This window comes from Oncorhynchus mykiss, chromosome 3 (assembly GCF_057628025.1).
Source record: "Oncorhynchus mykiss isolate SJ-2025 chromosome 3, ASM5762802v1, whole genome shotgun sequence".
NCBI classification, from domain to species: Eukaryota; Metazoa; Chordata; class Actinopteri; order Salmoniformes; family Salmonidae; genus Oncorhynchus; species Oncorhynchus mykiss.
In genome coordinates, this window is record NC_143024.1 from 18,612,818 (window position 1) to 18,679,315 (window position 66,498).

At 45.2% G+C, this 66,498-nt stretch overlaps 2 protein-coding genes across 2 annotated transcripts; one reads left to right on the forward strand and one right to left on the reverse strand.

The window, feature by feature from the left end:
* Positions 1 to 19,021: 19,021 nt before the first annotated feature.
* Positions 19,022 to 47,668, reverse strand: LOC110520792 (cingulin). The gene is made up of 20 exons (XM_036967443.2): positions 47,469 to 47,668; positions 39,577 to 40,606; positions 39,378 to 39,463; positions 39,208 to 39,277; positions 29,388 to 29,483; positions 28,685 to 28,806; positions 28,334 to 28,445; positions 28,021 to 28,233; positions 26,668 to 26,816; positions 25,696 to 25,816; positions 25,408 to 25,620; positions 25,075 to 25,296; positions 24,729 to 24,977; positions 24,397 to 24,567; positions 23,416 to 23,667; positions 22,803 to 22,886; positions 22,605 to 22,723; positions 22,204 to 22,312; positions 21,937 to 22,100; positions 19,022 to 19,216 (listed from the first exon to the last, which is right to left on the reverse strand). Exons 2-20 carry the CDS (start codon positions 40,603 to 40,605, stop codon positions 19,078 to 19,080), a joined length of 3,720 nt encoding a protein of 1,239 aa, XP_036823338.2. The 5' UTR covers position 40,606; positions 47,469 to 47,668; the 3' UTR covers positions 19,022 to 19,077.
* Positions 47,669 to 48,454: 786 nt separating this feature from the next.
* Positions 48,455 to 59,455, forward strand: LOC118945274 (SH2 domain-containing adapter protein E). The gene is made up of 6 exons (XM_036967452.2): positions 48,455 to 49,602; positions 52,738 to 52,864; positions 53,900 to 54,148; positions 54,311 to 54,635; positions 58,144 to 58,263; positions 58,531 to 59,455. The coding sequence occupies exons 1-6, from the start codon at positions 49,129 to 49,131 to the stop codon at positions 58,721 to 58,723; spliced, it is 1,488 nt and encodes a 495-aa protein (XP_036823347.2). The 5' UTR covers positions 48,455 to 49,128; the 3' UTR covers positions 58,724 to 59,455.
* Positions 59,456 to 66,498: the final 7,043 nt, after the last annotated feature.

Sequence of the window (66,498 nt, forward strand, 5' to 3'; positions counted from 1 at the left end):
TTCCATGTTGCTGTATCTCCCTGGTCTTAATAACCATATTCCTCCTATATTTATTCCATGTTGCTGTATCTCCCTGGTCTTAATAACCATATTCCTCCTATATTTATTCCATGTTGCTGTATCTCCCTGGTCTTAATAACCATATTCATCCTATATTTATTCCATGTTGCTGTATCACCCTGGTCTTAATAACCATATTCCTCCTATATTTATTCCATGTTGCTGTATCACCTTGGTCTTAATAACCATATTCATCCTATATTTATTCCATGTTGCTGTATCTCCCTGGCCTTAATAAGCATATTCCTCCTATATTTATTCCATGTTGCTGTATCACCCTGGTCTTAATAAGCATATTCCTCCTATATTTATTCCCTGCTGCTGTATCTCCCTGGCCTTAATAACCATATCAGATCAGATATGAATGTGGGTGTAGAATGTTTGTTGTTCCATTGTATCTGATAAGGACAACGTTGTATTAAGGGGTGATTCTAATTTGAGAGCTGCATCGTTCCCACACCCCTAGTTGTTTATGTTCAAATATAAAACAAGATAAACCCGACTAGCACGAACAAAGCATAGGTTATGTATCTAGCCGTGTGCTTCATCATTTGACTGTGTACCTTGACCTTATAATCCAGTTTTATAGCCCTTAAATTCTGATAGGCTGTTGCTCCTGGTAGAGGTTACCTATAGGCACATATCTAGGATCAGTGTACCATACTTAATAAGTCCAAACCTTGACCAAAGGGGGTGAAAAGTTAAGGGCCAACATCATGCTAGTGCTGATAGCTGTTCAAATCAAATGTATTTATATAGCCCTTCTTACATCAGCTGATATCTCAAAGTGCTGTACAGAAATCCAGCCTAATACCCCAAACAGCAAGCAATGCAGGTGTAGAAGCACCTCTGTGCAACAGAGCTGTTGTATGGCTCTGCAGGAGCCTGTGTTTATCTTGGTGAACGTGTCATGTTGTGGGCCAATGGTCAGGCCCCAGATAGAACACAGACATCAGAGACATTTGTCTAACAGGGTCAATGATTAACCTTCTCCAGCCAGACAGGAGATTAAGAGCTTCTATACCAGGGATAATGACTGGTGATGTAAACATCTAGGTGGAGCAGAGCTCAAAGGACCTTATAAGGGAACTTGTATAAGCCTGGTTCTCAGTCTGGATGTAGTGTGCCTGCCCTGCAACCAAAGGATCACTGGTTCAATGCCCCTCACAGATGTGTTCCACACTAAATCACTACAATTATGGTATATGACAATGCCTAACGGGCATAGAGCAGTGGTGTCAAACATACGGCCTGGATCCCGCCCGCAATGGGGACCAATCCTGCCCGCTGCTGGTTTAAATAAAAATAAAAAATTGAAATGTTTTTTTGGGGGGGGGGGCAAACACAATATACTTGAAAATGACTAAAAGCAAATAATGGACCTACATTCATACAGTTTATTGACTGTGGCCAGCTCACTAATAATCACAGAAGAAGAAGGAAGACTGAATGTGCCCCCCGGGGACAAAATTAGTTTGACACCCCTGGCATAGAGAGAGGACACTTATGACAGCAGTCTGGTCCCTCTGGCCAGATTACAGATGTTATTTGGGCTAATATGGTGTGTGTCTGTGTGTGTGTTAATACTATAATTACTAGAAAAAGCCCATTAACACCAGAGGAAGCCAGTAAGCCTGATAAGACTTCAGTCAGGAGGATCTAAGACCAATACTCAGAAGTTAATTAATCTCTTCTTGTTTATTCTTACTTTGGGGCACAAAATGATACCACTAAAGTAAGGTATTGTGCTATCGGTTAAATTAAATATTGTAATTGATCTCAGATTATAATGTAAAACATATTTGCATATCCAACAGGTTGGCATGAATAAACGAAAACTTATTTTTTTTAATAAAGCAGCCACATAGTGATAGCATAACCTTTGACACACGTCAGTGGCGCCCCTCGATCTGCCTGCCAGACTGTCTAGCCATCCGGTACGCTGTGAGAAGGAAAGTAAAAACATGTTCACTTAAATAGTTATTGTCTTACCGCTGTTCTCTCATCAGCTCTGAGGTCCTCAAATGTACACAGACTCCGCGTTACCCCGTTCATCTTCACACAGATAAGATAGATAAATAACTATATAGCTTAAATATGAAAGAGTTGTCCAACGTTGCTTATATATAATTATTTTCTCTAAACAAACAGGGAACACGGATTTTCGTCCTCTTGTCTCACTCTCGCCCTCACAGACGGAAGATCACGGTTGATTTTAACAATAGTCGACGCTGCTCTTCACTACCAGTCGATAACGTTTCATCAGGCAGTTCCCTCCACTCCCGCCCTCCCCCAGGAATGTATGCGCGTGACCTCAATGCACAGGCAGCAAAGATGTTGGATAGCTGAAGATGGTTAACATCCTGAGTGAACAATCGAACAAAAAATGATCCGTTCCTGTCTACTTAAGGGGGTGGCTCTCCCATATACACCAATACGACAGCAGCTGGGTCTGGTATTCTTCTTGGTTCATTGACTTCCATGAAACAAAAAAATAGGGAGTGGGATGTCTCGCTGCCTGTTCTTTCTCTGTAGCCAGCAGGCTCTGTCTCCCGTCACGCCTCCGCGCTGCGCGCTACAACTGAAAAAGTCAGAGGAGCGCGGATTACGCAGGTAAATACCTGTAAAATTGCAAAATAATACAACTCAATCTCATTCCACCCGAAACTCAATCTCATACCGATCACATATTAGGAAAATTACGATTTTATTTCAGTTGAGTATTGCATTCAGGTTTGAGGGACACAAATATAGTTGTTCCACAGACAAATAGGCTACTCATGACCACAAAAACACAGAAACTGAAACTGACAAAGACAGACAGGCACAGAGTTTAGAGAGAGACAGTGCTCCACCAGTGTGTCCCAAATTGGATCAATATGTATTAATGGTCATTAATGGGTGCGCTGAGCAGGAGTCTACAGTGAGTACAGACCCAGACAGCTAGGGTCTCAGTGAGTACAAACCCAGACAGCCAGGGTCTCAGTGAGTACAGACCCAGCCAGCTAGGGTCTCAGTGAGTACAGACCCAGCCAGCTAGGGTCTCAGTGAGTACAGACACAGACAGCTACGGTCTCAGTGAGTACAGACCCAGACAGCTAGGGTCTCAGTGAGTACAGACCCAGACAGCTAGGGTATCAGAGTGAGTACAGACCCAGACAGCTAGGGTCTCAGTGAGTACAGACCCAGACAGCTAGGGTATCAGAGTGAGTACAGACCCAGACAGCTGGGGTCTCAGAGTGAGTACCACAGAGACGAGGCAGCACAGATATGAACAGGAGTTTGAACAGTGAGACAGACTACCACTGAATATGTCACCCCGAGTCACTGTTCTCCATACATCCTCCTGTTCCTACCCAGTAGTCCTATACAGTACTGAGTCAGAGATCTCTCATCCAGACTGTCATTCAGTCCAACAGACCTGCTGCTCTCAGGTATACATATTACATGATTTAGCAGAACACACTATCCTTGCCATTTTAGGAAGAAAGAGAAATTGGGAGAAACTCAGTTAAACTTCAGTCAATTTAGAACAATAATTGACTAACCCAAATACTTGCCAATGAACTTAGAACAGTAGGATTGATGGGCAAGTTTATGGCCCCAGATAGGGGGAAATGAAAGAGAAATATAACAGGATGAATAGGCAAATCTTTCTTCTGGCAGGGTAGAATACATGCTGTGCTGAACACAGTGGGTTGACTGAGATAGGAAACAGATGATATCCACTCCTCTCTTTCACACCTACAGTAACATTATCTGATCCCAACCACTCACACATGACAGCTAGTTTACACTTCTCCCAGATTATCTGGTTATATCTTTCAAAACCCATTCCAATGTAGTGGTGGAAATATTTTCATTATGTCACATGAGAATATAGAAATGTGAATATCTGTAGTGATCTGGCAGGTACTGTACATATCACTCCCCTATGGAAAATGTTAGGGCACAACATATCCCACTTACACAACACTAACACACCCTGGGGATGATTTCTATACACATATTGTTTGGGAAACATTGCATTCCATAACCACAGGTGGGGACAGCCCAGTGTTCCACTGTGCTGTCAATATTGACTGGTTTGCCATCAGGAAAAACTGGAACACTGGCAGGACATCGCGTACTGTACATACAGACTACTGGTATGGAAACACTATTGCAAAGTGCTTTGTACAAAATACTAGAGAACACAAACATATCAATTAATAATGAATTATTATTACAGAAAAAGTGTGGAAACATAAAAAATGTATCACAGATAGAACTGGGATGTAGTAGCTCAAGGTAAAGAGTTTGGAAAAGGAAATGTATTCCCAGGTACATGCAAAAACTAAACTTCCTTTCATAACGCTTGATATTCAGTCACACAAAAGGTGTAGATGTAACGGTTTTCTTCGTGAGAAGGAGAGTCGGACCAAAATGCAGCGTGTAGATTGCGATTCATGTTTAATGAAAAAACCACACTAAACACAAACACTACAAAAACAATAAACGTAACGAAAACCTAAACAGCCTATCTGGTGAAAACACATAGACAGGAACAATCACCCACAAACACACAGTGAACCCCAGGCTACCTAAATATGGTTCCCAATCAGAGACAATGACGAACACCTGCCTCTGACTGAGAACCATATCAGGCTGAACATAGAAATAGACAAACAAGACATGAAACATAGAATGCCCACTCAGATCACACCCTGACCAATCAAAACATAGAAAATACAAAGTAAACTATGGTCAGGGCGTGACAGTAGAACATCCGAGAAAACAACAAAGACATTCTTCACACAGAGAATGCCCTTGAGTCATCTCACAATAACAGAGAGTAAATGTAGCTCATTCTTGTCCTTGAAGAATACTATGTGTACAGATATACAGGGAGTTCTTGTCTTATCTCTGGATATTCAATAGCAAAGTAATTATAACCCTTTTTTAAACGTTTTTTTTTGTCACATACAGTCATAGTAGTACAGCACCCTTGGAGCAAATAAGGGTTAAGTGCCTTACTCAAGGGCACATTGGCAACTTTTTCACCTTGTCGGCTCAAGTATTCTAACCCGCAACCTTTCGGTTACTGGCCCAACGCTCTAACCTCTAGCTTATCTGCCACCCTACAAATCAATATGTTGTTGTGTCGTGGGATGATAGGCTATCTATGATTAAACAAGAAAACAATACCCCTCCATACTGACCCTATTCTAACACTGATCACTAAAACCAACTGCACGGCAGTCTTTCCCACAACTCCAATGTAACACTGATCACTAAAACCAACTGCACGGCAGTCTTTCCCACAACTCCAATGTAACACTGATCACTAAAACCAACTGCACGGCAGTCTTTCCCACAACTCCAATGTAACACTGATCACTAAAACCAACTGCACGGCAGTCTTTCCCACAACTCCAATGTAACACTGATCACTAAAACCAACTGCACGGCAGTCTTTCCCACAACTCCAATGTAACACTGATCACTAAAACCAACTGCACGGCAGTCTTTCCCACAACTCCAATGTAACACTGATCACTAAAACCAACTGCACGGCAGTCTTTCCCACAACTCCAATGTAACACTGATCATTAAAACCAACTGCACGGCAGTCTTTCCCACAACTTCAGTGTAACAGGCTCTTTAAAACAAAGTTTGGCCAGCACAACACAGATATGTTTGTATCACAGTAGTAGCATAGTCCTGATCATTCTCACACAATCCAATCAGTCCTTTCTCAGTAGCTGTTGCTTCAGTAGTTGTTGGGAGTGATACACAGAACAGAAGACATCCATCAAACCAACTAACTAACAGTAAATCCCTGTTTTCATTGCAAAGCTAGCTGAACAGAAAACAGTGGGAGTCGGGTATCTGCCCAGAAAACCACAAAAACTAAGTGTGGCAAGATTATTACAATGCTAATTCCAACTGAATACTATGAAAGGTAAAGAGAGTTGGGCGTCTGCAGTAATGCTGCCTCTATCTGTGCTCTATTTGCTTTTCCCGCCTGTATGGCCTTATCTGCCAATCAGAGAACTGTGATGTTCATGGAGTAAATGGAATGGCATCAAACACATGAAAACCCTGTGTTTTATACCATTCCATGCCGGCCATTATTATGAGTCATCCTCCCCTCAGCAGCCTCCGCTGATGAACATCCTCAGGGTCTATGTATGTAACGTGTGTATGTGTATGGGCCAGTGAGCATCAGTGCTTTAGCAGAGGTGAGTGAGCGGTTCATTGTTAAAGGTTCATTGACCCGTTTCACCTCTATAAAACACGTGGATGCCACACACACGCACAAATCACATTTTATTTGTCACATGCGCCGAATTCAACAGGTTCAACCTTACCGTGAAATGCTTATTTACAAGCCCTTAACCAACAGTACAGTTAAGAAAAATAAAGTTAAGAAAAAATTGACAACATAAGCTAAAATAAATAGTCCGGGTGACCATATGATTCATTGTTCAGCAGTCATATGTCTTGGGGGTAGAAGCTGTAAAAGAGCCCTTTGGACCACACACCTGATGGAAGGCCTAAATAACACACAGCTGAGAGTACAGGTTTTAGGGAGACAGACCCACAGTCCCTCCCTCCATCCCCAGACTATCTAACAGGATCAAAGCACCTCTCTGCCACAAGGGATACAGGTTCAGACATTGATAGAGAAACACACAGGACTGTACCGTGGGTTCTATAAATACATCAACAGGACTGGATCTACACGCTCTACTTCCCCACATGAAAGGCTGTTTGTAACACACAACAATACGGGCGGGGGCTGTTTGTAACACACAACAATAAGGGTATAAGGCTGTTTGTAACACACAACAATAAAGGTGGGGGCTGTTTGTAACACACAACAATAAGGGTGGGGGCTGTTTGTAACACACAACAATAAGGGTGGGGGGGGCCTCCCGGGTGGCGCAGTGGTTAAGGGCGCTGTACTGCAGCGCCAGCTGTGCCATCAGAGACTCTGGGTTCGCGCCCAGGCTCTGTCGTAACCGGCCGCGACCTGGAGGTCCATGGGGCGACGCACAATTGGCCTAGCGTCGTCCGGGTTAGGGAGGGCTTGGTCGGTAGGGATGTCCTTGTCTCATCGCACACCAGCGACTCCTGTGGCGGGCCGGGCGCAGTGCGCGCTAACCAAGGTTGCCAGGTGCACAGTGTTTCCTCCGACACATTGGTGCGGCTGGCTTCCGGGTTGGATGCGCGCTGTGTTAAGAAGCAGTGCGGCTTGGTTGGGGTTGTGTATCGGAGGACGCATGACTTTCAACCTTCGTCTCTCCCGAGCCCGTACGGGAGTTGTAGCGATGAGACAAGATAGTACAACAATTGGACACCACGAAATTGGGGAGAAAAAGGGGTTAAAAAAATAAATAATAATAAAATAAATAAATAAAAATAAGGGTGGGGGCTGTTTGTAACACACAACAATAAGCGTGGGGGCTGTTTGTAACACACAACAATAAGCGTGGAGGCTGTTTGTAACACACAACAATAAGCGTGGGGGCTGTTTGTAACACACAACAATAAGCGTGGGGGCTGTTTGTAACACACAACAATAAGCGTGGGGGCTGTTTGTAACACACAACAATAAGGGTGGGGGCTGTTTGTAAGACAACAAGGGTGGGGGCTGTTTGTAACACACAACAATAAGCGTGGGGGCTGTTTGTAACACACAACAATAAGCGTGGGGGCTGTTTGTAACACACAACAATAAGCGTGGAGGCTGTTTGTAACACACAACAATAAGCGTGGGGGCTGTTTGTAAGACACAACAATAAGGGTATAAGGCTGTTTGTAACACACAACAATAAGCGTGGAGGCTGTTTGTAACACACAACAATAAGGGTGGGGGCTGTTTGTAACACACAACAATAAGGGTGGGGGCTGTTTGTAACACACAACAATAAGCGTGGAGGCTGTTTGTAACACACAACAATAAGGGTGGGGGCTGTTTGTAAGACACAACAATAAGGGTATAAGGCTGTTTGTAACACACAACAATAAGCGTGGAGGCTGTTTGTAACACACAACAATAAGGGTGGGGGCTGTTTGTAACACACAACAATAAGGGTATAAGGCTGTTTGTAACACACAACAATAAGCGTGGAGGCTGTTTGTAACACACAACAATAAGGGTGGGGGCTGTTTGTAAGACAACAAGGGTGGGAGCTGTTTGTAACACACAACAATACAGGTGGGGGCTGTTTGTAACACACAACAATAAGCGTGGGGGCTGTTTGTAACACACAACAATAAGCGTGGGGGCTGTTTGTAAGACAACAAGGGTGGGGGCTGTTTGTAACACACAACAATAAGCGTGGAGGCTGTTTGTAACACACAACAATAAGGGTGGGGGCTGTTTGTAACACACAACAATAAGGGTGGGGGCTGTTTGTAACACAACAATAAGGGTGGGGTGTGTTTGTAACACAAAAATAAGCGTGGGGGTTGTTTGTAACACAACAATAAGCGTGGGGTGTGTGTGGTGAGAGGTAGAGGTATCTAAATAGACAGGCAGTGAGGGGACTAGAGGTAGGTGGGGGGTAGAGGTATCTAAATAGAGAGGCAGTGAGGGGACTAGAGGTAGGTGGGGGGGTAGAGGTATCTAAATAGAGAGGCAGTGAGGGGACTAGAGGTAGGTGGGGGGGGGGGGGTAGAGGTATCTAAATAGAGAGGCAGTGAGGGGACTAGAGGTAGGTGGGGTGGGGGGGTAGAGGTATCTAAATAGAGAGGCAGTGAGGGGACTAGAGGTAGGTGGGGGGGTAGAGGTATCTAAATATAGAGGCAGTGAGGGGACTAGAGGTAGGTGGGGGGGTAGAGGTATCTAAATAGAGAGGCAGTGAGGGGACTAGAGGTAGGTGGGGGGGGTAGAGGTATCTAAATAGAGAGGCAGTGAGGGGACTAGAGGTAGGTGGGGGGTAGAGGTATCTAAATAGAGAGGCAGTAAGGGGACTAGAGGTAGGTGGGGGGGGTAGAGGTATCTAAATAGAGAGGCAGTGAGGGGACTAGAGGTAGGTGGGGGGGGGTAGAGGTATCTAAATAGAGAGGCAGTGAGGGGACTAGAGGTAGGTGGGGGGGGGGTAGAGGTATCTAAATAGAGAGGCAGTGAGGGCACTAGAGGTAGGTGGGGGGGTAGAGGTATCTAAATAGAGAGGCAGTGAGGGGACTAGAGGTAGGTGGGGGGGTAGAGGTATCTAAATAGAGAGGCAGTGAGGGGACTAGAGGTATGTGGGGGAGGGGTCATTCAGTATCCAACCATGCCATCATTCTATTAAATATGACAGAATTGACATAGCAAACACAGGTGAATGACAAAGATAACCATAGAGAGAGGAGGAATCAAAGCAAATTTCAATTTACAACAAAAAAAATGACGTTTTCGTCTTTTGAGCTTCTAGTCATGAAATCTATGCAGCCTACTCAATCACTTTTTATAGCTACTGTTTACAGGCCTCCTAGGCCATATACAGCGTTCCTCATTGAGATCCCTGAATTCCTATCGGACCTTGTAGTCATAGCAGATAATATTCTAATTTTGGTGACTTTAATATTCACATGGAAAAGTCCACAGACCCACTCCAAAAGTATTTTGGAGCCATCATCGACTCAGTGGGTTTTGTCCAACATGTCTCTGGACCTACTCACTGTCACAGTCATACTCTGGACCTAGTTTTGTCCCATGGAATAAATGTTGTGGATCTTAATGTTTTTCCTCATAATCCTGGACTATCGGACCACCATTTTATTACGTTTGCAATTGCAACAAATAATCTGCTCAGACCCCAACCAAGGAGCATCAAAAGTCGTGCTATAGATTCACAGACAACACAAAGATTCCTTGATGTCCTTCCAGACTCCCTCTGCCTACCCAAGGACGTCAGAGGACAAAAATCAGTTAACCACCTAACTGAGGAACTCAATTTAACCTTGCACAATACCCTAGATGCAGTTGCACCCCCAAAAACTAAAAACATTTCTCATAAGAAACTAGCTCCCTGGTTGAAAATTGGAACGGAAATGGCGCCACACCAAACAGGAAGTCTTCTGACTAGCTTGGAAAGACAGTACCGTGCAGTATCGAAGAGCCCTCACTGCTGCTCAATCATCCTATTTTTCCAACTTAATTGAAGAAAATAAGAACAATCCAAAATTTATTTTTGATACTGTCGCAAAGCTAACTAAAAAGCAGCATTCCCCAAATGAGAATGGCTTTCACTTCCGCAATAATACATTCATGAACTTCTTTGAGGAAAAGATCATGATTATTAGAAAGCAAATTACGGACTCCTCTTTAAATCTGCATATTCCTTCAAAGCTCAGTTGTCCTGAGTCTGCACAACTCTGCCAGGACCTAGGATTAAGAGAGACACTCAAGTGTTTTAGTACTATATCTCTTGACACAATGATGAAAATAATCATGGCCTCTAAACCTTCAAGCTGCATACTGGACCCTATTCCAACTAAACTTCTGAAAGAGCTGCTTCCTGTGCTTGGCCCTCCTATGTTGAACATAATAAACAGCTCTCTATCCACAGGATGTGTACCAAACTCACTAAAAGTGGCAGTAATAAAACCTCTCTTAAAAAGCCAAACCTTGACCCAGAAAATATAAAAGACTATCGGACCATATCGAATCTTCCATTCCTCTCAAACATTTTAGAAAAGGCTGTTGCGCAGCAACTCACTGCCTTCCTGAAGACAAACAATGTATACGAAATGCTTCAGTCTGGTTTTAGACCCCATCATAGCACTGAGACTGCACTTGTGAAGGTGGTAAATGACCTTTTAATGGCATCAGACCGAGGCTCTGCATCTGTCCTCGTGCTCCTAGACCTTAGTGCTGCTTTTGATACCATCGATCACCACATTCTTTTGGAGAGATTGGAAACCCAAATTGTGCCGTGGCGGAGATCTTTGTGGGCTATACTCGGCCTTGTCTCAGGATGGTAAGTTGGTGGTTGAAGATATCCCTCTAGTGGTGTGGGGACTGTGCTTTGGCATAGTGGGTGGGGTTATATCCTTTTGCTATATCTGGAGTACTTCTCCTGCCTTATCGGATGTCCTGTGTGAATTTAAATATGCTCTCTCCAATTCTCTCTCTCTCTCAGAGGACCTGAGCCCTAGGACCATGCCTCAGGACTACCTGGCATGAGGACTCCTTGCTGTCCCCAGTCCACCTGGCTGTGCTGCTGCTCCAGTTTCAACTGTTCTGCCTGCGGCTATGGAATCCTGACCTGTTCACCGGATGTGCTACCTGTTCCAGACATGCTGTTTTCAACTCTCTAGAGACAGCAGGAGTGGTAGAGATACTCTTGATGATCGGCCATGAAAAGCCAACTGACATTTACTCCTGAGGTGCTGACTTGCTGCACCCTCAACAACTACTGTGATTATTATTATTTGACCATGCTGGTAATTTATGAACATTTGAACATCTTGGCCATGTTCTGTTATAATCTCCACCCGGCACAGCCAGAAGAGGACTGGCCACCCCACATAGCCTGGTTCCTCTCTAGGTTTCTTCCTAGATTTTGGCCTTTCTAGTGAGTTTTTCCTAGCCACCGTGCTTCTACACCTGCATTGCTTGCTGTTTGGGGTTTTAGGCTGGGTTTCTGTACAGCACTTTGAGATATCAGCTGATGTACGGAGGGCTATATAAATACATTTGATTTGAAACACTGTCAAATGTTAGTTTTTTACAGGATGTTGAAGACAAGGAGAATATAGACATCCCACTAACAGAGACAGAGTAATGACCCATTGCAACAGAAGATCCATAACAACAATGAAGTGCTTTACGAGAGTAGTAAGGTGGGGTACCTAGCTAAACATAGACGGTGACGTTTTGTTTGCGAAGGCTAGACTTCCAGAGAAGGATCAACAAAAGGTGTGTGGCCAGAAAGGAATTACTGTAATTAATCAACCGCCCAATAAGTACACTTTGGTTAGACACATCACTGACGAATGCTTTCTGTTTGATCTGGCTGCTCTTCCACAGAAAGAGTTTTGGTATGATTTCAGGATGAGGAAGAAAAACAGAACAGTTCTAAGTAAGGAAGATTAAAGGAGGTACTGTACATACAGTGGGGCAAAAAAGTATTTAGTCAGCCACCAATTGTGCAAGTTCTCCCACTTAAAAAGATGAGGCCTGTAATTTTCATCATAGGTACACTTCAACTATGACAGACAAAATGAGAAAAAAAATTCCAGAAAATCACATTGTAGGATTTTTAATGAATTTATTTGCAAATTTGCAAAAACTCCACTATGGCCAAAGAGCTGTCAAAGGACACCAGGCACAAAATTGTAGACCTGCACCAGGCTGGGAAGACTGAATCTGCAATAGGTAAGCAGCTTGGTTTGAAGAAATCAACTGTGGGAGCAATTATTAGGAAATGGAAGACATACAAGACCACTGATAATCTCCCTCGATCTGGGGCTCCACGCAAGATCTCACCCCGTGGGGAGCAAAAATCCCAGAACCACACGGGGGGACCTAGTGAATGACCTGCAGAGAGCTGGGACCAAAGTAACAAAGCCTACCATCAGTAACACACTACGACGCCAGGGACTCAAATCCTGCAGTGCCAGACGTGTCCCCCTGCTTAAGCCAGTACATGTCCAGGCACGTCTGAAGTTTACTAGAGAGCATTTGGATGATCCAGAAGAAGATTGGGAGAATGTCATATGGTCAGATGAAACCAAAATATAACTTTTTGGTAAAAACTCAACTCGTCGTGTTTGGAGGACAAAGAATGCTGAGTTGCATCCAAAGAACACCATACCTACTGTGAAGCATGGGGGTGAATACATCATGCTTTGGGGCTGTTTTTCTGCAAAGGGACCAGGACGACTGATCCGTGTAAAGGAAAGAATGAATGGGGCCATGTATCGTGAGACTTTGAGTGAAAACCTCCTTCAATCAGCAAAGGCATTGAAGATGAAACGTGGCTGGGTCTTTCATCATGACAATGATCCCAAACACACCGCCCGGGCAACGAAGGAGTGGCTTCGTAAGAAGCATTTCAAGGTCCTGGAGTGGCCTAGCCAGTCTCCAGATCTCAACCCCATAGAAAATCTTTGGAGGGAGTTGAAAGTCCGTGTTGCCCAGCAACAGCTCCAAAACATCACTGCTCTAGAGGAGATCTGCGTGGAGGAATGGGCCAAAATACCAGCAACAGTGTGTGAAAACCTTGTGAAGACTTTGTTTGACCTCTGTCATTGCCAACAAAGGGTATATAACAAAGTATTGAGATAAACTTTTGTTATTGACCAAATACTTATTTTCCACCATAATTTGCAAATAAATTCATTAAAAATCCTACATTGTGATTTTCTGGATTTTTTCCCCCTCATTTTGTCTGTCATAGTTGAAGTGTACCTATGATGAAAATTACAGGTCTCTCTCATCTTTTTAAGTGGGAGAACTTGCACAATTGGTGGCTGACTAAATACTTTTCTGCCCCACTGTATATGGTTTATGAAGTAAATTCAGCAAAAAAAGAAATGTCCCCTCACTGTCAATTGCGTTTATTTTCAGCCAAGTTAACATGTGTAAATATTTGTACAAACATAACAAGATTCAACAACTGATACATAAACTGAACAAGTTCCACAGACATGTGACTAACAGAAATGGAATAATGTTTCCCTGAACAAAAGGGGGGGTCAAAATAAAAAGTAACAGACAGTATCTGGTGTGGCCACCAGCTGCATTAAGCCAGATTTTCCAGTTCTTGCTGTGAGATGTTACCCACTCTTCCTTCAAGGTACCTGCAAGTTCCCGGACATTTCTGGGGGGGAATGGCCCTAGCCCTCACCTTCCGATCCAACAGGTCCCAGACGTGCTCAATGGGATTGAGATCCAGGCTCTTCACTGGCCATAGCACGACACTGACATTCCAGTCTTGCAGGAAATCACGCACAGAATGAGCAGTATGGCTGGTGGCATTGTCATGCTGGAGTGTCTTGTCAGGATGAGCCTGCAGGAAGGGTACCACATGAGGGAGGAGGATGTCTTCCCTGTAACGCACAGCATTGAGATTGCCTGCAATGACAACAAGCTCAGTCCGATGATGCGGTGACACACCGCCCCCAGACCATTACGGACCCTCTACCTCCAAATTGATCCCGCTCAGGAGTACAGTTCTCGGTGTAACGCTCATTCCTTTGACGAAAAACGCGAATCCGACCATCACCCCTGATAAGACAAAACTGCGACTCGTCAGTGAAGAGCACTTTTTGCCAGTTCTGTCTGGTCCAGCGACGGTGGGTTTGTGCCCATATGCAATGTTGTTGCCGGGGATATCTGGGGAAGACCTGTCTTACAACAGGCCTACAGCCCTCAGTCCAGCCTCTCTAAGCCTATTGCGGACAGTCTGAACACTGACGGAGGGATTGTGCATTCCTGGTATAACTAGGGCAGCTGTTGTTGCCATCCTGTACCTGTCCCGCAAGTGTGATGTTCGGATGTACCGATCCTGTACAGGTGTTGTTACACGTGGTCTGCCACTGCGAGGAGCAATCAGCTGTCCGCCCCGTCTCCCTGTAGCGCTGTCTTCAATGTCTGTACTGTGAGACGTTTAAATGTATTGCCCTGGTCACATCTGCAGTCCTCATGCCACCTTGCAGCATGCCTAAGGCCCTGGGCATCATTATTTTGTTGTTTTTCAGAGTCAGTAGAAAGGCCTCTTTAGTGTCCTACGTTTTCATAACTGTGACCTTAATTGCCTACCGTCTGTAAGCTGTTAAGTGTCTTAAAACCTCTTTGGGATATGTGGGACGGTATCGTCCCACCTGGCCAAAAACCAGAGGAAATGCAAACGCCAAATTCAAATAAATTCCTATAAAAATCAAACTTTCATGAAATCACACATGTAAGAAACCAAATGAAAGATACACGTGTTGTGAATCCAGCCAACACGTCAGATTTCAAAAAGGCTTTTCGGCGAAAGCAAACGATGCTATTATCTGAGGATAGCACCTCCATAAACAAAAGAGAACATTTCAACCCTGCAGGCACGACACAAAACGCAGAAATAAAAATATAAATCATGCCTTGCCTTTGACGAGCTTCTTCTGTTGGCACTCCTATATGTCCCATAAACATCACACATGGTCCTTTTGTTCGATTAATTCCGTCCATATATATCCAAAATGTCCATTTATTTGGCGCGTTTGATCCCTAAAAACACCGGTTCCAACTTGCACAACGTGACTACAAAATATCTCAAAGTTACCTGTAAACTTTGCCAAAACATTTCAAGCAACTTTTGTAATACAACTTTATTATTATTTTTTAAAGTAAATAATCAATAAAATTGAAGACGGGATGATCTGTGTTCAATACAGGAAGAAAACAAACTGAAGCATGCTTTCTGGTCATGCGCCTCTAACAGTACACATGAAGTGACCCTCGTTCAAGATGGCAGTACTTCTTCATTACACAAAGGAAAAACCTCAACCAATTTCTAAAGACTGTTGACGTCCAGTGGAAGCGGTAGGAACGGCAAGCAAGTCCCTTAGAAATCTGGATTCCCAATGAAACCCTAATTGAAAAGAGGGTGACCTCAAAAAAAAAAAAAAAATCTGAATGGTTTGTCCTCGGGGTTTCGCCTGCTAAATAAGTTCTGTTATACTCACAGACATGATTCAAACAGTTTAGAAACTTCAGTGTTTTCTATCCAAGTCTACTAATAATATGCAGATCTTATCTTCTGGGGAGGAGTAGCAGGCAGTTGAATTTGGGCATGCTTTTCATCCAAAATTCCAAATGCTGGCCCCCTATCCTAGAGAAGTTTTAACGACCATTCCACAGGTGCATGTTCATTAATTGTTTATGGTTCATTGAACAAGCATGGGGAACAGTGTTTAAACCCTTTACAATGAAGATCTGTGAATTTATTTGGATTTTTACGAATGATCTTTGAAAGACAGGGTCCTGAAAAGGGGCCGTTTCTTTTTTTGCTGAGTTTCTAATTACGCCCATTTGCATTCCAGCTGAAGAGGACTCTCCTTCCAAAGGAAACAACAGAGAAACAGACTCCATTCCATTGAAGGCTGACGGTGCCAGAAAGACAATGAAACACATATTGGACTTCGATTGCCATGCAATATTTAATTCAATAGAAAACAGATTGGTATTGTGAAGTACAAATTCACAGCGTAAAATAACTAATCAGTAATCATGTACCACCTTCTGTACTCATAGTTACAACAAAGCCATACAGTATGGTAGTCTAGTGCTTCATATATACTAAACAGTAAGTACTGTATGTGTAGGGTATAAGAAACACTAGAGCACCATATTCTATACAAAATATTTCAAGCCAACTGAACAGTTGGAAGATATGAACATTGCAGCAATATCACTTAGTGGTAACTACTGTATCACTGAATGAAAATACAAGCTCTCAGATCTTCCCCAAAACCAATTCAATAGAAACAAATCAATTAGAAACATCTATCCAGAGTACACCGGAACAAGTACAACTGAAAATCATGCATTACAAAATCATTTAAACAACTTTTAAGGCATAGTGATTAAGATCTTCACAAGCTTCTCTGAGTATTAATTGTAAGGACTGCATAGAAGTTGTGCACAGATGCTACAAATACAATGTGTAAAGTGTGTGTGTATGAAGAAATGGTGAGAGAGGATTGGTATCAGAGCAAACTCCATACATGCATCTGTAGTGGCAGGCAGTCAAGTAGTAGAACATACAGCAGAATAGGAATCAAACTGTCAGATATGGTTTCTAAAACAATGATAACTATGACATCACATTCAGCAGAATAGGAATCAAACTGTCAGATATGGTTTCTAAAACAATGATGACTATGATATCACATTCAGCAGAATATTGTTGATTTCATGAATTAGAAAAACTATCTACATTTGTTCATCATTCTCATATATCTGGCAGCATTTGGTCCAACCGTGTTTTAAAAAGTACACTTGCATATCAGATCTCCATTAAGGACTGGATGGAATAGTGTTTGCTGTGCATCAGGTCCGTGTGACAGGGCAGTAGGATCAGATGAAACACTGTTCACCCTGTGAAAGCAGACATTAACCAGCTACAGTGTTAAATCGTCACAGTACATGTTGGCGTGGTTGCTTCTATCACTATTCAGTCAGTGTAATCATGTGACCAAACTCATTTTCACTAAGAGTAATATTGAAAAGAACCATAATAATGACCCTATTAAACAGTCCCACAGAGTAATTCTGTGTATTAAAGAGCACCATACTAATTACAGTATCATAGCATACCATAGAGTACCACAGAGGAATGATGAAATTAAAGAGTGCAACAGTGTATTGCCGTTTAGTCCTGTAAGTCATTGTAAGTGCTTTAGACAGTGAGTCATCCTGCCTGTTCTTCTCAGGGGTAGAATGTGTTGGTGTTCTGTTACTGTATTCATGTTTATTGTCTTGTATTCCTCCTGGACATCGGAGCTTATTCACCCCCACAATCCTCCTCTTCAGTACGACTAGGAGTCTACTGTCCAGCGCAGTGAGTCATCCTCCTCATCCTCTCCTTCTCCCTGAACCTGTGATCTCTCTCTCCCCCCCTCCCTCCCTGAACCTGTGATCCCTCTCTCCCCCCCTCCCTCCCTGAACCTGTGATCCCTCCTTTATACAGTGTTTTTATAGCAGGTCTATAGAGTGCTTAAAATACACCCTTTAATCCACCTTCCTCCGTCCCTCTATGCTCCTCCTTCTCCCTTTCTCTATAGTGCTCAGAATAGCCCTTGTTCTCCTCCTCCTACCACTACCCGCCACCCCCCTCCCTCTAGCAGGAGCTGGTGGGAAGGTTGCCACTACCCCTCCCTCCCTCTAGCAGGAGCTGGTGTGAAGGTTGCCACTACCCCCCCCCCCCCCCCCCCTCCCTCTAGCAGGAGCTGGTGTGAAGGTTGCCACTACTACCCCCCCCCCCCCCCCCCCCCCCAGCAGGAGCTGGTGTGAAGGTTGCCACTACCCCCCCTCCCTCTAGCAGGAGCTGGTGTGAAGGTTGCCACTACCCCCCCCCCCTCTAGCAGGAGCTGGTATGAAGGTTGCCACTACCCCCCCCTCCCTCCCTCTAGCAGGAGCTGGTGTGAATGTTGCCACTACCCCCCCCCCCCCCAGCAGGAGCTGGTGTGAAGGTTGCCACTACCCCCCCTCCCTCTAGCAGGAGCTGGTGTGAAGGTTGCCACTACCCCCCCCCCCCTCCCTCTAGCAGGAGCTGGTGTGAAGGTTGCCACTACCCCCCCATCCCTCTAGCAGGAGCTGGTGTGAAGGTTGCCACTACCCCCCCCTCCCTCTAGCAGGAGCTGGTGTGAAGGTTGCCACTACCCCCCCTCCCTCTAGCAGGAGCTGGTGTGAAGGTTGCCACTACCCCCCCCCCCTCTAGCAGGAGCTGGTATGAAGGTTGCCACTACCCCCCCCTCCCTCCCTCTAGCAGGAGCTGGTGTGAATGTTGCCACTACCCCCCCCCCCCCAGCAGGAGCTGGTGTGAAGGTTGCCACTACCCCCCCCTCCCTCTAGCAGGAGCTGGTGTGAAGGTTGCCACTACCCCCCCCCCCCTCCCTCTAGCAGGAGCTGGTGTGAAGGTTGCCACTACCCCCCCTCCCTCTAGCAGGAGCTGGTGTGAAGGTTGCCACTACCCCCCCTCCCTCTAGCAGGAGCTGGTGTGAAGGTTGCCACTACCCCCCCCCCCCCCCCCCCCCTCTAGCAGGAGCTGGTGTGAAGGTTGCCACTGCCACTACCCCCCCCCCCCCTCCCCTCCCTCTAGCAGGAGCTGGTGTGAAGGTTGCCACTACCCCCCCATCCCTCTAGCAGGAGCTGGTGTGAAGGTTGCCACTGCCACTACCCCCCCCCCCCCTCCCCTCCCTCTAGCAGGAGCTGGTGTGAAGGTTGCCACTACCCCCCCATCCCTCTAGCAGGAGCTGGTGTGAAGGTTGCCCCCCCCCCCCCAGCAGGGGCTGGTGTGAAGGTTGCCACTACCCCCCCCCCTCCCTCTAGCAGGAGCTGGTGTGAAGGTTGCTCCCAGTGAGGATGGACGTGATGCTGGAGGGGTCGTACAGGCCTTCATCATCTTCGTCAGAGCTCAGAGCCGACGAGTCCAGGGCCTGACGCTGCGCCTGCTGCACCTTCCTCCTGAAACACACCACCATCAGCTTCAGAAATGTTATCTTCATTGTCTATTGTTCACTACAACAGAGGCTGTAGGTGGATCTCAGCAAACATGTGTGGGACAGTTGACTTCTACAGTAGACAGTGTGGTTCCCTGTAGTATCTGTCAGGGAGAGAGCCCTCTGCTGGTCAGATATGGGAACTGACTGGTGTGACATACAATACATACTGTGGGTCTGTAATTTTTGAAGTGTACCTTTTATCATAGGTACACTTCAACTGTGAGAGACGGAATCTAAAACAAAAATCCAGAAAATCACATTGTATGATTTTTAAGTAATTAATTCGCATTTTATTGCATGACATAAGTATTTGATCACCTACCAACCAGTAAGAATTCCGTCTCTCACAGACCTGTTAGTTTTTCTTTAAGAAGCCCTCCTGTTCTCCACTCATTACCTGTATTAACTGCACTTGTTTGAACTCGTTACCTGTATAAAAGTCACCTGTCCACACACTCAAACAAACAGACTACAACCTCTCCACAATGGCCAAGACCAGAGAGCTGTGTAAGGACATCAGGGATCAAATTGTAGACCTGCACAAGGCTGGGATGGGCTACAGGACAATAGGCAAGCAACTTAGTGAGAAGACAACAACTGTTGGTGCAATTATTAGAAAATGGAAGAAGTTCAAGATGACGGTCAATCACCCTCGGTCTGGGGCTCCATGCATGCAAGAGCTCACCTCGTGGGGCATCAATGATCATGAGGAAGGTGAGGGATCAGCCCAGAACTACACGGCAGGACCTGGTCAATGACCTGAAGAGAGCTGGGACCACAGTCTCAAAGAAAACCATTAGTAACACACTACGCCGTCATGGATTAAAATCCTGCAGCGCACGCAAGGTCCCCCTGCTCAAGCCAGCGCATGTCCAGGCCCGTCTGAAGTTTGACCATCTGGATGATCCAGAGGAGGAATGGGAGAAGGTCATGGGGTCTGATGAGAAAAAAATAGCTTTTTGGTCTAAAACTCCACTCGCCGTGTTTGGAGGAAGAAGAAGGATGAGTACAACCCCAAGAACACCATCCCAACCGTGAAGCATGGAGGAGGAAACATCATTCTTTGGGGATGCTTTTCTGCAAAGGGGACAGGATGACTGCACCGTATTGAGGGGAGGATGGATGGGGCCATGTATCGCGAGATCTTGGCCAACAACCTCCTTCCCTCAGTAAGAGCATTGAAGATGGGTCGTGGCTGGGTCTTCCAGCATGACAACGACCCGAAACACACAGCCAGGGCAACTAAGGAGTGGCTCCGTAAGAAGCATCTCAAGGTCCTGGAGTGGCCTAGCCAGTCTCCAGACCTGAACCCAATAGAACATTTTTGGAGGGAGCTGAAAATCCGTATTGCCCAGCGACAGCCCCAAAACCTGAATCATCTGGAGAAGGTCTGTATGGAGGAGTGGGCCAAAATCCCTGCTGCAGTGTGTGCAAACCTGGTCAAGAACTACAGGAAACGTATGATCTCTGTAATTGCAAACAAATGTTTCTGTACCAAATATTAAGTTCTGCTTTTCTGATGTATCAAATACTTATGTCATGCAATAAAATGCAAATTCATTACTTAAAAATCATACAATGTGATTTTCTGGATTTTTGTTTTAGATTCTGTCTCTCACAGTTGAAGTGTACCTATGATAAAAATTACAGACCTCTACATGATTTGTAAGTAGGAAAACCTGTAAAATCGGCAGTGTTTCAAACACTTGTTCTCCCCACTGTACAGGGATGACTGCTCTGTCTGCTAGATCTGTCTCCCCATTCACAGCTGACCTGCACATACGTACGTGTGTGTGTGTGTGTTCCCACAGCACTGTTGGGTGGGGTTTAATGAGACAGCTGGGTGAGTGTGACTGTTGAATAAGTGTGTGTGTGTGTGTGTGTGTTTGAATCCGACTGCTTTATTCTGTAATGACGTGTGTCTGATAGCAGCATCTCTGTTGAGGGATCAGAGAGGAGCTCAGTGATCCATAGAATGATACACAACACACACCGCACGCTAGTTTGGTTGTGGGGAGTGAACAGGCTGCCAGTAAATGTCAGCTCACTGAACTCATTACCAATGACAAGAGGAACAGAAAGAGGTCTGGAGGGAGTGGAGGAGAACAGAAAGAGGTCTGGAGGGAGTGGAGGAGAACAGAAAGAGGTCTGGAGGGAGTGGAGGAGAACAGAAAGAGGTCTGGAGGGAGTGGAGGAGAACAGAAAGAGGTCTGGAGGGAGTGGAGGAGAACAGAAAGAGGTCTGGAGGGAGTGGAGGAGAACAGAAAGAGGTCTGGAGGGAGTGGAGGAGAACAGAAAGAGGTCTGGAGGGAGTGGAGGAGAAGAGAAAGAGGTCTGGAGCGAGTGGAGGAGAAGAGAAAGAGGTCTGGAGGAAATGGAGGAGAACAGAAAGAGGTCTGGAGGGAGTGGAGGAGAACAGAAAGAGGTCTGGAGGGAGTGGAGGAGAACAGAAAGAGGTCTGGAGGGAGTGGAGGAGAAGAGAGGAACAGAAAGAGGTCTGGAGGGAGTGGAGGAGAAGAGAGGAACAGAAAGAGGTCTGGAGGGAGTGGAAGAGAACAGAGGAACAGAGAGAATTGGGCTGGTTCAGAAGAAGAGCCACATCTAGGAGAAAGGAGATACTTAGTCATCTAACATGTGAAACAGGTAGAGTGTCAGACTTGGAAACACAACACACAGACTTACTTGAGCTCAGTCTCCAGCGCGGTGACTCTGCCCTGTAAGGCCTCCTTTAGTTCCATCTGTTCCTCCATCTCTCTCTGGGCCTTCCTCCTCAATCCCTCCATCCTCTCTACCTCGGTCTCCCCCTCATCCACCTGTCTCTTCAGAGCCTTCACACGCAGAGACAGCTACAACACAGAGGAATCAGTCAGGGTGTGTGTGTGTGTGTGTGTGTGTGTGTGTGTGTGTGTGTGTGTGTGTGTGTGTGCGCGCGCGCGCGCGCGCGTGTACCTGGTCTCTCTGTTCTGTGTGTTGGTGTCTCTCTTCCTCCAGGGTAAAGTTGAGCTCCTTCAGTTTCTTCTCCAGGCGACGCTGAGACGACAACATGGAGTTCTTCTCCCTAACACACACACACACACACACACACACACACGTTTAGCACAAACATAAACAAGGTGATTCTGGATACAGTGACCAGTTCATAATATCATAAGCTTTACTTGTCATCAATAATGTGAATGTCAATTTAAGGTACACTTCTCTAACTAATAGTGAACTACCATACCAAACACAAAATCAGCTTTTGTTACAAAATATCATATTCCAGACTATGTGGTGCATTAGTTCCGTCTGTAGTTCCTGGGGTGTTCCTGGGGTGTGGTGCATTGTGGGACGTGTAGTGTGCGGTGTACCTATCCTCACTGTGGAGGCGTTCCTCCAACTCGTGAACTTTACTCTCCAGCTGAGCCACTCCTACAGAGGAGCGAGACTGACCCTCCATATCAGATACTCTGGTCTTCAACTCCTTCATCTGGACAGAGAGATTTAAGCATAATCAATCATCACTCAGACCTTAAGATCATTTCAGTGGAGACACAGACTTAACGTACATGTCTTTCTAGGGCATTCTTGTCCAGCTCCAGGTCCTGTCTGGAGGATCTCTCCTGCATCAGCTCTGAACGCAGCTGCTCCATCTGCACACAGACAGACAGAGGAGCGCCAGACAGAGGAACAACAGACAGGGTGAGGGGAGAAAGAGGGTGAGGGGAGAGTTAACAAATACATTATTTTCCTAGCTTGGTCCTGGTTCTTTCAACTGTTAACCAACAGACTGGTGAAAGCTGCTAGGCACACATTTATAGTGTGTGTGTGTACCTGGTCTCTGGTCCTGGTTATTTCAACTGTTAACCAACAGACTGGTGAAAGCTGCTAGGCACACATTTATAGTGTGTGTGTGTACCTGGTCTCTGGTCCTGGTTATTTCAACTGTTAACCAACAGACTGGTGAAAGCTGCTAGGCACACATTTATAGTGTGTGTGTGTGTACCTGGTCTCTGGTCCTGGTTCTTTCAACTGTTAACCAACAGACTGGTGAAAGCTGCTAGGCACACATTTATAGTGTGTGTGTGTGTACCTGGTCTCTGGTCCTGGTTCTTTCAACTGTTAACCAACAGACTGGTGAAAGCTGCTAGGCACACATTTATAGTGTGTGTGTGTGTGTACCTGGTCTCTGGTCCTGGTGACTCTGTCAGTGAGTAGCTCCACAGATCCCTTCTCCTCCTCCAGCTCCAGCTCCAGTCGTTTCATCTTGTCCTCCGTGCTGCGGAGCTCCCTGCTCTTGTCTGTGAGGCTGCTCCTGCTGTTCTCCAGTTCAGCCTCTAGGTGGTGCAGGCGGTTGGTGAGCAGCTCCTTGTCCAGCTGAACATTGTCTCTCTCCTCAACCACAGAGAGCAGCTCCTTCTTCTGACGGGACGCCTGGCGCACGACACACACACACACACACACACACACTCTGGATCAGCGTTAAAGACGAATCACCTTCAGCCCTCAAACTCATCTCTGGACCTCAAAGCCAGTTCCACTGTGTTTTTTCATTGTTCCCCTCTAATGAGGGACTGATTTAGACCTGGGACACCAGGTGGGTACAATTCATTATCAGGTAGAAGAGAAAAGCAGCAGGCTCCGGCAGGGTGAGAGTTGACTACCCCTGACCAATACCATCACCTCCTGAAGACCCTTTCCTCCTCCGTCTCCTCCCTCCATCCATCTCTCTCACCTCCTGAAAACCTTTTCCTCCTCCTCTCTCACCCCATCCCTTCCTTCCTCCCTCCATCCATCTCTTTCTCACCTCCTGAAGACCTTTCCCTCCTCCTCTCTCACCCCGTCCCTTCCTCCCTCCCTCCATCTCTTTCTCACCTCCCGAAGACCTTTCCCTCCTCCTCTCTCACCCCGTCCCTTCCTCCCTCCCTCCATCTCTTTCTCACCTCCTGAAGACCTTTCCCTCCTCCTCTCTCACCCCGTCCCTTCCTCCCTCCATCCATCTCTTTCTCACCTCCTGAAGACCTTTCCCTCCTCCTCTCTCACCCCGTCCCTCCCTCCCTCCATCCATCCATCCATCTCTCTCTCTCTCACCTCCTGAAGACCCTTTCCTCCTCCCTCTTTCCCTCCTCCTCCTCTCTCACCCCGTCCCTTCCTCCCTCTCACCTCCTCTTCCAGTCTCTTGAGGGAGGTCTGGCTCCTCTCCAGTTCTACCAGTGTGTCATTGCCCTGCCTCTGGGCCTCCTGTGTCTCACTGCGAGATCTCTCTCTCTGTTCCTCCAGCTGGGCCCTGAGAACCTGCACCTCCTCACCAGACGACTGGGACAGAGACTCAAACTACATGGACAGAGAAAGAGGCAGAGTGAGAGTAGGGAGATCGCGAGGAGTAAGTAGACAGAGAGAGAGATTTTTATTTGCACAGTGTACATTTGTAAACACAGCACTTCAATGCAGTACACAGAGCATCAGAAAAACCCATGTAGACACACACTCCTCACCTCCTTATTGAGTTTGTCCAGGGACCGCTCCTGCTGTCTCCTCTGTTCCTCCAGCTGTGTGTTGGTCTGTGTGAGCTGGTCCCTCTCCTTCTCCCTGTCCTCCAGACGCAGGCTGAGCTGCCGGTGGTCCTGGCCCAGCCGAGAGGTTTCTCTCCTGGCCTCGTCAAGCTCCTGCCTCAGCCCCCTCAACTCCGCCTGGAGGGACAGCTCTGCCTCCGAACTCTCTGATGCACTGGAAGCCAGCTGAGACTGGGGACACACACACACATATACATACTGTGAAACAACACACCCACTAACAAAGAGCTGTGAGAAAGAGGTAGTGTAATGTGTGTGTATGTCTCACCTCCAGGCGTGAGAGTTTCTCTCGGAGGCGTGTGTTAGCTGCCTCCTGTTCCTGCTGTGAGTCTCTGAGAGCGTTTAGTTCTGTCTGGGTTCTGGCCAGCCGCTCTGTGTTTGACTGCAGCTCCTGCTCAGTGCTGGAGAGTTTCTCTCCCAGTCGGTCTCTCTCCCCACGAGCATCAGTCAACTCTGACTGCAGGCCAGACACGACCGACGGGTCAGGGAGCTATGGAGAGAAACAATAGAGGTGAGTGAGAGAAGGATGGAGATTGTGAATATAAGGGAGGAAAAGTGGCCATCTTTCCCAGTCACATAGCTGGTACTACACAACACACACCTGTTTGGTTCTCTCCTGGGCCTTGGCCAGATCCTCTTTGGCTCGATTTGATTGGCCCCTCAGCCTGTCCATCTCATACTTGAGCTCCGCCTCCTGCTCCTGGTTGGCCTTCTTCAGGGAGATTACCTCCATAACCTTTTTATCGAGCTCCGCCCTTTTCTTCTCTGCCTCTGATTGGGCCTGCTGCAGATCGGCACGCAAACTCTGCAGCTCCTGAAATTACAGTGGAGAACAGTGTCAGTGTGTACCTTGTTGAGAGTGTGTGTCAGAATCAGTGTGTGTGTGTACCTGGTTGAGTGTGTGTGTATGACTGGGGTCTGGTATCTGCTGTTTCATGGTGTTGACCCTCTCCTGTACTTCATTCAGTTCTTCCTCAAGCTCCTCTTTCTCCAGACGAGCCTGCAGCATCCTGCAACACAAACACACACATTTTAACCAATACAAGATCCATTTCAAAATCTAGAAATCAAGTCACAGATCAGCACTGATCAGACATCATTTAGTTTGATCACAGAAGCTACAGTTCAATCTCCAATGCTGATATCAGTCCCTCAAAGTTGATCAAACATTTAGTTGTTAAAATGAGGTCATTCTATGGTATCACAATTTCAGTCAGTCAGTCAAATAGAGAAACACAGAAGCTGGTTTAACTGGAATGTCAGCTACACGGCCATAAACCCCGGCTATTAACCGCAGCTATTAAAACCCTCTAGAGAGGATTCTAAAATATGGAATTGTACCACAGCTACTAACATGCATGCAGCCCATGCAAAAAAACATCTCTCTAGCTTAAACAGACATTTTGCTGGGATTTTTTAAATATCTTAATTACATTTCCGCAGGGTCGCAGAAATTATAGGCTAAGGGTTAGCACGGCTGGCTACTGGCACGGCTGGCTACTGGCACGGCTGGCTACTGGCACGGCTGGCTACTGGCACGGCTATAACCTATATACAGCACATATATAGACTCCCTCACGGTGGCTCAGGGGTGATGGGCGCGTCTCTAGTCAATAAGACACGAGAGGAGGAGACGGTACAGAAATGGGACATGTGGATGGTTACATAGATGTATACATGGATGGTTGAAAAACAGGAAGAGATGTGTAAGACTTGGTAAGTGAAATGCGTGTGTGTGTACAGTACCAGTCAATTTTTTACTTAAGTAAATTAAATAACTTATTTTTCTTAAAACTGCATTGTTGGTTAAAAGTAAGCATTTCACAGTAAGTTTGTATTCTCTGTAGGTGCGTGTACTCACTCCTGTTTGGTGGTCCGTAGTTCATCTCTAGTATTGTGGAACTGCGTCATCCAGTGGCCACTCTCGTCCCTGCAGTCTTCCAGCTGCTGCTGTAGAGTACGCACCGACGCATTCACACGCAACCGCTCTGACTCGATACCCGCCTGAGACTGGGGACAGAGAAGGAGGGGGAGAAAGAAGAGAGGGGGAGAGTGGATATGAGAGAGTGTGGAGAGAGAAGTAGGGGGGAGAGAAGAGAGAGGGAGGGTGGATATGAGAGAGTGTAGGGAGAGAGAGGGAGGGTGGATATGAGAGAGTGTAGGGAGAGAGAGGGAGGGTGGATATGAGAGAGTGTAGGGAGAGAGAGGTAGGGGGGAGAGAAGAGAGAGGGAGGGTGGATATGAGAGAGTGTAGGGAGAGAGAAGTAGGGGGGAGAGAAGAGAGAGGGAGGGTGGATATGAGAGAGTGTAGGGAGAGAGAGGGAGGGTGGATATGAGAGAGTGTAGGGAGAGAGAAGTAGGGGGGAGAGAAGAGAGAGGGAGGGTGGATATGAGAGAGTGTAGGGAGAGAGAGGGAGGGTGGATATGAGAGAGTGTGGAGAGAGAAGTAGGGGGGAGAGAAGAGAGAGGGAGGGTGGATATGAGAGAGTGTAGGGAGAGAGAGGGAGGGTGGATATGAGAGAGTGTGGAGAGAGAAGTAGGGGGGAGAGAAGAGAGAGGGAGGGTGGATATGAGAGAGTGTAGGGAGAGAGAGGGAGGGTGGATATGAGAGAGTGTAGGGAGAGAGAGGGAGGGTGGATATGAGAGAGTGTAGGGAGAGAGAGGTAGGGGGGAGAGAAGAGAGAGGGAGGATGGATATGAGAGAGTGTAGGGAGAGAGGTAGGGGGGAGAGAAGAGAGAGGGAGGGTGGATATGAGAGTGTAGGGAGAGAGGTAGGGGGGAGAGAAGAGAGGGAGGGAGGGTGGATATGAGAGAGTGTGGGGAGAGAGAGGGAGGGTGGATATGAGAGTGTGGGGAGAGAGGGGTAGGGGGAGAGAAGAGAGAGGGAGGATGGATATGAGAGAGAGAGAGTGGCGAGAGGGAGGATGATATGAGAGAGTGGGGAGAGAGAGGGAGTAAGACGTGTCATTAAGAATGTGAGATCAGCTGATGTACTGCTTGTGGCTTTGTCTGTGCAGTCAAACGTAACGGTGTAATCTGCTATAATGCCCCGGTGTGAAGCAAGTCCAGTGGGTCTCAATCACTTCACGCTCTGCTGCTCCCTCAGTGCACGCGTGTGGGTGGGAAAGAGCTCTCAAGTCAGAATTTGACTACCGTTTTCCACCGGTTGTATCCTGTGACTATGGTGAATAAACGCTGAAACGTGTGTGTGTACCTGTGAGACCTGCTCCACGGTACTCCTCAGTTTCTCCATGTCAGTGCTGTACTGTTCTCGAAGTGTCTCCATGTCTTTGTCGTGCGTGGCCACCTCGTCCTTCAGAGCCCCCTTCAGGGCCGTCAGCTCCCTCTCTCTCTGTCTCAGAGAATCCTCCAGCTTCTGCTTCAACATGGACACCTCCAACAGAGACGCTTGACACGTCACCAGGTCCTGTAGACACACAATACACACATAACACATAACACAGGACAGTTACAAAGAGTGCACAACAAAGATCTTGTGTCTCAAGACCACCCAAATGTTGTGTTACCGTCTTGTCGTCGTTCTCTGTCCTCAGCTCCTCCTGTAGCTCGCCCAGTCGGTCCTCCATCTCTCTGACTCTGGACTCAGCACTCTCTCTCTCCATACGCAACTGACTCAGCCTGACAGAGACCGTGATTTATTCATTCAACCTTTATTTCTACAGGTCGATCTCATTGAGATAAAATCTATTTTACAAGAGAGATCTGATGCTCTTTATCTCAACACTAACAAAGAACCTTTCAATAAGCCATCATTATAACCAGTTCTGATCCAGCAGCCTGGAGTCACTTTCAACCTTCCTGGTTCCTCTCAAGGTTTCCTTCTACCCAGGTAATTTGTCCTGCTCACTGTTACTCACTCAGAGTGTGTCTGGTGTAGTTCAGTCTTCTTCCTGTCCACAGTCTCCTGGAGCTGCATGTTCTCATCCAGACATGAATCCAGCTCTGCCTTTAACACAGGGTCAGAACTGCCCACAGAGCCCTATGCACACACACAGTCCTGTACTGTAGGCTACATGACCACCACAACATCAGACAACGACAGACAGTGGGGAGGTGACAGAGTGGTAGTATTTAATTACACCATTAGAAATATTTTGGAGAACAGGCATGATTCTCTATTTAAACATGCTGTGTGTCTGTGTGTTCTTCAGAATAGTGTCAGACAGGCTTTAATCCTCACTGTAGAATTCACATACATGATTAAGTGATTATAGGGTGTTAGAGTTAAATACTAGCCCAACTCCCTTAAGCCAACACAAAATGACTCATTATCAGATATAATAATGTGTGTGTGTCCACCTCTAACCCAACAGGTTTAAACTGGTTTAAAATCATCTGTGGTCCATTTACAGGGCTTTTAGGGCATTCAGATTAGACTGCCACTAAAAACATCAGCTCCTCTCAGAAAACGCACACGGTGGGCTCAGCTGGTGTGTGTACTGTTGAAACAGCTCACCGTGAGAGTCTCCTAGGTGCCAAACAAACACCATCGCTCCACTCTTTCCATCACGTCCCAAATGATCACTCCTTCCTCATTTTCTCCTACTCTCCTCCACTCACCCTCCTCTCCTCCTGTAGAGAGGTCTGTAGCTCCATCATCTTCCTCTCCAGATCCCTCTTTTCTCTCCTCCACTCCTCGCCAGAGCTCTCACTGGGCTGAGAGGGGAAGAGTGACTTTAGTGGATACCCCATAGAATGACAGCTAGCACCACCAATGACAAACTGAAATAAGAGGATGAGCAGTACTACGGAGGTGTATAGAGATGTATATTAGAGTACTACAGAGATGTATATTAGAGTACTACAGAAGTGTCTATTAGAGTACTATAGAGATGTATAGAGATGTACAGTGGGGAGAACAAGTATTTGACACACTGCCGATTTTGCAGGTTTTCCTACTTACAAAGCATGTAGAGGTCTGTAATTTTTTTATCATAGGTACACTTCAACTGTGAGGGACGGAATCTAAAACAAAAATCCAGAAAATCACATTATAACTTTTAAGTAATTCATTTGCATTTTATTGCATTACATAAGTATTTGATCACCTACCAACCAGTAAGAATTCCGTCTCTCACAGACCTGTTAGTTTTTCTTTAAGAAGCCCTCCTGTTCTCCACTCATTACCTGTATTAACTGCACTTGTTTGAACTCGTTACCTGTATAAAAGACACCGGTCCACACACTCAAACAGACTCCAACCTCTCCACAATGGCCAAGACCAGAGAGTTGTGTAAGGACATCAGGGATAAAATTGTAGACCTGCACAAGGCTGGGATGGGCTACAGGACAATTGGCAAGCAGCTTGATGAGAAGGCAACAACTGGCGCAATTATTAGAAAATGGAAGAAGTTCAAGATGACGGTCAATCACCCTCGGTCTGGGGCTCCATGCAAGAGCTCACCTCGTGGGGCATCAATGATCATGAGGAAGGTGAGGGATCAGCCCAGAACTACACGGCAGGATCTGGTCATTGACCTGAAGAGAGCTGGGACCACAGTCTCAAAGAAAACCATTAGTAACACACTACGCCGTCATGGATTAAAATCCTGCAGCGCATGCAAGGTCCCCCTGCTCAAGCCAGCGCAGAAGGATGAGTACAACCCCAAGAACACCATCCCAACCGTGAAGCATGGAGGTGGAAACATCATTCTTTGGGGATGCTTTTCTGCAAATGGGACAGGACGACTGCACCGTATTGAGGGGAGGATGGATGGGGCCATGTATCGCGAGATCTTGGCCAACAACCTCCTTCCCTCAGTAAGAGCACAACCAGGGCAACTAAGGAGTGGCTCCGTAAGAAGCATCTCAAGGTCCTGGAGTGGCCTAGCCAGTCTCCAGACCTGAACCCAATAGAACATTTTTGGAGGGAGCTGAAAGTCCGTATTGCCCAGCGACAGCCCCAAATCCTGAATGATCTGGAGAAGGTCTGTATGGAGGAGTGGGCCAAAATCCCTGCTGCAGTGTGTGCAAACCTGGTCAAGAACTACAGGAAAAGTATAATCTCTGTAATTGCAAACAAAGGTTTCTGTACCAAATATTAAGTTCTGCTTTTCTGATGTATCAAATACTTATGTCATGTAATAAAATGCAAATTAAATACTTAAAAATCATACAATGTGATTTTCTGGATTTTGTTTTAGATTCCATCTCTCACAGTTGAAGTGTACCTATGATAAAAATTGCAGACCTCTACATGCTTTGTAAGCAGGAAAACCTGCAAAATCGGCAGTGTATCAAATACTTGTTCTCCCCACTGTATAGTAGAGTACCGCGGAGGTGTATAGAGATGTATATTAGAGTACCGCAGAGATGTATATTAGAGTACCACGGAGGTGTATAGAGATGTATATTAGAGTACTACGTAGGTGTATAGAGATGTATATTAGAGTACTACGTAGGTGTATAGATGTATATTAGAGTACTACGTAGGTGTATAGAGATGTATATTAGAGTACCGCGGAGATGTATATTAGAGTACCACGGAGGTGTATAGAGATGTATATTAGAGTACTACAGAGATGTATATTAGAGTACCGCGGAGATGTATAGAGATGTATATTAGAGTACTACGGAGGTGTATAGAGATGTATATTAGAGTACCACGGAGGTGTATAGAGATGTATATTAGAGTACTACGTAGGTGTATAGAGATGTATATTAGAGTACTACGTAGGTGTATAGAGATGTATATTAGAGTACCACGGAGGTGTATAGAGATGTATATTAGAGTACTACGTAGGTGTATAGAGATGTATATTAGAGTACCACGGAGGTGTATAGAGATGTATATTAGAGTAATACGTAGGTGTATAGAGATGTATATTAGAGTACTACGTAGGTGTATAGAGATGTATATTAGAGTACCACGGAGGTGTATAGAGATGTATATTAGAGTACTACGTAGGTGTATAGATATGTATATTAGAGTTCCACGTAGGTGTATAGATGTATATTAGAGTACCGCAGAGATGTATAGAGATGTATATTAGAGTACCGCAGAGATGTATATTAGAGTACCGCGGAGGTGTATAGAGATGTATATTAGAGTACTACGTAGGTGTATAGAGATGTATATTAGAGTACTACGTAGGTGTATAGATGTATATTAGAGTACCACGGAGGTGTATAGAGATGTATATTAGAGTACCGCGGAGGTGTATAGAGATGTATATTAGAGTACCGCGGAGATGTATATTAGAGTACTACGGAGGTGTATAGAGATGTATATTAGAGTACTATGTAGGTGTATAGAGATGTATATTAGAGTACTACGTAGGTGTATAGAGATGTATATTAGAGTACCACGGAGGTGTATAGAGATGTATATTAGAGTACTACGTAGGTGTATAAGGATGTATATTAGAGTACTACGTAGGTGTATAAGGATGTATATTAGAGTACTACGTAGGTGTATAAGGATGTATATTAGAGTACCGTGGAGGTGTATAGAGATGTACACTGCTCAAAAAAATAAAGGGAACACTAAAATAACACATCCTAGATCTGAATGAATGAAATATTCTTATTAAATACTTTTTTCCTTTACATAGTTGAATGTACTGACAACAAAATCACACAAAAATGATCAATGGAAATCAAATGTATCAACCCATGGAGGTCTGGATTTGGAGTCGCACTCAAAATTTAAGTGGAAAACCACACTACATCAGTATAGGCTGATCCACCTTTGATGTAATGTCCTTAAAATAAGTCTAAATGAGGCTCAGTAGTGTGTGTGGCCTCCACGTGCCTGTATGACCTCCCTACAACGCCTGAGCATGCTCCTGATGGTCTCCTGAGGGATCTCCTCCCAGACCTGGACTAAAGCATCCGCCAACTCCTGGACAGTCTGTGGTGCAACGTGGCGTTGGTGGATGGAGCGAGACATGATATCCCAGATGTGCTTAATTGGATTCAGGTCTGGGGAACGGGCGGGCCAGTCCATAGCATCAATGCCTTCCTCTTGCAGGAACTGCTGACACACTCCAGCCACATGAGGTCTAGCATTGTCCTGCATTAGGAGGAACCCAGGGCCAACCACACCAGCATATGGTCTCACAAGGGGTCTGAGGATCTCATCTCGGTACCTAATGGCAGTCAGGCTACCTCTGGCGAGCACATGGAGGGCTGTGCGGCCCCCCAAAGAAATGCCACCCCACACCATGACTGACCCGTCGCCAAACCGGTCATGCTGGAGGATGTTGCAGGCAGCAGAACGTTCTCCACGGCGTCTCCAGACTGTCACGTCTGTCACATGTGCTCAGTGTGAACCTGCTTTCATCTGTGAAGAGCGCAGGGTGCCAGTGGCGAATTTGCCAATCTTGGTGTTCTCTGGCAAATGCCAAACGTCCTGCACGGTGTTGGGCTGTAAGCACAACCCCCACCTGTGGACGTCGGGCCCTCATACCACCCTCATGGAGTCTGTTTCTGACCGTTTGAGCAGACACATGCACATTTGTGGCCTGCTGGAGGTCATTTTGCAGGGCTCTGGCAGTGCTCCTCCTGCTCCTCCTTGCACAAAGGCGGAGGTAGCGGTCCTGCTGCTGGGTTGTTGCCCTCCTACGGCCTCCTCCACGTCTCCTGATGTACTGGCCTGTCTCCTGGTAGCGCCTCCATGCTCTGGACATTACGCTGACAGACACAGCAAACCTTCTTACCACAGCTCGCATTGATGTGCCACCCTGGATGAGCCACTTGTGTGGGTTGTAGACTCCGTCTCATGCTACCACTAGAGTGAAAGCACCGCCAGCATTCAAAAGTGACCAAAACATTAGCCAGGAAGCAGAGGAACTGAGAAGTGGTCTGTGGTTATCACCTGCAGAACCACTCCTTTATTGGGGGGGGGGGGGGGGTCTTGCTAATTGCCTATAATTTCCACCTGTTGTCTATTCCATTTGCACAACAGCATGTGAAATTTATTGTCAATCAGTGTTGCTTCCTAAGTGGACAGTTTGATTTCACAGAAGTGTGATTGACTTGGAGTTACATTGTGTTGTTTAAGTGTTCCCTTTATTTTTTTGAGCAGTGTATATTAGAGTACTGCGGAGGTGTATAGAGATGTATATTAGTGTACCGCGGAGATGTATATTAGAGTACCGCGGAGGTGTATAGAGATGTATATTAGAGTACTACAGAGATGTATATTAGAGTACCGCGGAGATGTATATTAGAGTACTACGGAGGTGTACAGAGATGCACAGTACCAGTCAAATGTTTGGACACCTACTCATTCAAGAGTTTATTTTTACTATTTTCTACATTGTAGAATAATAGTGAAGACATCAAAACTATGACATAACACATATGGAATCATGTAGTAACCAAAAAAGTATTAAACATATCAAAATATTTTATATTTGAGATTCTTCAAAATGTGCCACCCTTTGCACACTCTTGGCATTCTCTCAACCAGCTCCATGAGGAATGCTTTTCCAACAGTCTTGAAGGAGCACTTGTTGGCTGCTTTTCCTTCAGCCTGCGGTCCAACATCCCAAACCATCTCAATTGGGTTGAGGTCAGGTGATTGTGGAGGCCAGGACATCTGATGCAGCACTCAATCATTCTCCTTCTTGGTAAAATAGCCCTCACACAGCCTGGAGGTGTGTTTTGGGTCATTGTCCTGAAAAAAATAAATGATGGTCCCACTAAGCGCAAACCAGATGTGATGGCATTTAGATGCAGAACTCTGTTAACCAGCATGGCTAAGTGTGCCTTGAATTATAAATAAATCACCGACAATGTCACCAGCAAAGCACCCCACACCATCACACCTCCTCCATGCTTCACGGTGGGAACCACATATGCGAAGATCGGTTCACCTACTCTGCGTCTCTCTAAGACACGGCGGTTGGAACCAAAAGGACAGATTTCGTAATGCCCATTGCTCGTGTTTCTCAGCCAAGCAAATCTCTTCTTATTGGTGTCCTTTAGTAGTGGTTTCTTTGCAGCAATTCGACCATGAAGGCCTGACTCACGCAGTCTCCTCTGAACAGTTGATGTTGAGATGTGTACGTGCTTGAACTCTGAAGCATTTATTTGGTCTGCAATTTCTGAGGCTGGTAACTCTAATGAACATCCTCTGCAGCAGAGGTAACTCTGGATCTTCTTTTCCTGTGGCGGAGAGCCAGTTCCATCATAGCCCTTGATGTTTTTTGCGACTGCACTTGAAGAAACGTTCAAAGTTCTTGAAAATGTCCGTATTGACTGACCTTCATGTCTTAAAGTAATGATGGACTGTAATTTCTCTTTGCTTATTTGAGCTGTTCTTGCCATAATATGGACATGGTCTTTTACCAAACAGGGCTATCTTCTGTATACCAACCCTACCTTGTCACAGCACAACTGATTGGCTCAAAACGCATTAAGGAAAGAAATTCCACAACTTAAATTTTAACAAGGCACAGCTGTTAATTGAAATGCATTCCAGGTGACTAATTCATGAAGCTGGTTGAGAGAATGCCAAGAGTATGCAAAGCTGTCAAAGGCAAAGTGGCTACTTTGAAGAATCTCAAATATATTTTGATGTTTAACACTTTTTTGGTTACTACATGATTCCATGTGTTATTTCATTGTTTTGATGTCTTCACTATTATTCTACAATGTATAAAATAGTAAAAATAAAGAACAACCTTGGAATGAGTAGGTGTGCCCAACATTTTGACTGGTACTGTATATTAGAATACTACTGAGGTGTATAGAGATGTGTATTAGAGTACTACCGAGGTGTATAGAGATGTGTATTAGAGTACTACTGAGGTGTATGGAGATGTACAGAGAGCTCCAAAAGTATTGGGACAGTAACATTGTTTTATTTTTTGCTCTGTACTTTGGATTTAAAATGATACAATGACTCCGAGGTTAAAGTGCAGACTGTCAGCTTTGATTGGAGGGTGTTTTCATCCCTATCAGGTGAACCGTTTAGAAATTACAGCACTTTTTGTAGATAGCCCATTTTAGAGGACCAGAAGTATTGGGACAAATTCACTTGTGTATTAAAAAGTAGTAAAACGTTTAGTATTTGGTCCCATATTCATAGAAAACAATGATTACATCAAACTTGTTGGACGCATTTGTTGTTTGTTTTGGCATCGTTTTATAATTTTTTGTCAAATAGAAATGAATGGTAAATAATGTATTGTCATTTTGGAGTTACTTTTATTGTAAATAAGAATATAATGTTTCTAAATACTACCATGATTTTGGATAATCCTGAATGAATCGTGAATAATGATAAGTGAGAAAGTTAGACGCATAAATATCTTAGCCCGCAAAAAATGTTAACCTCCCTTGTTATTGTAATGGTAAGAGGTTAGCAGAGGGGTATGATATAAAATGTTAACCTCCCTTGTTATTGTAATGGTAAGAGGTTAGCAGAGGGGTATGATATAAAATGTTAACCTCCCTTGTTATTGTAATGGTAAGAGGTTAGCAGAGGGGTATGATATAAAATGTTAACCTCCCTTGTTATTGTAATGGTAAGAGGTTAGCAGAGGGGTATGATATAAAATGTTAACCTCCCTTGTTATTGTAATGGTAAGAGGTTAGCAGAGGGGTATGATATAAAATGTTAACCTCCCTTGTTATTGTAATGGTAAGAGGTTAGCAGAGGGGTATGATATAAAATGTTAACCTCCCTTGTTATTGTAATGGTAAGAGGTTAGCAGAGGGGTATGATATAAAATGTTAACCTCCCTTGTTATTGTAATGGTAAGAGGTTAGCAGAGGGGTATGATATAAAATGTTAACCTCCCTTGTTATTGTAATGGTAAGAGGTTAGCAGAGGGGTATGATATAAAATGTTAACCTCCCTTGTTATTGTAATGGTAAGAGGTTAGCAGAGGGGTATGATATAAAATGTTAACCTCCCTTGTTATTGTAATGGTAAGAGGTTAGCAGAGGGGTATGATATAAAATGTTAACCTCCCTTGTTATTGTAATGGTAAGAGGTTAGCAGAGGGGTATGATATAAAATGTTAACCTCCCTTGTTATTGTAATGGTAAGAGGTTAGCAGAGGGGTATGATATAAAATGTTAACCTCCCTTGTTATTGTAATGGTAAGAGGTTAGCAGAGGGGTATGATATAAAATGTTAACCTCCCTTGTTATTGTAATGGTAAGAGGTTAGCAGAGGGGTATGATATAAAATGTTAACCTCCCTTGTTATTGTAATGGTAAGAGGTTAGCAGAGGGGTATGATATAAAATGTTAACCTCCCTTGTTATTGTAATGGTAAGAGGTTAGCAGAGGGGTATGATATAAAATGTTAACCTCCCTTGTTATTGTAATGGTAAGAGGTTAGCAGAGGGGTATGATATAAAATGTTAACCTCCCTTGTTATTGTAATGGTAAGAGGTTAGCAGAGGGGTATGATATAAAATGTTAACCTCCCTTGTTATTGTAATGGTAAGAGGTTAGCAGAGGGGTATGATATAAAATGTTAACCTCCCTTGTTATTGTAATGGTAAGAGGTTAGCAGAGGGGTATGATATAAAATGTTAACCTCCCTTGTTATTGTAATGGTAAGAGGTTAGCAGAGGGGTATGATATAAAATGTTAACCTCCCTTGTTATTGTAATGGTAAGAGGTTAGCAGAGGGGTATGATATAAAATGTTAACCTCCCTTGTTATTGTAATGGTAAGAGGTTAGCAGAGGGGTATGATATAAAATGTTAACCTCCCTTGTTATTGTAATGGTAAGAGGTTAGCAGAGGGGTATGATATAAAATGTTAACCTCCCTTGTTATTGTAATGGTAAGAGGTTAGCAGAGGGGTATGATATAAAATGTTAACCTCCCTTGTTATTGTAATGGTAAGAGGTTAGCAGAGGGGTATGATATAAAATGTTAACCTCCCTTGTTATTGTAATGGTAAGAGGTTAGCAGAGGGGTATGATATAAAATGTTAACCTCCCTTGTTATTGTAATGGTAAGAGGTTAGCAGAGGGGTATGATATAAAATGTTAACCTCCCTTGTTATTGTAATGGTAAGAGGTTAGCAGAGGGGTATGATATAAAATGTTAACCTCCCTTGTTATTGTAATGGTAAGAGGTTAGCAGAGGGGTATGATATAAAATGTTAACCTCCCTTGTTATTGTAATGGTAAGAGGTTAGCAGAGGGGTATGATATAAAATGTTAACCTCCCTTGTTATTGTAATGGTAAGAGGTTAGCAGAGGGGTATGATATAAAATGTTAACCTCCCTTGTTATTGTAATGGTAAGAGGTTAGCAGAGGGGTATGATATAAAATGTTAACCTCCCTTGTTATTGTAATGGTAAGAGGTTAGCAGAGGGGTATGATATAAAATGTTAACCTCCCTTGTTATTGTAATGGTAAGAGGTTAGCAGAGGGGTATGATATAAAATGTTAACCTCCCTTGTTATTGTAATGGTAAGAGGTTAGCAGAGGGGTATGATATAAAATGTTAACCTCCCTTGTTTTTGTAATGGTAAGAGGTTAGCAGAGGGGTATGATATAAAATGTTAACCTCCCTTGTTATTGTAATGGTAAGAGGTTAGCAGAGGGGTATGATATGTGAGTCTAACTTTCTCACTCATCATTATGGGGCAGCAGGTCTCCTAGTGGTTAGAGTGTTGGACCTGTAACCAAAAGGTTGCAAGATCGAATCCCTGAGCTGAGTTCTGCCCCTGAACAAGGCACTGTTCCTTGGCCGTCACTGAAAATAAGAATTTGTTCTTAATTGACTTGCCTAGTTAAATAAAAGGTCAAATAAAAAATGATGAAATATTAATTCAGGACTATGCATCCACATGAATGTAGAAGAGTTTAGAAACATATTCTATTCTATCTGAACATCCAAAGTGTGACACTGTCCCAATACTTTTGGAGCTCACTGTAGATAAGTACCTTGAGGTGTATATTAGAATACTACTAAAGTGCATTCGGAAAGTATTCAGACCCCCACTTTTCCATATTTTGTTATGTTACAGCGTCATCCTGACATGAATTCAATTGTTGTTTTCCATCAATCTACACACAATACCCCATAATGACAAAGCAAAAACAGGTTTAGACATTTTTGCAAATGTATTAAAAATAAACTGAAATATCACATTGACATAAGTATTCAGACCCTTTCTTTACGCAGTACTTTGTTGAAGCACCTTTGGCAGCGATTACAGCCTCTTCTTCTTGGGTATGTCCCCGAAGGAGGCTTGCTAACAGAAAGTGTCTGTATACCTATGTAAAAACAAAAATTCTAACAACCTGTTTTTCTTTGTCATTATGGGATATTGTGTGTAGATTGCTGAGAAAAATGTTTTATTTAATCCATTTTAGAATAAGGCTGTAACATAACAAAAACATGGAAAAAGTCAAGGGGTCTGAATACTTTCCGAAGGCACTGTATATTCAAGTACCTTGAGTCCCTGGATCTTCTGGAAGATCACCCTGACTTTGTGTCTGATGACTGAGTCCCTCTCACTGGTCCTGAGGGGTTAACAACAACAGGTCAAACACACATGGTCAGAAGGATGTTGATAACTGGCCTAAATTAATGTTGAATGACACCGTAAGATAAATGCTCTACCCTTCTCTGAGGACACTGTAGATGGTCTGCATGACCTGCTCCTCCTCACTGGTGACCTCTGAACTCTGAAGCAGGTCAGGGGTCACCTTTAGACAGAGCTCAGTGTTAGTATGTTTTTAAACTTTACTGGAGGTATTGATAATGTACTAGCTAAGTATACTAGTTAGTAACCGCTCTCCCCTCCTGTCCAGTCTCTTACCAGCGGGTCTGTCCGATTGGCTGACAGCGTCTCCACAGCGACAAACCTCCCCGGCGGAGCCCACTGATTGGCTGGGTGGGGTGTTGCCTTGCTGACGGAGCCTTGGACCCGCCCCAGGCTGCTGTGAGTGGAGGAGGGAGGGGAGGAGTAGGGATTGGGGGTGAGAGAGGGTGAAGGGGATGAGTAGGGGTTGGGGGCGAGGGAAGAGGAGATGGTGTTTCTAGGGTCCTCTGCTACAGGAGAGCACCCCCTCTGTTGTTCTCTGGTACTGCTGCTGCCGTCAAACCTACTGATGAGTCTGTTGACGGGGGTCTGGGGGTGGGGCTGTGTTGCGTAAGGAAGGCTCTGGGGGTGGGGGTGTGCTGGGTAAGGAAGGCTCTGGGGGTGGGGGTGTGCTGGGTAAGGAAGGCTCTGGGGGTGGGGGTGTGCCATGGTCAGGGGGGGCTGCTCTGTTTGGGAAGGGTGGAGGTCAGGGGCATACTGACTCCCCCCTCCCCTCCCCAGTGACCCGTTGAGCCCAGACTGATATGACCCACACATTATATTCCTCCCCTTACCCCCCTCCCTCACCCCTCCTCTATACGTTCTCTCTTCCGCGACCCCAATCCCTCCATCCAGGTTCCCATAGCTACCAGACCTCCCATCCCCTGGTGGTCTCCCAAATCCTCCTCCCCCCTCACTCTCCAGTAATGAACCATGTGACTGTGCCCTGCGTAACTCCCCTCCCTGCCCTCCTCCCCCCTCTCCCCCTCCCTCCTCTCGGTCTCTCCTGCGGGGCAGACTGCCGTAACCCGGGGGGTAGTGGGTACGGAGCTGCACCCCATACGAATCTCCCTTTGGGCCCCCGTCCTTCATAACCACATAGGGTTGTCCAGCGATGCCCTGGACCCTGACAGCCACCCCGTACTTAGAGGTGGAGGGGGGCTTGGATCTCAGCTGGGTCGAGGGGAGCCCCCCTCCTGAGTCGTTGATGAAGCGGATCTGAACCCCGTAGTCCACGGGGCTCTTACGACCTGACGGAGTACTCATACTGGGGAGGGAGAGAGCGAGAGGGGACAGGGCGGAGGAGGAGAGACAGGGAAAGGGGAGAGAAAGTGGAGAGGGGGAAAGACAATATTAATACAGCTATTCCAAGTGTTATACTTTAAAGAAGTGAATGTGACAGCAGTAATATATTGTTTTCAACTGAATATCTGACTGGTATGAATGTCATGCAGACACACAGAAAGAGGGTGGACTGTGTGTGTTTCTATTGGGTTTGCAAGTTACAAAGGTGTGTGAGAGAATGAGTCTCAGTGGAGTTGCTTTAGAATGGACTTTGTTCATAGTGACCTTCATTATTCATTAACCTGGAAACACACACACCCTACCTCCCACTCTCTGGCTCCCCGTACGTGTACTCTCTTGCTCTCTCTCTTGACTTCCAGTTGGTTTAGTTTTTCCTCTTCTTTAGAAATCCCTGCCTAGGCCAGGCCAGCCCTGCCCAACCAGCACAGCAAAGGTGAGACTCCTTCCTCAATCTAGGATCTTTATGTGTAATCACACATGATCCATAGCCAGTCCTTGTGAAGGATCCTCCTTCTGTTTCCCTCAGTAAGTCTCATTAACATGGTCAGCAGTCATCACTAGCCTGAATCATGGTTTACACTGCATGCTTGAACATGGTCAGCTGTCATCACTAGGTCATTACACTGCATGCCTCATTAACATGGTCAGCTCTCATCACTAGGTCATTACACAGCATGCCTCATTAACATGGTCAGCTGTCATCACTAGGTCATTACACCGCATGCCTCATTAACATGGTCAGCTCTCATCACTAGGTCATTACACAGCATGCCTCATTAACATGGTCAGCTGTCATCACTAGGTCATTACACCGCATGCCTCATTAACATGGTCAGCTGTCATCACTAGGTCATTACACTGCATGCCTCATTAACATGGTCAGCTGTCATCACTAGGTCATTACACTGCATGCCTCATTAACATGGTCAGCTGTCATCACTAGGTCATTACACCGCATGCCTCATTAACATGGTCAGCTGTCATCACTAGGTCATTACACAGCATGCCTCATTAACATGTCTCCTTTGCACTTATAACCAACCAACTACAACACCAGGCACTAACCCAGTTACCACCCTTCTCTACCTTCTCTCATTCGCTCCCTCTTTCACATACAGACAAACTTTCATTCTCCCGCTGCCTCCCTCACTGACTCACAAAAAGAGCGTACACAGTTTTTCCTCTCATCAGTGTGTGTCATGGTGGTGATAACACCAATGTCAAGCTCTTGTTCCTGTGGATAGGAAGCCCTGCACTCCTCATACACACTCTGGAATGAACTGTGTACAAGCAGGCCCACACACTCACAGGTGATCAGTGGTGTTGTAAAGAGCATCAGTAAAGACCTTGGTGCAGTTTATACATGGTGTCCAGTATAAATCAGTATAAATCAAAGCCCTGGCTATCAGGACGAGAGAGGAGACACACACACATCCCCTAGTCAGATTGGCAGATTAACCTCAACCTCAGTCATTTTGTCATATATACATATATCATGTCTGTACTGTAATGATATGAGCATAGCCATAGGAAGTAGTTTGGGGTGGGGATGCTCATAACATTACAGTACAGACAGATGATATATGAGTATGACAAAATGACTAAGACGTTGAGGTTAATCTGTCAATCTGACTAGGGGATGGGTGTGTGTTAGGCTTGTCAGAATTATCGTATAACGTTGTAATCGACAGTTAAAGGACAACCTTGAACTAAAAATAATCGTTATAATACATACATTTTAGTAGAAAGGGGATTCAACTTTATATTCAAGTAGATAGAAAAACTTCTATTGCATAAACTATTTTTAAATGAAGTGGGAAAGATTCTAATTATTTTACAACCAGAAAGGCACAGTCGGAAGGAGCAGGTTCATTTGTCTCATTCATTTTGGAGACAGGGGTGTCACCAAGCTGTGTGGTATTCATTAGGTATGTCCTAACTAGAGGTCGACCGATTAATCGGAATGGCCGATTAATTGGGGCTGATTTCAAGTTTTCATAACAATCGGTAACCGGGCATTTTTGGACACTGATTATGGCCGATTACATTGCACTCCACGAGGAGACTGCGTGGCAGGCTGACTACCTGTTACACGAGTGCAGCAAGGAGCCAAGGTAAGGTGCTAGCTAGCATTAAACGTATCTTATAAAAAACAACCAATCTTAACATAATCACTAGTTAACTACACATGGTTGATGGTATTACTAGTTTATCTAGCTTGTCCTGCGTTGCATATAATCGATGCGGTGCCTGTTGATTTATCATTGAATCACAGCCTACTTCACCAAACAGGTGATTTAACAAGCACATTCGCAAAAAAAGCACTGTCGTTGCACCAATGTGTACCTAACCATAAACATCAACGCCTTTCTTAAAATCAATACACAAGTATATATTTTTAAACCTCCTGCATATTTAGTTAATATTGCCTGCTAACATGAATTTTTTTAACTAGAGAAATTGTGTCACTTCTCTTGCGTTCTGTGCAACAGAGTCAGGGTATATGCAGCAGTTTGGGCGGCCTGGCTCATTGAGAACTGTGTGAAGACCATTTCTTCCTAACAAAGACAGCCAACTTCGCCAAACTATGCAGGTTTAAAAAATATATACTTATGTGCATTGATTTTAAGAAAGGCATTGATGTTTATGGTTAGGTACATTCCTGCAATGATTGTTCTTTTCCGCAAATGCGCATTTTTTTTCAATTGTTGCAGGAATGTACCTAACCATAAACATCAATGCCTTTCTTAAAATCAATACACAGAAGTATATATTTTTTAAACCTGCATATTTAGTTAAAATAAATTCATGTTAGCAGGCAATATTAACTAGGGAAATTGTGTTTTACATAATTATGACATAACATTTAAGGTTGTGCAATGTAACAGCAATATTTAGACTTATGGATGCCACCCCTTAGATAAAATACGGAATGGTTCCGTATTTCACTAAAATAATAAACGTTTTGTTTTTGAAATTATAGTTTCCGGATATGACCATATTAATGACCTACATAACGTATTTATGTGTGTTCTTATATTATAATTAAGTCTATGATTTGATAGAGCAGTCTGACTGACCGGTGGTAGGCAGCAGCAGGCTTGTAAGCATTCATTCAAACAGCACTTTCGTGCGTTTTGCCAGCAGCTCTTCGCTGTGCTTCAAGCATTGCGCTGTTTATGACTTCAAGCCTATCAACTCCCAAGATTAGGCTGGCAATACTAAAGTACCTATTAGAACATCCAATAGTCAAAGGTATATGAAATACAAATGGTATAGAGAGAAATAGTTCTATAATAACTACAACCGAAAACGTCTTACCTGGGAATGTTGACTCATGTTAAAAGGAACCATCAGCTTTCATATGTTCTCATGGTCTGAGCAAGGAACTTAAATGTTAGCTTTTTTACATGACACATATTGCACTTTTACTTTCTTCTCCAACACTTTGTTTTATCCAAATTGAACCTACTAAATTGATTTTATTGATGTATTATATTAAGTTAAAATAAAAGAGTAGTTTTTGTTCATTCAATATTGTTGTAATTGTCATTATTACAAATACAAATATATATATATATATATATATATATATATATATATATATATATATATATATATATATATATATATATATATATATATATATATATATATCTGCAGATTAAGCGGTATCGGCTTTTCTTTAGTCCTCCAATAAATCGGTATCGGCGTTGAAAAATCATAATCGGTCGACCTCTAGTCCTAACTCATTTTTACAGATGCATAATAAGCTCAAAACATTTTGCAACAAAAATTACAATAACCGTGGCCATTTGCATGACAATTAATCATAACCCAAAATGCCTTTGTCATTACAACTCCAGTGTGTGTACAGTTCAGCTCATCACTTAGCACATCCCTCGCCCTAAGACAGACATCCAAAGCATGCCATTGAAAAATCCCCCGTCACTGTACATTAGTGCAGACGACCGTAACACGTGCACAAAGTCACACACACGCACAGTCACACACGCAGTCACACACACCACCTAATGGCCAAGTGGCAAGTAGTGGTGAAGATGTCCCAAAGACAGCTACAAGTCTGGTCTTTCAGACAGAGGACCACAGAAAGCCAGCTACAAGTCTGGTCTTTCAGACAGCAGACCACAGAAAGCCTAGGATATCTATTTCAGATATAGGTCAACAGATACAAAGGACATTCAACACCAACCCTTCTTTCTGCATGCAGAGGCTAATCATCCATAATCAGTTGTAGAGGCTGAGTTTAAAGCAGTGTTTCTCAACCCCTGGTCCTTGGGAGTATGTTGCTGACCTCCTGACATTGATTTACTCCATTCTACAGTTTAATCTAGGCACTTGGCTATTCTAAGGAGGGAGGGGCATTGCTTGCCTGTCCCTGGTACTGAAACATATTGGGAAACACTGCTTGCTTGTGCGCCTGCGTGTGTGAGACAGAGGCCCAGTCTCAGCAGGGAGAACTGACAGTGAATAGGACCAAACATAACAGGAACACAGTAGTGGACCCCAGCCACTTCCCTCTCTCATTCCACCTCCCTTTCTCTCTCATTCCACCTCCCTTTCTATCTATCTGTCTGTGTCAATGTGTCAAGCCACTTCCAACAGGCCAGTTCAGCTGCTAAGCAGTGAAAGGGTACAGTTGAGAGGAGAGGGCCAGGGGAGACAGTCAGGGGAAAGAGGGTGAGCCCATCCTATTGTCCAAACGATGTGGAGCAGAAAATGAGGGCAGAAACGCTGGGAGCGCAACACTCTTCTCCCCCTGGCCCTCTCCAGCTCTCCCTCAGTCTGTCTGCCTCACTTATATCACTGTTCTGCACCTGACCCTCCCTCCATCTCTTTAACCTGTTCATCTCTCGAACCTCTCGCTATCCCTCCATTCTTCCCTCCCCTAACCTCTCTATCGCTCCCTCCCTCTCCATAACCTCGCTATCCCTCCCATCCTAACCTTTCTATCCCTACCGCCATCTCTAAACTCTCTATCCTTCCCTCCCACCTCTCTCTATCCCTCAATCCATCTTCCTAACCTCTCTATCACTCCCTCCATTCATCCATTTCTCTAAACTCTCCAGCCTTCCCTCCATCCACCTAACCTCTCTCTATCCCGCCATCTCTCTCTCTAACCCTCCCCTGGGTTCCAAATCTCTGTTTCTCTCTCTGGAGAGAAGTACATGATGAGGCAGCTGACCGGACCTGCAACAGAGATTGACTGTGGATACTTGTCTGAGGTTAAGACCAACAGGCTTCTGTGCTTCAGTGAAAGCACCTGAAAGAGGATGGCCTTACATGTGTGTGACTGTCTCCTTCTGTGGAGACACAAATAGATTACATATCATGACTGATGTTGGGCCCTGTAAAATCTGGTTTATTTTTTGCCTGATTTCTCCGATTAGTTTTTCTAGGTTTCCATTTTTCGCAGTTTATTCAGGTTCACTCAAAATCACACTTTAATAGAAAAACAAAACATTGTTCAAATATTGTTGAATTCCATTTTAGTGTCTAGATTCTGTGTTCCATCCACAACACAGATTTTATAGGGCCCTACTGATGACTGTCAGTCATGAGTGGCTGAAATACCAAAGACTTTCCACATTAATGCTGCTGTCATTAGAAAATGTAAATAACACACCAACTTGGGTCCCCAAGACAGTCCTTCAGTTAAGACGGTTTCCTTGGTGATTGGCAATTCATCCCTTCTGTCTCTTCATTACATTCTTGACTTAGACCAAACCCTTTTCCACTCCTCTCACACTCAAACAACCAGCCATTTCTTCCTCTCTGAGTCTAATGGCACCCATTGGCATAACAAAGACTTCAGTGTTGCCAAATAGAACACAAACACCAAATAGAAGCACCTAATACACCCCTCCAGTCACCCACATTCCACACTGTGTTGCTCAGTAAACATCCCCCTTACACACCTACCTGCACACTTCAGGGTCTCGCTCTAAGAGCATCCAATTTGTAAACAGTCTCATCACTCTCTCTGTCACTCCCTCTGTCAGTCTCTCTCTCACTCTGTGCCTGTGGCAACAGTAAAACATGTCCCTCAGGCTGAGCTTTCTCCCATCGGTCATCAATACACTGCTGTGTTAAATTCTACATACTAACAGACAAAATAATGCATAGACATCAATGTCAAGTTTAAATTCATAACATCATTTATCAAGCCATCTAACACTTGCGATCTTGCATCAGATATGAGACAACACCCTGGCCAGTGGGTACTTTCTGTAGGCCACATGTCCATGTGTAATCACTGAATGTTGGCTAATAAAATGACAGAGAATGGTAAATAGCTTAGATAACTTACGTTGGGTCTCTTTTGAACAGAGTTCGCTGGCTACATTGAATTCCTCAGTGTATGCGTCATAGTATCATCTAGCGTTAGCGAAACTTGGGAGAAGAGAGGCAGTGAGCAAAGTTGTTGAAGATGAGCTCCGAGAAAGCGTCAAATAACTGACATTGACAGATGGGTACACGTGGTTTAAAATGAGAATACCACTACGGGAGAGATCTAGACGAGGCAATGCAAAGATACACCTGCTCCGTGGCCTTTGAATTCTGAGTGACGTTACCCAGCACCGTTTCGCCACCATTAAAAGTAAACTTAGGGTAAGACACCAACAAGAGAGCAAGTGTTTAAAGACGGAGTGGACAAATGTATTAGCTAGCTATGTGTCTGTATTGCGCAAGCCAACCAGCTAGAGCTAGCAAGCTAACCCCAAGCTACTGTCATAACTAGCTAGTTAATTTAGCTGTCTGGGTTAGCTAGCTTGCTAACTAAACAACATCCAGAAACATACCTGCTATTTGGTCAAAGTAGTACAATTCATCAATTTATTTTCGACTTTCGAGTCATCTTCTGTTGTTTTACTTGGTGTTAATACAGATGTTTAAATCTGACAGAAAATACTTCTGAAAGAGCAGAGCATATCCATAATTCGAGACAGACAGATAAATTCGTTAAATGCAGCTCCAACCTGTTACCTTTGTGACCGATGCCTAGCCCCGCTAGAGGGAATACAGGTATTGGTTGAGCACATAGCAGTAGGCGGTGCTCTAGACAGCGCCCGCTTTGAATATTGGTGAGTCTGTCTGTCAATCTGTGATACATTGACTCAGGAGAGACGTCTTTCAGTGGTCTACATAAATATAAATAAAAAACTTTGTGAATGAAAATGCCTAGTGCTGTGTTTGTCATAATATATGTTTTAACTGCTAAGAAAGAGGTAAGCTATTGCAGAAACAAACGAAACGCATCACAACTTGTGGCATTAATCAGTTTGCGCTCCTCAAATTCCAACCATCCCAAAGGGTAACCGTTCCACTTGATCTACCAGATCCCCTGCAGAGGGCGCCTTTAGCAAACATTATGACCGATTATTGGCAATTAGGATAGAGGCATAGGGGACAGTTTATTCTACTAATTTGAATCAACCACTGAAATGGCCATTCGACTCTTTTCCCTATAGAAAATTCTCAACACAAATTAAATATTTTCTTATTTTGAAAAAATATTTGTTCTCACTCATTGTGGTGCCAAAACCTGTGAATTCAAGCAGTGTTCATAGTTTTGGATTACATTTTTAATTGCAGCCTATTGTGTTGCACACAACAATTTCAAACAATGTAGGTTAATATTGACTATGTTGATTAATAAATATTGACTATGTTGTAATACGGCTGTGATGACAACTTTTTTTTTTAAATCATCAATTGAGAATTGCGTTGCCAAAGCTTCCCTGTCTCCTCCCTGTTATTGAATAATAGCCCACTACAGGCGTTCTTTGACCATTATGTTGTAGGCTAGTCCACCACCACACCCATTTCCCAACTCCACCAAACTCTTTCTCTCACACACGCACTTCTCTCTCCAGCACTCAGCTTTGACAGCCCGCTCCATACACCAGTCGCTCCGGGAATGGGATCATCATTAGTGAGTGCGAAGAAAAACTTCCAGTTCTTCCGATTCTACGCTCTCCAAAGACTACTCTTCAAACTGCGGGGATAGCTTCGAGATAAAGCGATAGCGACTGTCAGAAATATATATTACAGGCGTTACAAGTTGATGAAAGGAGAGGTAACTTTACGCACTGTGGAACGACAAAGAGTATTGGGTCAAGCGACAAATGGGGTGAAGTTTGGAGTTAAAATTATATGAGAACATTTACTACTAAATTTATGGGGTAGAAATCATTATTAATAATGTTTTGAAATAAATTAACATCACAAAGGGGGTAATTCGGATAAGATATCAGGCGCGAGGCGCGTAAACGTAGGCCTATGTGGTCGTGGATGAATGTGCTTGGCAAGTTTTTGTAGGCTAACCAAATATTCTCTGTGACTCGATTGCGAATGATTTATAAACATTAAGACTAAGTAGGCCTAAGTGAGTGTGTTATATTAGGATAAGTTTGGAGCCAAAGCTAGAAACCAAAAAACTGCCACTGATCGTAACCAGCAATGGCAAAGTGGTTTAGTTCCGCCATCAATCTGAAGAACGGGACCGAACGGGTCCGCTCTGCCTCGGAGTCCGGCACTCAACCCCGAACCAGACACGGGTTAACACCGGGGACCAGTCTGAAGGGGAACCGGGTCAAGGAAAGTGCTGGAGGGATAGGCTCTATACTGACCGGAAGAAACCGGAAAAACTCGGCCATCGAACTGGGTCGGAACGGCTTGGGTACTGGCGGGAACTCGTTTAAGGACGGTAAGATCTGGGACAGTCTCATCCCTGGGAAGAGTAGGAAGAATTCCAAGCTCGAGGTGGGGCCATCTGAGGAGCATCGGCCCACCAGGACATCCAGTTTGGCGCATGCGTGCATCAGCAGGATGATCAAGGTGGACAAACAGGACAAGGGTCCCAAACATAGCGGTACAGGTGAACAGGTGGGATCCGAAAACGAGAGGGAGAAGGTGGACATCAAAACAACGATGGTGAGTGGCGCAGATTTGATACTGACATCTTTGTCAACAAAGTCTTAGATTGAACAACATGAAAAAGTCATTTAGTAGTAACAATATATGCTATAATTAGCCCTACAGTGTTATTAGGCTTACTGTATTCACATTTTATCCTGTTTTATTGTCATATGTGTATGGAAGCATTTGGAAGCTCGTTCCCGCCACCCAAGTTATAAGTCATAATTGCGTAATAGAATGTGGTGTATGGCCAATATACCATGGTGAACTGTAGTATGGTCTGATATACTACGGCTTTCAGCCAATCAGCATTAAGGACTAGAACCAACAGGTTTATAAAAGGAAATAATGCACACCCGAGAATGCCCTACAAGCCAATCAGAAACAGGTATTCGACAACGCCATAGTATAACTCATGTTTGACTATGTTTGAGCTGCTTTTGAAAGCAAAAGTCGAATTCAAAACATTATTGGCATTGTTGAGTTAGATTTTCATAATGGCTATGATGGGAATGATATACATTTAGTAAACTTTCTAGCTACTTAATTTCTAGCAGTAAATGTGTTAAATTATAGCCATGGTATGAAAGGGATAATCAACTCGGGGCTCTATACGTTCTCTGGAAATTAATGTTACTCCGTCGTGGAACACTAGTGCATCGTGGAACACACTTTCCACGTTGTTCATTATTTTCCATACAACGCATGTTGATTATCCCTTACATAAGTCATAATTATGAGATAGTAAATCAGAATAATGAGATACTAGGTCATAATTATGAGATAATAAGTCTGGATAATGGACATTGAATAGTCCTGCAGGTAACGACCCCTTTTAAAAGGGAAATCTGTGATTCAAACAATAACAAAGTGTACTCCCCGCCACTTAATTGGTAAACAGCTGAGGAATGGGGCAGAAGACATGTAACCACTCTTAAATACATAGACGCAAGGACTCTCACACACAGATGTAGGATCTTCATTTGATCCTGTATGCTACAGCAGGAATAGAATCCTGCAGAAACAGGAAATGTGAATTATTATGTGGATTATTTCATGGCCATTTTTTGTAGGGGTTGATACATTTTTCATTATGGCAAATCAAGTCTGATATTTTAAAGTAGAAATTACAAACTTTAGAAGCCTTTTTAATCCTCAAATAGACTACAAGTTTGCCATTCCTGCTGTGCAGGAAAATTCAAAGCAACAAAATTGACCAAATTAAGATCCTACATCTGTATGGATGCAAGAACTGACTATCCGTGTTGTGAACCTATACATTGTTTGTTTACAATTACGTTGTTTACAAACAATGGAGTAACACAAGTTTATATTTTTGGTTCTGATGGGGTAAGACCATTGCTCATGAGGAATTTCTAAGTTACATTCTTCAAGAATCAATGGCTATATATTAGTAATTCATTAATTGAATTAAACAGGCACCAACTCACAACAACAAAACTCTTCAGTCCATTCATTTGGAACAATATCACCACAAACTCTCTCTCTCTGTCACGTCCTGACCATAGAGAGCCCTTATTTTCTATGGTAGAGTAGGTCAGGGCGTGACTGGCGGTTTAGTCTAGTTTATTATTTCTATGTGGGGTTCTAGTTTAGTTTTTCTATGTTGGTGATTTTGTTCCCAATTAGAGGCAGCTGGTAATCGTTGTCTTTAATTGGGGATCATATTTAAGTAGCATTTTTTCTACCTGTGTTTGGTGGGATATTGTTTATGGGTAGTACTCCAGCACTCCATTGTCATCACGTTTCGTTCTTGCTTTATTGTTTTGTGCGTTTCACTAAATAAAGATGTGGAACCCAGATCACGCTGCATGTTGGTCCGACCGAGTATGCTTCCAACAATCGTGACACTCTCTCTCTCACACACACACACACAATCTGTGATTCACGTAATACAGATCGCCTAAACATATCTCATAATAATGACTTACTATCTCATAATTATAACTTAGTATCTCCTAATAATGACTTACTATCTCAGAATTCTGACTTAGTATTGCAATATTATTACTTACTATCTCATGATTATGACATACTGTCTCATAATAACGACTTAATATCTCATAATTATGACTTACTATCTCATAGTCAGATTTTTTTTTAAATTGGGTGGCGGGAACGAGCTTCCATACATATATGCGTGCACTGATATAAAGAAAGAACTGTAGCTCGGAGAGTTGTGATCAGTCTTTCTCTCCCACCTCAGCCTTTGTCTCTACTTCTCCCTCCCCCTCCTGTCTCTCTTTCCTCACCACACAATGCACTGTGCTTTTATAACCCGCTGCATTCATGCCACAGCGCTCGGGACCAGCCGTACAAAAAACACACAATGAGACCTAACCTCTTTCCCCAGTCTGTCTTCCTGTGTCCCTTCCCCTCCTGTTCCCTAACTGCTGTCACACACATACACACAGACAGACACACACCCACGCACGTACGCACACACACACACACCCACCCACGTACGCGCACGCACACACACACACACACACACACACACACACACACACACACACACACACACACACACATACACACATACACACACACACACACACACACACACACATACACACACACACACACACACACACACACACACACACACACACACACACACACACACACACACACACACACACACACACACATACATACATACATACATACATACATACATACATACATACATACATACACACACACACATACAGACACACCCACCCACGCACGCACGCACACACACACACACGATACCTCTTTCTCCTCCTATATTTCTTCACCCAGTGAAGGCTATGTTTGAGGCATCACCTAACACTGTGGTGACTGTAGCTCTCCCACAAGCAGCTCAGATCACTGTGGCGCCTCTTTGATGAAGATCATACAGGCAGTCAGACAGACACGTAAACACTCAACACACAGAGCCATGGGAGGGAAGACACACACAGAGCACAGAGCAGGGGAGATTCCCCAAGAAACATTCCCAGTTCGTCAAGGGGACGTCTCCATACCAACTAGACTGTTACAGGTTAATTACATAGGTTATTGCAGTTACTCTGGCAGAAGGCCTACAGTATAGTACTATGAAGGGTAGGTAGAGCATTTAACAACTTCTCTCCCGCTGTGTAGCTGATTATTCTGGAGGACTATGCTGACCCGTTTGACGCAGAGAAAACGAGGGAGCAGAGGGAGGCGGAGAGGGAGGGAGAGAACGATGGATACATGGAGCCCTATGACGCCCAGGTTATCATCACAGGTCAGTAAGGTCAGGGGTCAGATCTTGTCCTGGAGAGCTACAGGGAGTCCAGGCTTTTGTTCCAGCACAGCGCTGATACACACTGGCTCAGATAATCAACTAATCACCGAGACCTTGATTAGTGGAATCAGGGCTGGAGTTAGTGCTGAGCTGGAACAAAAGCCTGCACCCCCTGCAGCTCTCCAGAATCAAGGTTGTAGACTGCTGCTGTAAAAAGTTTTTTAAAGGCTCGGACTAGAACGAGACCCTCTGCTCTCTCTCCCCTGACTTCCTCCCTACTGGCGGTTGCTATGGGAATGGTGTTGTGCTGCGACAGTGGGTGCAGCTTCCTCTTGGATTTCCTGTCTCTTGCCTCTGTTTCCTTTACCCCATTCTTTGGAAAGGAAGTTACCTCCAGTTTCTTCCCCCCACCCCTTCCATTTTACTTTACTTTTGTGTGAAAAGAACCAAAAGACCCCCACCTCCCATCCCCCTCCTCCTGGTCTCACCCAATCACTTCCCAGAATTCAGGAAGAGGTCTGTTCTGTCATCCATTCAGGCTCTGTGTTGACCTTTCTTCCCGTAGCTCCATTGTTTAGTCACACAATAGCCCAGACACACAGGCTACCTGACGGCCTCCACAGACATGTCTGACCACATCACAAGCTACTAAGCTACGTGTTATACTCTTAGAAATAGGGGTTCCAAAAGGTTTCTTCGGCTGTCCCCATAGGCTGTCCCCATTGGTTCCAGGTAGAACCCTTCTTGATCCAGGCAGTACTATTTTGGGTTCCATGTAGAAAGAACCCTCTGTGTAAAAGGTTCTACCTGGAACCAAAACGGGTTCTTCAAAGGGTTTTCCTATGGGGACACCCGAATAACCCTTTTAGGTTCTAGATGGCATAGTTTTTTCTGACAGTCAACAACTGAACAATGGATCACAATCATGTCACATTAGCAGTAACGTTGGAATGGCAGAGTTGAGGGTTTGATATCCACATGGGTCAAACAGGCCTACCAAATAATGACCATGTTATTGTTCTTATGACATTGTAGGTATTCGTAGGCGGGGCTCCAAGGACCTGCTGAAGGTGTGTGTGCTGCTTCCCAAGGGAGATGGAGAAGGGGGCAAGCCCGCACCCCCCCACATCTACGACACTCCCTACGAGGGGCTGCTGGAGACAGATGGGGAGGCAGGAGGGGTGTGGATCCCTGTGACACGGCCGGAGTCAGACCCTCGCCCCCCTGGAGAGTATGAACTACCCTGGGAGTGGAGGAAGGAGGACATCGTCAGAGCACTGACAGGTAGATATATGTTTTCCAGAGGGAGGGAGGTAAAAGGAGGGAGGTAGAGGGACGGAAGGAGAGGGAACATATTGCATACAACTTTGATACACAAACATACACCTCTCTCTATCTCTCTCTCTCTCTCTCTCTCTCTCTCTCTCTCTCTCTCTCTCTCTCCAGCCCAGTTTAAGAAGGGAATGAGCAGTTTGCCCCCTAAAGAGGAACCTCCTCCACCCATCAGACAGCAGACTCTCAGTCATCAGCAGACCCTCAGACAGAAGACCTGGAACAAGAAAGTCCTCGTCCCCTCTCCCTCCTCCCCTACTCCTCCCATTCTCAAGCTCTCTCCTCCCTCACCTCTCTCTCATTCCTCTCCCCCCTCTCCCACCTCTCACTCTTCTCTCACTCCCAAACTTGCCCCATCCTCTTCTCCTCCCTCTACCACCTCCACACCCAATGTAGAGACAGCCAAAGTGGACCCCACCCTGCCCCTGGAGAAACAGAGGTACGGGAAGAGGAGAGGGAGAAGGGAGAGGCTGGATGGGGGGGATTGAGATACACTATATATACAGCAGTATGTGGACTTAAATTAGTGGATTCGGCTATTTCAGCCACACCTGTTGCTGTCAGCTATATACATTTGAGTACAAAGCCATGCAATCTCGGTTTGTGGACTCTGGAGCAGTGTATTAATGAATCATGCTTCACCATCTGTCAGTCCAACGGACAAATCTTGGTTTGGTGGATGCCAGGAGAACGCTACCTGCCCGAATGCATAGTGCCAACTATAACTTTTGGTGTTGGAGGAATAATGTTCTGGGACTGTTTTTCATGGTTCCGGCTGGGCCCCTTAGTTCCAGTGAAGGGAAATCTTAACACTAAAGCATACAATGATATTCTAGACGATTCTGTGCTTCCAACTTTGTGGCAACAGTTTGGGGAAGGCCCTTTCCTGTTTCAGCATGACAATGCACCTGTGCACAAAGTGAAGTCCATACATAAACGGTTTGCCGAGATCCGTGTGGAAGAACTTGACTGGCCTGCACAGAGCACTGACCACAACACCATCTAACACCTTTGGGATGAATTAGAACGGCAACTGCATGCCAGGCCTAATTGCCCAACATCAGTGCCCGACTTCACTAATGCCCTTGTGGCTGAATGGAAGCAAGTCCCCGCAGCAATGTCCCAACATCTAGTGGAAAGACTTCCCAGAAGAGTAGAGGCTGTTATAGCAGTAAAGGGGGGATCAACTCCATATTAATGCCCATTATTTTGGAATGAGATGTTTAACGAGCAGGTGTACACATACTTCTGGTCGTGTAGTGTAGCATGATGCTGCCACCACCATGCTTGGAAATATGAAAAGTGGTACTCAATGATGTCTTGTGTTGGATTTGCCCCAAACATAACACTTTGTATACAGGACATAAAGTTAATTTCTTTGCCAAATTTCAGGTAGTTTTACTTTAGTGCCTTGTTGCAAACAGGATGCATGTTTTGGAATATTTTTGTTCTGTACAGGCTTCCTTCTTTTCACTCTGCATCCTCAGTTTTCTCTCATCACAGCCAATAAGCAATGTAACTGTTTTAAAGTCACCATTGGCCTCATGGGGAAATCCCTGAGGGTTTTCCTTCCTTTCCGGCAACTGAGTCAGGAAGTACACCTGAATCTTTGTAATGGCTGGGTGTATTGATACACCATTCAAAGTGTAATTAATAACTTCACCATGCTCAAAGGAATATTCAATGTCTGCTTTGTTTATTTTTACCCATCTACCACTAGGTGCCCTTCTTTGCGAGGCATTGGAAAACCTCCCTGGGCTTTGTGGTTGAATCTGTGTTTGAAACTCACTGCTCTATCGAGGGACCTTACAGATAATTGTATGTGTGGGGTACAGAGATGAGTTAGTCTTTAAAAAAACACTATTATTGCACACAGAGTGAGTCCGTGCAACTTATTATGTGACTTGTTAAGCAGATTTTACTCCTGAATTTATTTAGGCTTGCCATTAAAAAAAAGTTGAATACTTATTGACTCAAGACATTTCAGCTTTTCATTTTTTATTAATTTATTATGGGGTATCGTGTGTATGTCAGTGACACAAAATATCAATTTAATACATTTTAAATTCAGGCTGTAACACAACGAAATGTGTAAAAAGTCAAAGGGTGTGAATACTTTCTGAAGGCCCTGTATGCTGTATATCGTCATAGCATATCGCTCTAGCCTGTACTTACTTCTCAGCCTGAAGGGTGTGAATACTTTCTGAAGGCCCTGTATGCTGTATATCGTCATAGCATATCGCTCTAGCCTGTACTTACTCCTCAGCCTGAAGGGTGTGAGTACTTTCTGAAGGCCCTGTATGCTGTATATCGTCATAGCATATCGCTCTAGCCTGTACTTACTCCTCAGCCTGAAGGGTGTGAATACTTTCTGAAGGCCCTGTATGCTGTATATCGTCATAGCATATCGCTCTAGCCTGTACTTACTCCTCAGCCTGAAGGGTGTGAATACTTTCTGAAGGCCCTGTATGCTGTATATCGTCATAGCATATTGCTCTAGCCTGTACTTACTCCTCAGCCTGAAGGGTGTGAATACTTTCTGAAGGCCCTGTATGCTGTATATCGTCATAGCATATCGCTCTAGCCTGTACTTACTCCTCAGCCTGAAGGGTGTGAGTACTTTCTGAAGGCCCTGTATGCTGTATATCGTCATAGCATATCGCTCTAGCCTGTACTTACTCCTCAGCCTGAAGGGTGTGAATACTTTCTGAAGGCCCTGTATGCTGTATATCGTCATAGCATATCGCTCTAGCCTGTACTTACTCCTCAGCCTGAAGGGTGTGAATACTTTCTGAAGGCCCTGTATGCTGTATATCGTCATAGCATATCGCTCTAGCCTGTACTTACTCCTCAGCCTGAAGGGTGTGAATACTTTCTGAAGGCCCTGTATGCTGTATATCGTCATAGCATATCGCTCTAGCCTGTACTTACTCCTCAGCCTGAAGGGTGTGAATACTTTCTGAAGGCCCTGTATGCTGTATATCGTCATAGCATATCGCTCTAGCCTGTACTTACTCCTCAGCCTGAAGGGTGTGAATACTTTCTGAAGGCCCTGTATGCTGTATATCGTCATAGCATATCGCTCTAGCCTGTACTTACTCCTCAGCCTGAAGGGTGTGAATACTTTCTGAAGGCCCTGTATGCTGTATATCGTCATAGCATATCGCTCTAGCCTGTACTTACTCCTCAGCCTGAAGGGTGTGAATACTTTCTGAAGGCCCTGTATGCTGTATATCGTCATAGCATATCGCTCTAGCCTGTACTTACTCCTCAGCCTGAAGGGTGTGAATACTTTCTGAAGGCCCTGTATGCTGTATATCGTCATAGCATATCGCTCTAGCCTGTACTTACTCCTCAGCCTGAAGGGTGTGAATACTTTCTGAAGGCCCTGTATGCTGTATATCGTCATAGCATATCGCTCTAGCCTGTACTTACTCCTCAGCCTGAAGGGTGTGAATACTTTCTGAAGGCCCTGTATGCTGTATATCGTCATAGCATATCGCTCTAGCCTGTACTTACTCCTCAGCCTGAAGGGTGTGAATACTTTCTGAAGGCCCTGTATGCTGTATATCGTCATAGCATATCGCTCTAGCCTGTACTTACTCCTCAGCCTGAAGTGTCCATACTTGCGCCAGCGAATACTTTACTTTTTGGTGGTCACTGACTGGTAAGATTCTTCAGGACAGCGGTCATGTGTGCTAGCAAGGCAAAGGTCCTGGGTTCGAGCCTCGGTGTGAAGGAAGTGGTATTCGCTAAGCAAGCGTTCTCTATCTCTCCCTCCTACCCTCCTCTAACTTCCCAACCCTCCCTATATTCCTCCCCTAACCTTCAATATGACGTTCATCCCCATCCATTCTACTGCTCTGAAGCTCTAAACATTGTATGTATGTTTATTTCTCCCTCTCTTTCACCTCATTCCTCTCTTCTCCCCTCTCCCCCTCCTCTAGCTGGTACCATGGCAGTGTGAGTCGCCAGCAGGCAGAGGCTCAGCTCCAGCGCTGCAGGGATGCCAGCTTCCTGGTTAGAGACAGCGAATCAGGGACCAGCAAATACTCCATCGCGCTCAAGTTAGTGTGTTTCTGTGTGTTACACTTCTCACTCTTCAGTGAGCACTCATCATTAACCGCTATACACACCACAGACATGGAGGGTGAGCAGCATGTGTTGGAATAACTAAGCCCCTAACCCTTTGCTAAGTACAGACATCCAGACTAGCCTCTAGTTATGTAGCTATAGCTCCGCATCTTCCCCTGTTACTGAAGTAATATGGTCTCTCTCTCTCTCTCTCTCTCTCTCTCTCTCTCTCTCTCTCTCTCTCTCTCTCTCTCTCTCAGGACCAGTCAGTGTTGTGTCCATATCATCGTGGCCCAGACTAAAGGCAGTAAGGGTCTGGGTTATACTCTGGATCAGAGTAGCTGTGTGTTCAACAGTATACCAGAGGTGGTGCATCACTACTGTACACACAGACTGCCCTTCACTGGAGCTGAACACATGACCCTGCAACACCCTGTCCCCAGGCCACACTGAACACACACTGAACACACACACCACTGCAAAGGAGTAGCAGGTCTCACCCAAACAGCCTGAGAGGTACAGTATCATCTTGAGTTTCTCCAATGCACAGCCTAGTGGTCAAACCTTCACACTGCATAGCACAGAGAACGTTTCAGGAGGGAATAATGTTCTGTACTATGTATGATGTCATGTTTCATATGGGCCCCAGAAAGACTGGCTGATGCTTTTGCAGCGGCTAATGGGGAGCCTGATAAATACCAAATGCCAAATGTTCAGCTAGTTAGCCTAAGTACCTGTATGTGTCGTGTGCTCTGGGTAATATTAGGCCTCATTGATTTGATAGCTGTCTGTATTATCATCAGACACACACAGTATGTTACAGTATGTTAGACAGAAGTATGATCTGGTTTTGATGTGAATGTATTTGCACATGTGATGGTTTCTGCAATGACCCAGGCTTGTTACTGTAATATCCCAGGCTTGTTGCTGTAATAGCCAAGGAGCCGAAGCTTGGAATTGTAATATCCCAGGCTTGTTAATGTAATAACCCAGTCTTGTTACTGTAATAACCCGGGCTTGTTACTGTAATAACCCAGGCGTGTTACTGTAATAACCCAGGATCTTTACTGTAATAACCCAGGCATGTTACTGTAATAACCCAGGGTGTTACTCTAATAACCCAGACTTGTTGTACAATGCATAAAATACTGTAATGTTGACTGGAATAAAGTGACTGTGCATATAGTTTCTTCTGTTTTTTAGATAAAGGCAATTTAATAATTATGACACAGACACACACACAAACACACACACATGCGCACACGTGCACACACACACATGCACACACACATGCACACACACACATACACAGACACACACACGTACACACGCACACACATACACAGACACACACACACGCAAGCACACAGACGTGCGCGCACATACAGATCAGAACAGAAACACATATGACTTGGGTGATGATTGCCCTGTGATGAGAGTGAGAAGCTAACTACAGGATGTGTGAGATGAGCTCCTTTTTAACCGCAGAGCCATTGACCTGGGTAGTAAATCAATTAGAGTTAGACACTACACAGGAACATACACAGAGAGAGAGAGAGACACACACTTACAAATGTACAGGCACACCTCACGTTTACACCATGCACACATAAGTTGAGTACACACTAAACCACTCTCATTCACATGGTAGGCTTTTTAAAAAGCCACAAACAACAATCTCTTTTTGAAAATAATAAGCTTGTTCACACATGTGGCTACCAGACGAGCTAAAGGACTTCTATGTGTGCTTTGAGGCAAGCAATACTGAAGCATGCATGAGAGCACCAGCTGTTCCGTACAACAGTGTGATCACGATCTCCTTAGCCGAAGTGAGAAAGACCTTTAACAGGTCCACATTCGCAGGGCCAGAAGGATTACCAGGACATGCTCACAGCTCAGAGTTCAACACCATAGTGCCCTCAAAGCTCATCACTGAGCTAAGGACCTTGGGACTAAACACCTCCCTCTGCAACTGGATCCTGGACTTCTTGACGGGCTGCCCCCTCCTTAGTCCCCTCCTGGACCACTATTGTTTTCACTATATACTATACCCCTTGGTGACGTCATTCGGAAACATAATGTTAACTTTCACTGCTATGCAGGCGATACACAGCTGTACATTTCGATGAAACATGGTGAAGCCCCAAAATTTCCCTCCCCTGAAGCCTGTGTTTCAGACATAAGGAACTCAGACAAAACAGAGATGCTAGTTTTAGGTCTCAAGAAACAAAGATATCTTCTGTTGGATCTGACAATTAATCTTGATGGTTGTATAGTCGTCTCAAATAAAACTGTGTGTCACACCCTAATCAGTTTCACCTGTCCTTATTATTGTCTCCACCCCCTCCAGGTGTCACTTGGTATCCCTGGTGTATTTATCCCTGTGTTTCCTGTCTCTCTGTGCCAGTTCATCTTGTATGTTCCAAGTCAACCAGCGTGTTTTTCCCGTGCGCCTGCATTTTCTATTCTCTTTTACTAGTCCTTCCGGTTTTGACCGTTGCCTGTTTTCTGGACTCTGTACCCGACTGCCTGACCATTCTGCCTGTCCTGACCTCGAGTCTGCCTGCCACACTGTACCTCCTGGAGTCTGAACGGGTTTTGACTTATTGCCTGTCGACGACCATTCTCTTGCCTACCCCTTTTGGATATAATAAAAATCAAAGACTCAAATGATTTGCCTCCCGTGTCTGCATCTGTGTCTCGCCTTGTGCCTTTATACTGTGAAGGATCTCAGCGTTACTCTGGACCCTGATCTCTATTTTGATGAACATATCAATACTATTTCAAGGACAGATTTTTTTCCATCTACGTAACATTGTAAAAATCTGAAACTTTTTGTCCAAAGATGATGCAGAAGAGTTCATCCATGCTTTTGTCACTTCTTGTAACGGTTTTCTTGATGAGAAGGAGAATCGGACCAAAATGCGGCGTGTCTATTGCAATCCATGTTTAATGAAGTAACACACTAAACACAAACACTACCAAAACAATAAACTTAATGAAAACCGAAACAGCCTATACTTGTGTATCCTAACACAGAACAATGACATCAGGACACTAAGGACAATCACCCACGACAAACTCAAAGAATATGGCTGCCTAAATATGGTTCCCAATCAGAGACAACGATAAACACCTGCCTCTGATTGAGAACCACTTCAGACAGCCATAGACTTAGCTAGAACACCCCACTAGCTACAATCCCCATACATACACACCACATACACAAACCCATGCCACACCCTGGCCTGACCAAATAAATAAAGATAAACACAAAATACTTTGACCAGGGTGTGACAGAACCCCCCCCCTAAGGTGCGGACTCCCGAACGCACCTCAAAACAATAGGGAGGGTCCGGGTGGGCGTCTGTCCATGGTGGCGGCTCCGGCGCGGGACGTGGACCCCACTCAATCAATGTCTTAGTCCCTTCTCCTCGCGTCCCTAGATAGTCCACCCTCGCCGCCGACCATGGCCTAGTAGTCCTCACCCAGGACCCCACTGGACTGAGGAGCAGATCGGGACTGAGGGGCAGCTCGGGACTGAGGCAGCTCGGGACTGAGGGGAAGCTCAGGAGTGAGAGGAAGCTCAGGAGTGAGAGGAAGCTCAGGCAGGTTGATGAATCTACCAGATCTGGAAGAGTCTGGTCGACTGGCAGATCTGGAAGAGTCTGGTCGACTGGCAGATCTGGAAGAGTCTGGTCGACTGGCAGATCTGGAAGAGTCTGGTCGACTGGCAGATCTGGAAGAGTCTGGTCGACTGGCAGATCTGGAAGAGTCTGGTCGACTGGCAGATCTGGAAGAGTCTGGTCGACTGGCAGATCTGGAAGAGTCTGGTCGACTGGCAGCTCTGGCTGCTCCATGCTGACTGGCTGCTCCATGATGACTGGCAGCTCTGGCTGCTCCATGCTGACTGGCTGCTCCATGCTGACTGGCAGCTCTGGCTGCTCCATGCTGACAGGCTGCTCCATGCTGACTGGCAGCTCTGGCTGCTCCATGCTGACTGGCTGCTCTGGCTGCTCCATGCTGACTGGCTGCGCCATGCTGACTGGCGGCCCTGGCTGCTCCATGCTGACTGGCGGCCCTGGCTGCTCCATACTGACTGGCGGCCCTGGCTGCTCCATGCTAACTGGCAGCTCTGGCGGCTCCTTGCAGACTGGCAGCTCTGGCGGCTCCTTGCAGACTGGCAGCTCTGGCGGCTCCTTGCAGACTGGCAGCTTTGGCGGCATCCTGCAGACAGGCAGCTCTGGCGGCTCCTTGCAGACTGGCAACTCCTTGCAGACTGGCAGCTCTATGCAGACTGGCAGCTCCTTGCAGACTGGCAGCTCCTTGCAGACTGGCAGCTCCTTGCAGACTGGCAGCTCTATGCTAACTGGCAGCTCTATGCTAACTGGCAGCTCTATGCTAACTGGCAGTTCTGAACAGGCGGGAGACTCCGGCAGCGCTGTAGAGAAGGAAGGCTCTAACAGCGCTAAACAGGCGGGAGACTCCGACAGCGCTGGAGAGGAGGAGGGCTCCGACAGCGCTGGACAGGCGAGGCGCACTGTAGGCCTGATGCGTGGTGCTGGCACTGGTGGTACTGGGCCGAGGACACGCACAGGAAGCCTGGTGCGGGGAGCTGCTACCGGAGGACTGGGGTGTGGAGGTGGTACTGGAAAAACCGGACCGTGCAGGCGCACTGGAGCTCTTGAGCACCGAGCCTGCCCAACCTTACCTGGTTGAATGCTCACGGTCGCCCTGCCAGTGAGGCGAAGTGGAATAGCCTGCACTGCACTATGCAGGCGAACCGGAGACACCGAGCGCAAGGCTGGTGCCATGTAAACCGGCCCAAGGAGACGCACTGGGGACCAGCTGCGTAGAGCCGGCTTCATGGCATTAGGCTCGACGCTCAATCTAGCCCGGCAGACACCGGAGCTGGAATATACCGCACCGGGCTATGCACCCGCACTGGAGACACCGTGCGCACCACTGCATAACACGGTGCCTGTCCGGTCTCTCTAGCCCCCCGGTAAGCACAGGGAGTCTGCCCAGGTCTCCTACCTGGCATAGCCATACTCCCTGTTAGCCCCCCCCCCAAGAAATTTTTGGGGCTGCCTCTCAGGCTTCCATCCGCGTCGCCGTGCTGCCTTCTCATACCAGCGCCTCTCTGCTTTCACCGCCTCCATTCTACGATAACCTTCCTCGCACTGCTCCAGCGAATCCCAGGCGGGCTCCGGCACTCTCCCTGGGTCGGCCGCCCACCTGTCGATCTCCTCCCAAGTAGTATACTCCATACTGTACTCCTCCTTGGGCTGTTCCTGTTGTTTCTTCTCCCGCTGCACCTTAGTGCGGCTACACTCCCCTGGTTTAGCCCAGGGTCCTCTCCCATCGAGGATTTCCTCCCATGTCCAGAAATCCTTATTGCGCATCTCCTCGCGCTGCTCCTGCCTGTTGACACGCTGCTTGGTCCTTTTGTGGTGGGTGATTCTGTAACGGTTTTCTTGATGAGAAGGAGAATCGGACCAAAATGCGGCGTGTCTATTGCAATCCATGTTTAATGAAGTAACACACTAAACACAAACACTACCAAAACAATAAACTTAATGAAAACCGAAACAGCCTATACTTGTGTATCCTAACACAGAACAATGACATCAGGACACTAAGGACAATCACCCACGACAAACTCAAAGAATATGGCTGCCTAAATATGGTTCCCAATCAGAGACAACGATAAACACCTGCCTCTGATTGAGAACCACTTCAGACAGCCATAGACTTAGCTAGAACACCCCACTAGCTACAATCCCCATACATACACACCACATACACAAACCCATGCCACACCCTGGCCTGACCAAATAAATAAAGATAAACACAAAATACTTTGACCAGGGTGTGACACTTCTAGATTAGACAACTGCAATGCTCTACATTCTGGCTACCCGGATAAAGCACTAAATACACTTCAGTTAATGCTAAACATGGCTGCTAGAATCTTGACTAGAACCAAAAAATGTGATCAAATGCTAGCCTCTCTACACTGTCTTCCTGTTAAGGCAAGGGCTGATTTCAAGGTTTTACTGCTAATTTACAAAGCATTACATGGGCTTTCTCCTACCTATCTCTCTGATTTGGTCCTGCCGTACATACCTACACGTACGCTACGGTCACAAGACGCAGGCCTCCTAATTGTCCATGAGAGACGCAGACTCGGTCTCGACCTTTTAAGTCTCTACTGAAGACTCATCTCTTCAGTAGGTCCTATGATTGAGTCTAGTCTGGCTCAGGGGTGTGAAGGTGAATGGAAAGGCACTGGAGCAATGAACCGCCCTTGCTGTCTCTGCCTGGCCGGTTCCCCTCTTTCCACTGGGATTCTCTGCCTCTAACCATATTACAGGGGTTGAGTCACTGGCTTACTGGTGCTTTTTCATGCCGTCCCTAGGAGGGGTGCGTCACTTAAGTGGGTTGACTCACTGACGTGATCTACCTGTCCGGGTTGGCGCCGCCCTTGGGTTCGTGCCGTGGGGAGATCTTCGTGGGCTATACTCAGCCTTGTCTCAGTTGGTGGTTTGAAGATATCCCTCTAGTGGTGTGGGGGCTGTGCTTTGGCAAAGTGGGTGGGGTTATATCCTGCCTGGTTGGCCCTGTCTGGCGGTATTGTCGGACGGGGCCACAGTGTCTCCCGACCCCTCCTGTCTCAGCCTCCAGTATTTATGCTGCAATAGTTTATGTGTCGGGGGGCTAGGGTCAGTCTGTTATATCTGGAGTGTTTCTCCTGTCTTATTCGGTGTCCTGTGTGAATTTAAGGATGCTCCCTCTAATTTCTCTCTCTCCCGCCCCGGGACCATGCCTCAGGACTACCTGGCCTGATGACTCCTTGCTGTTCCCAGTCCACCTGTTCGTGCTGCTGCTCCAGTTTCAACTGTTCTGCCTGCGGAAATGGAACCCTGACCTGTTCACCGGACGTGCTACCTTGTACCGGACCTGCTGTTTTTCGACTCTCTATCTCTACCACACCTGCTGTCTCTAACTCTGAATGATCAGCTATGAAAAGCCAACTGACATTTACTCCTGAGATGCTGACCTGTTGCACCCTCTACAACCACTGGGATTATTATTTGATCCTGCTGGTCATCTATGAACGTTTGAACATCTTATCCATGTACTGTTATAATCTCCACCCGGCACAGCCAGAAGAGGACTGGCCACTCCTCAGAGCCTGGTTCCTCTCTCGGTTTATTCCTAGGTTTTGGCCTTTCTATGGAGTTTTTCCTAGCCACTGTGCTTCTACATCTGCATAACTTGCTGATGGGGTTTTAGGCTGGGATCCTGGATAGCACTTTGTGACATTGGCTGATGTAAAAGGGCTTTATAAATACATTTGATTGATTGTTCACCCACGACTGCGTGGCCAAGCATGACTCCAATACCATCATAAAGTTTGCCGACAACACAATGGTAGATCTGATTAATGACAATGAAGAGCCAGCCTATAGGGAGGGGGTCAGCGAACTGGCAGTGTGGTGCCAGGACAACAACCTCTCCCTCAACGTAATCAAGACATAGGAGCTGATCGTGGACTACAGGGAAAGGAGGGCCGAGCGCACCCCCATTCACATCGACCTGGCTCTATTGGAGCAGGTCGAGAGCTTCAATTTTCTTGGTGTCCACATCAACAACAAACTATCATGGTCCAAACACACCAAGACAGTAGTGAAGAGGGCACGACAAAGTCTATTCCCCCTCAGGAGACTGAAAATATTTGTCATGGGTCCTCAGATCCTCAAAAAGTTCTACAGCTGCACCATCGAGAGCACCCCTGTATATAGCCTCGTTATTGTTATTTTATTGTAACAAATTTTTTTAACTTTAGTTTTTTAGTAAATATTTTCTTAACTCTTATTTTTCTTAAAACTGCCTTGTTGGGTAAGGGCTTGTAAGTAAACATTTCACAAATACCTTTTGTATTCGGGGCATGTGGCAAATAACATTTGATTAGATGTGATTATTGTGTGTGTATGGGAGGATATGGCTGGCTTCCTCACTTCAGTGTGCGACACTGTGTATGTGTTTGTGCGTTATTGTGTGCGTATACAGTGGGGTAAAAAAGTATTTAGTCAGCCACCAAATGTGCAAATAAATTCATAAAAAATCCTACAATGTGATTTTCTGGATTTTTTTCCTCATTTTGTCTGTCAGAGTTGAAGTGTACCTATGATGAAAATTACAGGCCTCTCTCATCTTTTTAA

What these genes read in the sequence shown, in the direction of transcription:
- LOC110520792 (XM_036967443.2), bottom strand. Translation starts at nt 40,605, where the DNA reads ATGAGTACTCCGTCAGGTCGTAAGAGCCCCGTGGACTACGGGGTTCAG. An exon ending in TACAGTGTCCTCAGAGAAGG is followed by an intron (nt 39,278 to 39,377) that starts GTAGAGCATTTA and finishes TTAACCCCTCAG; the next exon opens with GACCAGTGAGAGGGACTCAG. An exon ending in ACACAGAACAGAGAGACCAG is followed by an intron (nt 22,101 to 22,203) that starts GTACACGCGCGC and finishes TCTGTGTTGTAG; the next exon opens with CTGTCTCTGCGTGTGAAGGC.
- LOC118945274 (XM_036967452.2), top strand. Translation starts at nt 49,129, where the DNA reads ATGGCAAAGTGGTTTAGTTCCGCCATCAATCTGAAGAACGGGACCGAA. An exon ending in TGGACATCAAAACAACGATG is followed by an intron (nt 49,603 to 52,737) that starts GTGAGTGGCGCA and finishes CCCGCTGTGTAG; the next exon opens with CTGATTATTCTGGAGGACTA. An exon ending in CTGCCCCTGGAGAAACAGAG is followed by an intron (nt 54,636 to 58,143) that starts GTACGGGAAGAG and finishes CCCCTCCTCTAG; the next exon opens with CTGGTACCATGGCAGTGTGA.